At 44.5% G+C, this 72,089-nt stretch overlaps 2 protein-coding genes and 3 long non-coding RNA genes across 5 annotated transcripts; 2 read left to right on the plus strand and 3 right to left on the minus strand.

The window, feature by feature from the left end:
• Positions 1 to 7,450: 7,450 nt before the first annotated feature.
• On the minus strand, positions 7,451 to 9,082 carry LOC135386999 (uncharacterized). Its single transcript, XR_010420772.1, has 4 exons — positions 9,018 to 9,082; positions 8,797 to 8,871; positions 8,493 to 8,711; positions 7,451 to 7,569 (listed from the first exon to the last, which is right to left on the minus strand). It is a non-coding gene; the product is annotated as an uncharacterized LOC135386999 (long non-coding RNA).
• A 321-nt stretch (positions 9,083 to 9,403) lies between these two features.
• On the minus strand, positions 9,404 to 10,890 carry LOC135389425 (uncharacterized). Its single transcript, XM_064619472.1, has 4 exons — positions 10,837 to 10,890; positions 10,540 to 10,780; positions 10,308 to 10,451; positions 9,404 to 9,496 (listed from the first exon to the last, which is right to left on the minus strand). Exons 1-4 carry the CDS (start codon positions 10,888 to 10,890, stop codon positions 9,459 to 9,461), a joined length of 477 nt encoding a protein of 158 aa, XP_064475542.1. The 3' UTR covers positions 9,404 to 9,458.
• A 9,240-nt stretch (positions 10,891 to 20,130) lies between these two features.
• LOC135387000 (uncharacterized) lies at positions 20,131 to 20,890 on the minus strand. Its single transcript, XR_010420773.1, has 3 exons — positions 20,807 to 20,890; positions 20,311 to 20,526; positions 20,131 to 20,196 (listed from the first exon to the last, which is right to left on the minus strand). It is a non-coding gene; the product is annotated as an uncharacterized LOC135387000 (long non-coding RNA).
• A 691-nt stretch (positions 20,891 to 21,581) lies between these two features.
• Positions 21,582 to 23,437, plus strand: LOC135387001 (uncharacterized). The gene is made up of 4 exons (XR_010420774.1): positions 21,582 to 21,791; positions 21,943 to 22,037; positions 22,161 to 22,278; positions 23,268 to 23,437. It is a non-coding gene; the product is annotated as an uncharacterized LOC135387001 (long non-coding RNA).
• Positions 23,438 to 38,453: 15,016 nt separating this feature from the next.
• Positions 38,454 to 40,721, plus strand: LOC135389426 (uncharacterized). Its single transcript, XM_064619475.1, has one exon. It carries the CDS (start codon positions 38,454 to 38,456, stop codon positions 40,719 to 40,721), a length of 2,268 nt encoding a protein of 755 aa, XP_064475545.1.
• Positions 40,722 to 72,089: the final 31,368 nt, after the last annotated feature.

The following is a 72,089-nucleotide window of genomic DNA, read 5'->3' on the forward strand; positions in this document are numbered from 1 at the left end:
AGTGCACAGACATGACTGCACCTGCTGCTCAAACCCGCTTTACAGGTGCATGTTGCTGCCAAAGTGGGCCCTAAGCGAATCTCTGTACTATATGTTCTGCTCACTGTTTGCGTCGACCTGATGTCGGCCTTTAAAATGCACACACCATCGTTGCACTGGCACAGCACTACGCCAACATGGCCACTGTCAAAAAGGTTCGTGCCCTTGGCAAACCCTCTGTAGTTCAGGGCAGGGTTTCCGTCTTCCTCTCTCTCAATGATCGTGTAGTTGTATACATCTTAAATCAACAAAAAAATAAAATAAAATAAAGCATGCTACTTCATAACTAAAACATACAGCCCTTACATGCATCATATCTTTCTCAGGTAGCTGTACCACAACTATTGCGATTAAAAGCAAGAAATCACGATCTTACGATATTATATTATGAACGTGTCCATAACATAACGTATGCGCAGCAAGAGAATAAAGCAAAAAACAAAAAAATAACGGCAAAATGTATAGTAACTCGAACATTCTGGGGCCTATCATGTGGGACGCACGAGGGTAGAAATATCACTCTAAATAAAGCAAATGCAACCTAATTATACAAAAAAGCGCACTCACCTGATCGCTGAAGCTTCGGCCAAAGCCTCGTATTATCTTTCCATCCCGAATTCATCGCAAAAAGATTAAAATTGGGGATATCGTCTCCGGGTGCTGCGTGCGTCGTGCCAACAGACAGCCGAAAGAGAAGGCAAGCGGTGGATCGCAAGGTCACGTGCGCTAAGGATGGCGGCGCCCTGATAACTCTGCTGTAGACGGTCTATAATGGTTCGAACCGGCTGTTTCAAACCCGGCAATAACCGGTTCAGGTGTCACAGAAGGGAATGAAGCATAACAGACAGCTTAAAGTACATTTCCGTTTGTGCCCTACAGTGCTTGAAGTGGACAGGAATGCGTTAACGGTCGTACACTAAGATTTTGGAAGATTTTGCGCGATAAGAAAGACAATATGGTTACGACAGGAGCATAACCATGAATTACCGGTTTGGGTTTACCGTCGCAGCACGTAGCTCATGTCGCGGTAACACACCGGGTTGTTCGAAGAATATCGGCAGGAATATAACAGTCAACCGAGCCTGCTACATTAGCCGAAGTCAATTAAGTCACTGAAATTATTGATTACCAGTGAGTAGTCGCGAATACTTCGTATGCTTGTTTTTTTTTTTTTTCGTTCTGGCCAGCATGAGTGCGGCTGGCCCTTTAATTGGTAAGGGGGCTCGTGTAAGCTCACGCGCGCTAGGTGTCAGCAATATGTCACTTCATGAACGCTACCCATATCCCTAAGGTATACTCGTAATAATGGTTACAAACTTAAGTCACTTTGGCAAGCTTACCTGAAAAAGAAACGAGTTAGTCTCATGATTTCCCTAGAAATCTACTGCGGGGGGGGGGGGGGGGCTATGCTTGGTGAAGGTTCCACTTACGGATTTTGTCTTAGACACGGAAGGAATGGTGACTGAATGCTGACATATCTGCACAGCTTTCCCGTTTTATTTGTACATGTTATTACGTTAGGACACAGTACATTAGAATACAGATTCATTATGAACGGCATTTCAATATTAAGATGCATAATCACACGACCGACAAAGAAAAAAGACTAGCACATTGTCTAACGAAGCTCAATGAATACCTCGCAGCCAGCAGTGAAAACCTTCGACGAAAAAGCAGAATACCTCGCTTCATTCAGTTGAGCGCAAATGGTGCTACCATCCACATAGAGTTTGCGGGCGCGCACACATTTTGGATCGTATAGAAATAGAAAACTATAGAAAATAGAAAACTACGCTCATGCAACTCCAGTGCAACAAATCGTATCGGTTTTATGTTCCGCATTCAATGACGTCCATATTTTATTGTGTTTTAACTTTTAACATACATATGAGAGAGAGAGAGAAAGAAAGCAATCAATGTCTCCCACTTTCGAGACACCAGGAGGGCGAATGGAAGCACTCGATGTATTCGGCGAGATGGGATTCGGCAGATTGGGAAGACACGCAACACTGTTGCTGGACATGAGGATGATTTCAAGGTAAATTATTAACCAATGAAAAGGTATATTATTGCGTATCAAGGTAATGAAAGCAGTCCATGTGAGAGGAACGTAGGTGCTGGTCACGGTGACGGAACTGCTAGCCTGAGTCGGACGACGTCGCGTTAACCTCAGGGGGGATTGTGCGTGCTGTGCACACTTCACAGGGAACTCTGGCAACATTTGTCTTAAAGTATCTGAGGAAAACCCAGCGAAAATACCCATACGGAACAGCCGGTTTCGCCTCCCAGTCTCGGCATGAAACGCCGATCGTAGGAAAAGCACACGAAGAACAGGCGAGCTGCAGTTCATGCAAGCAAGCATGCTTTCTTGCTTGCTTGGCCGAGCGATCTACCTTCCGTTGTTGCGGAAGGCACGTTGCCAGAGGACCGTACCTCCTGGGCTAACTTCATAGGGTACCTTACGGACAGCTAAGGAGAATACATCGTGAACACCCAAGGCATTAGGGTCATCTCCCAGTTTTGATGATCCTAGCGAATAAGCCACGGTAGCAAGGTCAATTCGGCGAATTGCAGGGAACGGACATCTCGGCCATTCGACCGGTTGGTACAACACAATGGGTTAAGGCTGTTTTCCGGCCTTCAATATGCATTCGGCTAGTTGGGATTCGGCAGATTGTGAAGACGCCGTTTCATCGGCTTACCACGTCCCAGTATTTTTAGCGTGCAGAAAGCTTGGGACCATGTTTTCTGGGTCGGAATTTTCCGATACCACATTTTTCCGTACAGCCATTGGGATGCCAATGTACTGACGCACAAACCATACAGGACAGATTCCGTGATTGTCTTTTCTTTTTAAATATGTTTTTATTACATACATTAGCTCCCCACCTGAACTCGACTTTGGTGAGTTACTTTGTGTAACAGTTGTATTTTTTCCGAACTTTAACTGTAACTATTTCTTATTGCTTTTCAATAGTTCAGCTTTGTGATTTTTCGGTCTTGTGAGCGTTTTGAGTTTCCTTTATCGCAGCAATTGAGAATGTAGAATTAATGGCCCTGAGGGTGCAGTGAGTGTGGCCATAGTTTTCATGACACTAGCCAGCATGAAAAAGAAAAGAAAAAGAAAACAGAACAAAACAAACAAAAAAGAAAGAAAGAAAGGAAAACGACACGCAAGGATGCGAAGGCAGGAGCGAAGACATCTCTCCGCTTCCTCCTTTCCCACCTGCACCCTCTTTTCCCCGCTCCCTCCTCCATGTCACAGTCTTCTTCACCATATAGGTGGCGTGCACGTGACGTCACATCGTCACACCATAGCTTTACCCGTGCTTTTTCCCTTTCTTTTAAACCAGCACACACGCCTATACGCCCGTGCTTCTTTTCCTTCTTTCTGGCAAATCGACGCACACTATCGCACCCCACCTATATAAGGCGCTCACCACTTGCTATAGACATACGTGCCCTCTGGTAAACCACGTCTTCTGGGCCACCATCCTCGTCGTTCCTCCCCGATACTGAGAGTGAGTACACATTTTACTTGCATTTTCCAGTATATAATGTTCGGCCCCATGCAAGCTGCATAAGCTGAAATCAGTTATATAAGTGCAATACCGCCTGTCCGTGTCCGCCCTGTGTCCTCGACTGTTCGCGCGCTCCTCAGTTATGACTTTGTACCAAGTGGGAAACTGTTCTACCTTGCTGTAATAAGTTGGACGGACCCCCTTTGTACCTGACGGAAAAATTTTCTTCGCCCAAATGAGCGCATAAGCAGAAGTAATCAATTTGTGTATATAACTTTGGCGAGGTCTGTAAGAACAAATGGAGATAGAAGTCACCAGGAATATTACTTTTGTTCGTGTGTGAGCTAGAAACCTTTCCCCTTCCGCAGATAAGTGTGTCCAGAAATGATGAGTGTTTTGCTGAAGAAGAAAACTTGCGCGTTGTAGTGAAAAGAAACAAAATAGGAGAAAGCGACCTTTACGGTGCACACATTTTTTTGCGGAGTGCTAATTGTTCCGCTGTTTCAGATGGCTCCCCCAACCAATAGGTCCAGACACTGGACAAAGCCCAGCCACCGAGACCGAAACCGAGACAGGAACCGAAGGCCACGACGACGGGACGCCGCGACGATGGCGCAGAGGGAGCACAACAGGGTCACGGTCCTCGCGTGGACTGAACCCTGGGGCATGCAGCCACAGGGAGTACGCGGGGACCCGTGGCCCAACCGGTTCCAAGACATCCGACCCATACAGATGGGCCAAGTGGCGGTGGAGCAGGAAGCGGAGGTCGTAACGGCACCTTCGGGGCACGTACTCGAGACGTGCCCAACTTGCGGCGCCTTCGTCGTCAGCAGGGCTGTGCACATCCGCACGGAGCGACATATCGAAGCACTGCTGGCGGCGGAGAAGCAGCTCCGAAGAAGCAGGAACCGAGAAAAGAACCGAGAACCGAGAACCCGTAGTCATATAAATATAATTGCTATTTGTAATTGTTCGTGAAAGAATGTTAATGTATACAGATGGAACACAATAAAATTTATCTGAAACTTGTAAACAGTACACTATGTGTATTTCCTTTGCCTTCGGCAATAGACTTTAGTGTATGTGGTAAAAATCCTTGTTGCCAAGACATATTATAGACATGAAGGAGAGCTTGGAGTGACCGCCCGTCAAGGTTTCGTAGGGCGGCATATGTGATTTTATCGGGCCCAGGGGACGAGGCGGCGTTCACAAGCTTCAACGCTGCCTTTAGGTCGATTAGTGTGAAGTCGCCGTCCATAACTTCCGCGGGACGGGGCCAGTCGTGGTGAAGTTCAGCCGTCAAACTGTGGACAAAACTGCGGTGTAGGGGCGTGGCTGAGGCAGCCGCCGGAGTCGTTAGTACCACACAGAAGTCCGTCGCAAGCGTGTTTTCGTCTACACGCTGAACGATAGCCAAGGCCGCGAGAGGATTCTTTTGAGGGGGCGCCTCCTTCAGAGATCGGATTGTCCGCCAGATCTTCGTGGCCGGATCAAACGGTGAAAGGTGGTGGCAAAACTTACGCCAACGCTTCCTGTCCTCGTTTTTAAGTTCTCGTGTTACTTTAGCTTTCATCCGGCGGTATTCCACAATGTCCGTAAGTTGCCCTGTCCGACGAGCCGTTCTTTCTGCTCGGCGACGTAATGCTCTAAGGTGATTAATTGCTGGGGAATGGCCGACATGGCCTGTTACCCTTTTAGACATGACCACCGCGTCCTGAATACCGCGGGTAATTGCTTGAGAGAGAGCCTCTGGGGACATACCGGTGTGCACAGATGTTCTGAGGCCTCCATACTAAACCATACTAAAAACCAGCGAGGGGGCTTCTGTGGCAAGGATATGGTTGACCATGTTAGCGCTGCGCAGGTATGAGTAGACAGAGGCCACAGCAAGAGTCGAACAAGGAACGACTTTACTCGTGAAGGAAAAGGGAAAAAGTAAAGGAAAAGCGTGTTACGCGAGACACGCAGTGTGCGCAAGATGACAGTGAACAAACACGTGAGCATACGTCAGACGAACACGAAAACGAAACTAGACAACACATTGTGTAAATATATCTAACACCCTCCCTTTTTAAAAAAAAAAAAAAAAAAAATTTAAAGAGAAAACGGGACTCTCCTCTGTGCAGTTGACCGAGGGAGTGGGAGGTCCCAGCTACCACTTCTCCTTTCTTATATCCTTAAATGGTTTTCTTTAACAAAAGCCCAGTTTCTTTTGGATCCCCCTTGTACCTTTTCCCCTGCACCCTTGTCTCATTTGGCACATTTATTTGAAAATGTTATAGCTACTGGTCTCAGACGAGTGATAGCCAGACGCATGCACAATCTCTCTAAAATGCATGCTGAATTAAAGGCTCCTTTAGGGTACAAAATCTGGAATATGAAAAATGATGCCATTAGAGCTGCAACTCCTTCTTCTGCATTAGCCACCCTGAACAGCCGCAGTCTATCAACATAGAAGAAAAGTTCTTGTGCTCTACAAAGGTCCTCTCCACTATAAGTGATACACGGTGTCAGAGGAATGGCCATCTGAACAGAAAACAGTGACTTTAGTTGAACTCATAAACAGAAAAGCCGACTTGGATACAATACAGAAGCAGTAGTCAGGTTAAGTAAATGTAAATGTTCTGTAAATGTAGTTTGTCCACTGACAGCAGAGCAACCGTAACAATGAGATGCCCTCTCATCCCCTCTGCAAGCTGGGTCATTCCAGGCCAAATCACCCAAAGGTCGTGCTCGACCCCCCTCAGTTTTGGTTCCAAAAATTATCATGTACTTCTTACTGCAAATAAAGATAGTTTCCCAAGTTTTACTGGACTATGCTGTACCGCTGTCGATTTAGGCAGGGACAAAGTATGTCAGAATCGCGAAAACCATGCTGCGAAAAAACTGACCTAGTGAGCAGGGTTTTGCGTCTAGGTTGACGTTAATGACATAGAATGAAAGAGCGTGGCTCTAACGTTCTGACAATATCAAGTTCTTCCATCGTGGTTCGTTCTCAGCCTGCGAGAGAGAGCTGCTTTTTGGCGCTATTTCTTACAAGTTTGCGCCTTGCTAAGGGCACCTTTTGCACAAGCTGGAAGCGCCAAAAAAGTTCAGCGTATTCTGGACCTTCCATATTTCAAAATCACATGTTTTGAAGACTGAGCACGTAATACTTTTTGTCACGTTTAATCTAAAATGTCGTACTTTTGGCAAAGTTGGCTGTGTTCAACGCCATTTTTGAAAACGAAGCGGTCGTCCGAGAACAATTCAAATGGGTGGAGATGACAGATGACAGAAAAAGCAGCTCTGTCTCAGAGGCTAAAAATTGACCACGACAGAAGAACTTGATATTGTCAGAATTTAGAGTCACGCTCTTTCATTCTATGTCACTAACGTCAACCTAGATGGAAAACCCTGCTCACTAGGTCACTTTTTTCGCAGCATGGTTTTCGCAATTCTGACGAACTTTGTCCCCGCCTAAGTTGACAACGGTTCAATATAGTCCAGTAAAACTTGGGAAACTGTCTTTATTTGTAGTAAAGAGTCAACGATAATTTTTGAGACCAAAACTACCCTACTGGAAAAAACCATAGAGACTTTCTCCGTACATCAGCTGTACGGAATTAGGAGACATGTCCTACGGAGTCTGTAGGTTATGGACTCCGCAGGGCTGTACGGACTCCGCAGGGCTGTACGGACTCCACAGGGCTGTACGGACTCCGCAGGGCTGTACAGACATCCGCAGGGCTGTACAGACTCCGCAGGACTGTACAGACTCCGCAGGGCCGTACGGACAGCGCAGGTCTGCACAGTCTCCGCAAGGCTGCATGGGTCATAGTCACTGCATAAACAAATATGTAGAGGGACTAATATGTAGACTGTGTGAACAAATTTATTTAAATTGAACTAACAGCAGTTTACAAAGTCTTCAGGTAATCTGCCAGGATCCGGTTCCTGCGGCATACACGTTCCTTGGCCTTCATACCCTTCGGACAAGGGTTTCTCATGATGTATGCTTCAAAAGCATCTGAGAAGGGAAAAAATACATGTGACTGTTATTAGCAACGCTGTAATCATGCCCTAGAAGATGTAGAGAGTGTTGGTCAAAATGCACGATGAACACAACGCGATAGAGACGAGAACGAATGCTTGTCCGCATCCGTCGTCAGGCCAATCGCATTGTTTTCATCATGTAATCGCGCTGGCAGATTCATTATTACTGGCAGTTATCCAAAGACACCAAAGAGCCACAGGGGGACAACAGTAAAAGCAGCAAATATGAAACTGGGCCACTGCACTGCAGATTACACTCCAAGAACTATCAAACACACCAGGTGATGCATGATTACATTTGCCAAAGTTTCAGTGAGAAATACAAGATTGCATCGCATTTAGAAAGCTTCAAACTTGCGGGCTAACACACGTTGTTTAGACTTGTGGATAGAGTGGAAAGGTTACTGATCGAGATGCTACTGTTGGGAAAAGCTGAAAAGGCGTGGCATTATTGTATGTATAGCGAGCACTAGTGTCGTTACTTGTCGATCTTTACAGAATTTCTACATGCTTACAATATTACTACGGAGAGACGGAGCCTTGTGGCTATAGCGAGAAAGCCAATTTCACCAAATCTGCCCGAGAACGTCTTTTGGAGCATCCTGTTGCAGGATTTCGGTTATCCATGTGTCTGGGACTTTTGACCACTTATGCTTGCTGGAGCAATGCTTTATAATTTTTAATTCACAGGTAGTAACCATTCTGGATATGTTTCCAATGTAAACAGGGCCCGATTAACATTGGTTTGCCTGTATGACGTTTTTGTGTTTTCAGCCGCTATTCTTCACATGCTTCACTGAATTTTTACACAATGTTTCAAAATTGCAAGCCCTGGCCTAATCTCGGTCTTTGCTGCAATCAGATCAGTCTCAATGAAAGTACACGAAGTATACTTACTCGTGAGTGCAGTTAGTTTTTGAGGAGTTAGGGCCCTCCTGCCTGCTGCGCCTGCTTTCGCAAACCTTTGGCAGGGCTTGCCTGTAATGCTCCGACAGCGCAGCTCCTCAGGTGACCATATTCCCACACAAATTCCCTCACAAACCTGGAATCAGATGTAGCCTTGGAGGCACAATCCCACTTGTCCATGGGAATAAATATCCCACCGCCTAAGTGAACCTGAAATTTACAGCTGACATGTAAGTCATGAACATTCTAAGAATAAAATTTGTAGCCCTGGAAGTACCAGCAGAGGTACTCTCACCTGATTGCCAATTGAAGCCATGACTTCAGGGACCTGTGCCTGGCTCTGTGGTGTTGCACCCACTGGTACCTGTCCCTGCAAAGGTTTAGCATCACAACACAATATCACGTATAGTTACATACGGTTACATACGAGAACGAGGGAGCAGTTTTAGTCTTATTTTTGGCGTGCCCAAAGCTTCACCATCCTGAGAATGAAAAGGGTTCCAGAATGCAACCTACCTCACTGTAACCAAAGGACGTCAAAGGTCGGATCTGCGCACCAGTCACGCCATCGTGCAATTCCATGTTCACTAAACCTTGCTCCTGTGAAGATAAAGTAGAGCCACATGAGTACATATTGGCAACTCCAACAACCACAGAGGGTGCTGCTACTTTTCAAAATGGTGTCCAAAAAGCAGGTTGTCGAATGAAACTTATTCCTGCCAAAATAGAACCGATATTTTTTCACATCCACAAGTGGAGCCATAGCCGGACGGTTGAACATTCACCAAGTTGAGAAAATATCAGTTCAGCACTGTGGTGTCTACCTCTGGGCAAACCTGATATGGACAACTCACCTGTGTGGTGCATGTAGCATCTGCACTGCAAGTGACAGGATTGGAGGAGCCAGGATAGGGGTAGCTTATGCTGTCAACTGCTCCTGTACTTGGTACAACATGACTAGTGGCCGCCACAAGATATCCATCGCTCTGAAATCCCTGAAATGAGAGGATAATTTTCACACTACCGTGCACAGTACAACCGAAAACGACCTGTACATTTAGCATGCTTTCAAAAAACAAGGCCCAATCACCTTCGCTTTTGCAACACGTGTCTAGCTTAAAGAAACAGTCTCGTGGCCACAGGGTGATTTTGAAACTCCACTGAAATTAGGTTCACGTGCTAGAGACAGACAACGATACAAGTCCCTGCCTGAGAAACCGAATATTACCCGAGAATGCTGAAGAAATATAGAGGCCGGACGGCACGTGCTGTGACTTTCCCCTCTCTTTACCACATTTAGAATGAACAAGATGAAAAAGGAACCCTTCATTAAGAAAAGAGGATGCCAAGGGCTTAGTAAGCTGCTCTGAATAGGGTTGGGGGCTAGAACAAAAGAAAAAACCCCAATTATCCACTAGCTCGGGCTCCCAATCGAAGTGACGTAGTGGAAGAGGGGAGCAGCTTCATTCCCAATAATTTTGAGTGATTTATTCAACTGCCACCACCTAGTTCAACAAGTAAATTTGCAGTGATGTTTTCGTCGGAATAGTGGTGTACGAGACTGTCACTTTCAATTAAACAAACTGCAATTCACCTGCTTCGAGGGCAGTCCATTACGAGAAGATGTACTGATGTCAACAGAGGGTGCTATAAATATTTCCCTGTGCGTCACCACTTCGGCATGGACTGGATCATATGTGTATAGGCAAAGCATTGACAGGTAGCAGGGAAGTATTTTTAAGCATACACATTTCACAGAAAAATACCAGGTCTGAAAACTTCCAGCCAAGAACACTGCAAACTTACCAGTTTCATTGCTGTCAGCATTATGACCCTCTTCATCAGCTGCGACTAACCGCAGAGCAGTGCTCAGGTCTCGAAATGCTGATGTCGTTGCTGTGGGCTCAGGACGTGCGCACCTTGCACATGTATATGTGGATGGCACAATATCTGAAAATGTTGACACAGAATTACACTCTACCATCCAGAAGGTAAACAGCACGGTAACAGAAAAGCGCGTTCACATGCAACTTCTTACCGAACTTTTTCAGCAGGGTGGCATGAAGTTCGTGGCAGAGAGCCCGTTCCTTTTCCAGGAGATCTTGAGTCTTCCGTAGCTGCTCTCTTAAATCTCTGTTCTCCTTCCTCAAGGCGTCAACTTCTTCATCGCTGCTACGATCGCTGCCTCTGCTGTGCCTCTCCAGTATTTGCTTAAGGCTTCTGTTTTTTGCCGTCCTAACGTTTGCAGCCTTTTCCTTCTGTGTAGCGGATTTTGACGGCTGCAACGTGCAAAGAAACAAACAAGAACACAATACATGTAAAGCGAGAGAACTACAAAAGAAATGATGACGTAGATGGCGACGTTTATCAACGCAAACATGACGGCCATAGCACGACGAGACAAGACGCCGACAGATTTGAAATGACCAGCATCTACACTTACCGCACATCTCGTTTTACCTTGACATTCCTCCTCAAAGATCTCTGGTACTTGTTTATGCATTGCACATAGAGCCTTGCCAAGCTCTTTCAAAGATTCTGAAATATGGCGCGGTAGCAATCAAAAAGTCAGACTGGCAAACAAAACAGGAAGAAGTGAGTACAATCCGCGCCATCAAGTTCGTGAAACCTGTAGCTTACCTTTCAGCATAATTATTTTTGCAGGATAATAGTCCTCTATTTCTCCATCTTTGCTCCGCCAGTAAGCGTACACAACTTGTGTGGGGTCGAAATCATCGACGGAAGCCGGGTTAAAGTTTCTAATCCTCGTCACATGCACAACTGCTTCCACCGTGTCGTCGTATTTGATGTGGGCATACATCGTAATTCACAAACGTGAAAATATGTACGCAGTAGGAGAAATTCACAAGCACAGACGGACTAGGTGAAACGCAGAACGGCCAAATCTCGTTGTTTACCACGTGTTGTTGGGAAACTACATACCCGCCATACGGACAACAAAGCGACATGTGTCCCCCATGCGACGGGATGCACTTGTCGCCAACGTCTTTTTCCTGCAGTTTATTTTTCCTTTAATATAATTTTATTTTTATAGATACATGTATATTTCTTATGTGCCTCGTAACGAATGGCTACCATGTTTCCAAAGCATGGATGGATGGATGCATGTTTGAAAGCGAAAGCTAGCAGTCAGAACGAACTTGAACTCAAAGAAAAGTAGAGTAGAAGAATGCCACTGCACGCTGAGATTATGCGGCGACGTTATTGTGAAAGCTGTTCTTAGTTCTACGTTGAACCAAAATAATATCAGGAAATTCAGCACTTATGAGTGTTCGTGGTCACTATCATCATCATCATCATCATCGATATCCGTTTCTTTTTTTTCTTTTGAGCAGCTTTTGAGCTTCGCGGTCTATGATAGGACATGCCGCTGGTTAATTAAGTGTTTATATTTCTTGCTTTGCGCTGTCTGATCCTGCGAAAGGCACGCGTACGCGTTTGCTCATACGTTGCGTGCGTTCTCAGGTATGGATTCGTTGGAAGCTGCCGAAAATGACCCTGAGGCACGGGGAGAATCGAATTCCAACAGTTCCGACACACAGTCACGGACGGTGAAGCGGAGGAAACAATACTTGAATAAAGGCGCACCCTTTATCGTCCCACGGTCAACAAGGTACCGCATGAGAAAACGAGCAGAACGTCAAGCCTCGCGGCCGAACAATAGTTTTCCTGATGGGGGAACGCCGACACGTGGGTTGAGCGCAACGGCCGACGACACAAACTCTGGGAACGAGTCGCTCAGGTCACCCGCAGAAGAGGAAGACTATGATAGAGAAAGAGGTGACGGCTTGTGCTCTGATGACTATGGAGAGACAGATGGAGTGGATGGCACGCCACTATCAGAACACGAAGAAATAGATGGAGCGGAGAGCACGCAGCAGTCAGAACATGAAGGAACAGATGGAGAGGACGACACGCCACTATCTGAACATGAAGATGGACTGAACGACACTCCACTATCGGAACAGGCTGAGCTGTTGGTAAACTGCTTGTACGAATTTGGCGATGAAACGCTCCCAAATGCCAGCACAAAGAAATCTGAGGCAATCGCCCTGATCATTTCGTTTGCTGTAGGACATGGACTAACGTGGACAGCACTAGACGATTTATTGAGACTCATCAACACATTGTTCGGATGTGAAGTTTTGCCACGAAGCATATATATGCTGCGAAAACTTTGGAATCGAAACCCAGCGACACGCGTCAAGCATCATTATTACTGTGAGGAGTGCAGCGCACCTCTTACGGCAACTAGTGACACGAAATTGACCTGTGATGTATGCGCAAAAGGCTACGATCAGAGTGACCTTAGAAATGCAGGAAACTTCTTCAGCATCCTAAACTTTGCTGACCAAATGAGTCATGCTGTCACCAAGAATTCCAAGGCATTGTATGAGAACCTGAAAAAGATGGAATCTTCCGTGCCCTCAGACGTAGTGACAGACATCACTAATGCTACACTGCGTAGAAGGTTACAGAATGATGGATCATTATCTCCTATGGACCTTACCACAACATTCAACACTGACGGTAGCCCTGTGTGGTCATCATCAAAAATGTCTGTCTGGCCAATACAGTACATCGTAAATGAGCTTCCTCCTGAAGTGAGATTTAAAAACTGTATGTTGGTTGGCCTCTGGTTTGGCAGAAAGCATCCCAACATGACCATGTTCCTCGACAAGTTCGTGGAAGAAGCCAATGAAAGGAATACAGTTGTATGGAGACATGATGCAGAAGTCATTACTTCAAAGGTGCTACCACTATGTTGCTGTGTGGACACTCCAGCACGTGCCATGGTGCAGAACCACATATCATTTAATGGTTACTTCCCATGCACATGGTGCTATGTTCGTGGAACATACATTGATGGTAAGAATACATGCAGCATTTTATCACCTCCACATCACGCTGAAATTGTCATATGCCTGTGTTTCGAGAACGTAACAGTATCAAATATGTTTCAGGGAGCATGCGGTTTCTTGATGCTGAGTCAGAGGGTGAACGTACACAGGAGCTGGTTCTGAGAGACATGAAGATGGCCCTCGACATAGAGTTCCCTGTGAATGGAGTTAAAGGACCATCACCCCTAATGAACTTCAAGAATTTCCACCTCGTCTGGGGACAGACGGTGGACTATATGCACTGTGTTCTGCTGGGTGTTGCAAAACAACTGACCGAGCAACTCTTGACAGTCCTCAGTTCAGGTATGCATTAAAGGAGTACAGAGGGCCATCCAAAAAAAAAAAATTCAGATTAAGACATCTGATGAAAGTGTGTGTGTCATTATACCAAATAGCGCGAAAGGTTTTGATGTGTGCAAGTTGTTTCCCAAACTCTCCCAAAAAAACTCGCATAAACATAGCTCCGCGTGTTCAATCTTAACTCGCCACTCAAGCTATAATGAGGAGCATTCTCGAAACGGTAGCTGTATCCACTTTTTTTAAAATTCAGTTTAAGGCATGCTAAAAGTTCATTCGGGTTCACTTCAAGCTCAACAGAAAACTTTTTTTTACAGTTCAGGTTCAGCTCTGGTACTAATCCTTGCCCTTGACTTGCACATTGACCTGGACATAGGTACCCCACAGTGCTGGACATTTCTGTTAAAAAAAAGTAGAATTTAAGAAAGTACAGTTCACACTGATGGATGGAAAAAATTGTTAAAATGAACTTTTTGTTATTCTAGATAGAGATTTTTTCGTCAGTTAATCATGTATCGCAACACTAGTGACATGGAGGAGCAGCAGCAGTAAATTTATGCAAGGTGGCATAAGGGTTTGTTGATGAATGTCAGCATTACCACCCTGCACATCCTTAGTGTAAGCCAGCAATGATAAAGTGTCTGTGAATAATTATGTTACAGGTGATAAAACAGCAGTGAACAAACGCCTGCTTGCCATTCGCCCACCGCATTGCTTTACACGACTTCCAAGATCCCTTGCAGACAGGCAGCATTGGAAAGCCAGTGAGTGGCGGCACTGGCTGCTGTTTTACTGCCTGCCATGTACTGCAAATATCCTGCCAATACAATACTGGGGGCACCTCGGCCTACTTGTTGAAGCAGTGCACCATCTGCTACTCACTGAAATTACACCAAGCTTGCTAAATCATGCTGGTAAGTTAGTGGCGTAATTCACTTTGTAACTTAGGTGTCCATTTAGTCTCCTTTTTTTATCGTTTTCTTTTTCCTGTTCAACTAAGATAATTAGACCAATTGACGATGAACATTGATGAACAGCAGCTGCTGCTCATCATCCTTGTACCCATTAATTAGCCTAACTACCTTAATTGAACTTGAAAACTAAAAAAAAAAATATGGGGACACTCGTAGGTGCACCATGCTGTATATATGTGCTGGGACGGGACCCAGTTTTGTCAGTTCTTGAGGTGAACATGACTGTAGTGGCCCAGGGCCACCCTCTTCCCCGGAAATCATGCAGTGGCACTGTATAGGCACCTTTTCAATCTCACATGAGGCTGGACACTGTTATACCTGTCCGCTTCAAGTCCATGTCACCAGATATACACGGAATGACACAGGGATCCATTGCAAAACCAAGATTTGACCTAAATCTAGTGAGAACACACTCTGATTTCTTATGCTAACTGCACCCCTGACAATTGCCAACGTGAACTCGAGTGGGCATGGCTGAAAATGGCGGGTTTCAGACAATGTGAGCACTCGAGAGTGCTTGAGGGTACTCGAGAGTACTTGAGCACAAATTTTTCCTGGTTCCTAAAAATCTAAATTTCTAAAATGAAATTCCTAATAAAACCAAAGTGGAATGCTGTCGATTGGCAAAGTTGGAGGCACGTTAGGCCTCATCTTGCATGTTTCGGGCACCGTGAAAATCTCACATGTGCTTATTGCCTCTTGTATGAACAGTATGTTCTTTGCTCTCTTTTTGAAAACTGAGCACTTCACACGGAGTGCAGGAAAAAAGAACTGGGTACCGTGTTTGTGCTACGCGTGATACAGGTGCCACATCAAAACTAGCACCTGTGTGTAGCACAAGTGCACCAGAAACAGCCTCTGGCTTCTTTTTCTTGTTCTCTTTGGGAAACTCCTTAATGAATAAAAGTAATTAACACTGCATTGTAACTCTTCAATAGCATATAATTTGTTAATGTGCTGCTTTCTTTGTTTTAGATAACTTTCTGAAGGCCTTTGTTGGTCGGACAAGGAGGCTGTACGGTGATAGCAGCATGACGTACAATGTGCACCAGCTGCTACATCTCGCAAAAGGAGCCGAATACCTTGGTCCACTGTGGACTCACTCCGCTTTTGTTTTTGAAGGTGGGAATGGGACTTTGGTAAAGAATATAACAGCAGCAAAAGGCATGCCTCAGCCGGTCATAGAAAGGGTACTTATGTCTCAGCAGCTCAACACAATACTAACAGTTGCACCACTCTCTGCAAGCACAAAGAAAATGTGTGAGAGAATGCTTGGAAATGAGCCATTGCAACACTTTGACAGGATCGGGGCAGCATGTATGCTCGGAGCTCCCAAACATGTCACATATTTCACCAATGATGAACAAGCAGCTCTCATCCAAGTGACGAATGTGCAGGTGATGGCAGCTCTAGAATATTATCGTTTTGTATTGGACAAGCAATTGTACCACAGCAGCGCCTATACAAAGGCAAAGAAAAGTGACAGTAGTGTAGTGGTGTCGAAGGCTGGGGACTTTCTCAAGATTCAGAGAATTCTGAGTGTTAGATTGAATGGTGAGCACAAGTGCTACCTCCTGTGTAAGAAAGTAGTAGAAAGCATGACAAGCTTACTGCAGTTTCCTGGTCACAACAAAAGCTGCTTCCTGTCAGAGCAGAGGACACTGGTTGCCATCGAGCCATCTGTGATTGCACAACCTTGTCTGTTTATAGATTTCCCCTTTGAGGATGTGTCATATGTGTGCCTCCTGCCGAACACAGTAGAGCGGGACTAGCATTGTTATTGCGGAGGGGCTGACATGGCTTTGCAGCATGGTCACCGGTAGTTATCAACTGTATATCTGTTCCAATGGCAGGCTGTAAATGAATTGGGTTCTTTTCGCTGTGTTCCGTGCCAGTACTAACCAGTACTGGTCTGTGCACACTTAGAAGTAAGTCCTGTGCTAATGAGTACACAACGTTCCATGACGGCAAGCAGCAGAATTTTGTCAGCTATAGGTCAGATTAAAGACAATTTTACAAACAGTACGTGACTGCATTGCGACACTGCCAAATTTCAAATTTGGCAATGGCGGAGCCATCTAGACAATGCTGTCACAATACACATTTTGCATGTTGTTACTTGCAAACTGGGAGCACGAGCGCCTGTTAAACAGTCACCTGCATTGTATGATACTTGTGCACCTTCTCACCACCTTGTTGGAAGCATTGTTGCAAACAAGGAACAACTTTGTGTGTAGCCACAATGTACAGGGTGAGTCGTGAACGGCTAACCAGAGCGCTTCACAGTGGGAGGGATAAGCGGAAATCGGAGGCCACCTTTGTGGTGCTTGAGTGGCAAACAGGTGCTGCTTTTGATGCAGCAGCTGTTTATTCCTCGCCACAAAGGTGGCCCCCAGTTTCCGTTCCTTGCTCTTATTGTGAAGTGCTCTGGTCCGCTGTTTGTGAATCATCCTGTATAAGTGCACCACCGTTTCAGGGTTACGTGTGCTCAGGCCTGACTGGCATATGCCCTACTTGCATTTCTCCTGATATCTTCAGTGTTTGCAAGAAAAGAACGATTGACTGAATCTTGATGAGCAAAAGTCCTGTAGATACTGAATATGTGCATCGTTGGATGAATGCGCTGTCCATCAAAGCCTTTTGCAAACACTCACTTGTTTCTGCAAATTTTAGCTAGCCATAAAGACAGGCTTGCTGGTGCAGGTCTACAGTGAAAGGAGTAGAGCACACACACAGCCAACAGCAGATGGCTCAGGACTGAGTTGTCACTGCTACATTGTAATATGCATTTTGTTCACTTTATTTACTCAAATAGTGTTGTAAATATTCTGAGGGAACAGTAATTGTGAATGGAGGTCTTCTGTGCTACGTGCGCTATGCTTCTGTGCTGTGCTATTTTGAGTGATGTTATAATGTTTGTAAATAAATTGTGGTTTTGTAATTTTGTCATTAGATTTTGTGTGATATACCCAACAAAACAAGGAAAATTAGATGTCCTTTCTGCGGGTTCAGTAAGCTGTGATCCTCTTTCTTGTCTTGGAAAGAGAGTAAGGAGGAAGGGAGTAGAATTGTGTTACGTCATCTTTATAGGTAACGACCCTCATTTATATGCCAGTAACCTTGAATGGCACCCAAGCAACATTTATGTTTATGAATTATTTCGGTGCACCCAAATAACTCTTAAACGTAAATGTAACTTCTACGTTCGAAGACTGTAACGTTATTTCAAAAGTTTCCTGTTTTGAAAGTAACGTTAAATGTTACAAAATTTAGAGTGTATAGCTAGCACCAGTGTCGTTTCTCGCTGATTTTCACAGAGAGTCTTGATGTTTAAGATATTTCCATCAAAAGCACTGCTTCGTGGCATGTGGAATAACCACCGTTTTGTTCCACCATTTCTCTAAAAAAATAAGCACCAGAAACCCTAATTATATTCCAAAAATTTGGTAAGCAGAAATGCTGGATTGCTGACCTTTATTAAATGCACCTGCGAAATATATCTGTCTTGTCTTAATTTTTCTTTCATATTTATGGTTGCATTGTCATGCGACGAAGTTGGCTAGCTTATGGTAACTGCGTGCTCACGGACGTCTTCACTGCTGCTTCCCATTATAGAAATTAAAAAACCAGAAAAAGTAAAAGGACACAAGACAGGATTTTTGGCAGTTCGAGCCAGGGACACCCACGCATGCTGATATGAAAGGACATACTGGGGGAGGGATCAAACAGCAGCACTTTCCCAGCACTCGTCACAACTGGTGAATATGGTGGGTCCTATCCTATGATGTACAAAGCGCTGTTGCAGAGCCATTGCGGACCCTTGTGCCCTGGGTGTCATGAGGCACAGGTGTGAATCCTAATGGGGCTCCTAATCCTAATGCATGCTAGGATTGGTGCAGTTGAACCTCGATCAGTTTCAAGTTGGCAAGTCACGGGGAAGGATTGTCCGGACACCTTAACCCCTCTGTCCAAGGTCACGGGTTCGATCCCGGTTAAAGAGGCTAGGAAATCGGTGGGTTAGGGGTAGCAAGCGGTCGGGACGTTAAGCCGTGTGCCTCGTGTGAAAACCTTCGGGTAGCAAAATTATTCCACAGACCGATCACTGTGGCATTGCTCGATCGTGATTGTGGTTGTCTGTAGCAACGTCCTAATTATTTATTTGCTTAACTCCACTGTAAATCCGGCCCAGTAACAATTAAGATTGACATCGTGACAGAAATGACAATTGTAATAGTACTTATGTCATCCAAAACCGTCGTTTTGCGATGACGAAACTCTCGTTCTCGTCCTCGTTGACAACTGCTGTCAGGGGCAAAAATGTTACCATCCAAAATTGCTCTCATTGTTATGTTGTTGTCAGTCTGTTTTCATTGTATAAAAATTAAGTGACATGATCGAGAAAATGAAGGCTATATGTAGTGCTACATACACTTCACTTAACAAATACGAATTTCGTAGGGGTCTCGTGGATGTCACGTGACCATAACCAGAGGTCCGCACGAGTGATTTGTGCGAAGTCCGTAACGCTGACATTCCTACGCATATATGTCTTCGTCGTCCGTAGACGCTACGGATGGAGGCAGGGCGGGCTACGACAGATCCGTACGTTATCGCACAACCGATGGGGTCCGTAGAGGCTACGTACAGAGTCTGTACGCAACTTATGGCAGATCCGTACGAGACCGTACGACTCCACTGGGCTCCGTAGAAGCTTCCTACAGAGTCTGTACGCGCGAGCTATGGCAGATCCGTACGTGACCGTACGAATCCATAGGCTCCATAGACGTTACGTATGGAGTCTGTACGACAGCTACGGCAGGTCCGTACAGTGACCGCACGATTCTGTAGGTTTCCGTTGGAATCCATATCTTTCTGTACAAACCCGTAAGTAATTTCGTACAGAGTTTTATGGTTTTTTTCAGTAGGGTAAGGGGGCCGACCATGACCTTTGGGTGATTTGGCCTGGAATGACTCAGCTGAGTCACACATTTTCATCATTATATGCATAGTCATTATGCATACACATACATAAACAAGGGTCCTCAGCATACTGCAAAGTAGCATTAAAAGGTAAAGTTGTGTGCACGCGTACTGGTTACGTTACACAGTAGGTTCACGTAAAAGTTATGCAACTCTGTCTTATAAAATTACCAATAGTTGTACAAACACCATTGCTTACATCATCTTTGATGAAGAAGATGTTAGAAGCCCTCGGTTCCCTTACGTTCATGCTGACAACTTGAATGGCATACGTAGCCATCAGATCTTAAAGGAGAGGAATACATGCAAATAAGATATCTTAGTAATCAAAGAAATAAAGAAGTGCTTACGCTTCTTCCGTGTAATGCCAATATCTTGTGTTGGCATCCCTTTGATTTGTTCCAACACTTCTGGGTCACATTTGATTTTTCCTGCAACTGCAAGCTCTGTTACTCTTTGGAGCCCACGTGATGTGCAGTGAAGAGGGTCCTCGTGATGCATCCTTTGATACTCTTGAAAAAACTGGAAAATTACGCGAGTCAATGCAATTACGTAGGGAACAGACAACAGAAATTATGTTATGACATGTTCTTCATTGCAAAAGTTGCGCTAATTGAACTACACAGATCATCATACCCTGGTCGTGTCCATGAGGTACGGGAACTGCTGCCGCACAGATAAGATTGATGGGCATGATGCCAATGTTGCTGCTCTCTTCTTAAATGTGGCATCCATACGAGTTGCGACTTGCGCTTCATCAGGGTTTTGCTTTTTCATCTCCTTGAGAAGCCATTCCTCGTGTTCCTTCAGGCTTTTGGAGTCCTCTCCACCAAGGGCACAGATGTCATCAAACTGCAAACAAGATTTATGCAAGTTTTAAGCTTCAATGGCCGTGACTAGTCCACCTGAGCAATACAGCCATTCACTAAACCGTGGTGCCTCAGAAAGATCTCATTTGCCACTTACACCTATGCCAAAGGAGGGCTACCAGCAAGCTCTTAGTACAGAAATATAAAAATGAAGCAGTGGACTTTGGTTTTGAGCAACTAGCAGTGGATTCCATAATTTTTTTCATGCTCAAATAATTTGATTTCATTTGCAAATGGCCAACCACCCAGGAGCCAATACTTACAGACTGTTTTGTTGACTTTCTTCTCGGCAGTGTCTCTTCTGCGCTTTGATTCTCCATGCATGGCACTGCCATTCGTTTTGACGCAGCAAATCGTTCCCTTGCATCCTGTACTCTGGTGTCTCCATGTATCTTTCTTCTTTCATTTTTAAACTTGTTTCTCAATGCAGCGATCCAAGAGTCCTACCAGAGGAAGATGCACAACCAGAACACAAAGAGCAAACAGTAGTCACAACCTACCCATAACTACTTTAAAGGTCAGATATGCCGATTTTGAAGTGCCGCAGAACTGAGCGATACTCGCGCTGTGTGTTCATTACCGAACACTGAATATGTGTGCGAAATATCTTGCTCCAACTGTTCGTAGTTTTTTAGAAAACAGTTTTTTTAGTTCCCACGCCCGGCCGTCAGACCGTCGGCAAACCCTGCGCACGGGCGCACCGACGTCACTGCTCTCGGTTTATCTGTCTTTGGCTTGGCATGGACTCTTGGCTTGGCTGCTTGGCTTCTTTCGTTTCCTCCTCTGTGCATCGTACATAAGCGAACAGCTGTTATGTTGTTGCTAAGCCGGAAACAAAGCATGTGAATGTTTTTTTTTTTTTTTGGCACAGCGTCGTTTGGAAAGTGCACTTCCTTGTTCTGACCTTGCCTTTTATGGGCTGGAGCGATATGATTCGTAAATATGCCACGGCGAAGTTGTCGAAGTTGCGAGAGTGCTACGCTGTTAGAACAATTCATCGGTGCATTCAAGTGTTACCTATTATAAGCTACCAAAAGACCAAGCAGTGCGAAGCTCTTGGCTGACAGTGGTGCCTGCTAATTTCCACTGCAAGGATTTCGTCCACGAATGTTATCATAGGTTACGCGCGACTCCAGAGGCAATTTGGAATCTCGGCACGAAATCGTCTGATGAAAATCTGAGGTGCCCGACGCATAACATTTTGAACGCGCCACGGAGGATCAAGGCAAAAAACGAGAGCAAAAAATGGTAAGTCGAGGTTCAGATATAAAAAATAGCAAGCTACTCTGAGTAAGCTTAATGAATCGATTGTGCAGCTGTCCTACTGCGCTTACTCTGATATAACCACGATTAACAACACAATAGTACTATTGATAATCTAACTTCTGAATTATCACAGGTGCACGCTGAAGGCGGAAATGAAGCATGATCTGGCTTGCATCTGGTCATGAAGAAATTGCTGACACGTTAGTTGCAGTCCACCTCCACCAACAGGTATGACAATGTGATGTTATAATTTGAGTATTCATCTATGTTCAACTTTTCATGTGCACTCGCATGCAGACATTTTGACACCACTTTTAAATCTGCCCTCAAAGTTACATCCTGTGCTTCCAGGGTGGAAAACAAAGATCGCCATTCCGATTAGCTGCTATCTCCCAGTTCAAGCACTTTTGTGTCTGGACACTGGTTCCTGTGGATGGGGTGTTACAAGCTTTACTGTCTGATATAGAAGGTACGTTACATTAGTTCAGTTAATTTGTCTTTTGCACATTTTTGTTACTGTCAGCTGGATTACTGTTGGACATACAATCCTTTGACACACCGAAGCTGATGTCGCCTCTGATAACGTTTTAGAATTTTCAGTGTCATCAACGTCCATTGAGGAAGGTGCCTTTACTATCTGTGAATCTTCAACTGAAGAATAGCAAAGAATTCATGTTAACATTGTCTAGTCTTATTAATTCACTGTCTGTTTTCTGAGAGCTAAGAAAAATGGAAACTATTTATTTGTCACAACTTCACACTGGATACTGGTGTGGTACTGGCTTGACATGTAAGCTAGAATACCTGGATTCTACAATAATTGTGTTCAACTTGGTGCATTACCGTGGGCAATGCCACATTCACTACATTTTTAGTGGGTCCGGTGCACAAATACTGTGTGCATACTGCATACATACATACTGTTCGATAGGCAAAAATACCTGAGCAGTGCTGTGTAGTCTTTTTACCCCAAGTCCATACTCTTACTGCAAAGTCACAGTACGTAGAACAGCAATGTGCAGGTATGCTGCGATAGAGATTCACAACAGAAAGAAGACTGTTGAGAGCATCTAAATTTTAATGAGACGAGACTTTCGTGCACAAGGCTGCTCTTGTTAATGTCTAACATGAAGTTACAAAATCCCAGAATATATAAAACATGTTGTAATGTAGAGAGCGAGGGGTGGTACAGACATAAAGATAATTATATAATCATATATAATATAATAAAAAGGGGGTACATCTGCCCCCTCAACTCAACTCAATAACTCTACTTATTCTCTACCTTACAACATGTCATATATTCTGGAATTTTGTAACTTGATGTTAGACATCAAGAAGTACAGCCTTCTGTGCAAAAGTATTCTTTCTGTTGTGCACAATCATTATGCAGTAAATGCGACTATCCATTTCTTGTCATTAAATGCTTTTCCTTTCTTTCTTTCTTTTTTTCTGCAGTGATGAGCATCCATAAGGACACATGCCAGAAAGGGAGTCTCTTTGGGATGACAAACCCTCATCACCTCATGAGGATACAATGGTTGACGAATGGTTCTCAAGCACATCGAAACTTCCAACAAATAATTCATGAAAAAGCCAGTCAGTGCTAGCACCAGGAATTGAACGTGGGCCATCCTACTACCTGTCAGAGATGTTCAGTGGTGTAGCCTAGGGGGCTAGGGGGGGCTTGAGCCCCCCCTACCTGCCACGGACCGACCCACACAAATCGTGCAAATCCGAGAACATAATATATGGGGGGGGGGGGGGTACCAGTGTGACTATCGCGAAAGTTCTTGCAGTTCATGGCGTCTATCTACGAAGCATTCTTGAATGGTTTTCAAAGTATGAGCTTTTCAAAATACTTCCAACCTCGTGACACCACTTCATTGGTCATGACAGCCTATACATGTAATTGTACTGTGAACGTCTAAATCAACTATTTTCGTTCCCTTTTTTAATCCTCAGTTTGAAGTGTGCACAAGTATGTGTGTGTTGTCGACACAGGATCAGCGAGGGGGGGGGGGAGTTTTCGTATCGAGCCCCCCCTAACTTTGAGGTCGGGCTACGCCACTGGAGATGTTACATTTCAGGCGCTCATTGACTTTTGGTAAATCATTTGTTGACTTTGTCCCAAGGTGGAGCTCGCTACAGCTCATTTGCTATCTGTTAATGTTGTGGCGTGTGTTGCGTTTTTCTCTTTGTGTGTTCCAGACTCAGAACGGTTAATTTGGATCAGGTCATGTACGTCTCATTTAGACATGGCAAACACAAAGTGGTGTTTCTCAACACAACTTAGCAGTGGACTTCATGCATTACTGCTACGGCCATTAAGCGTGAATAGAAACCTAGCCAGAGCAGCTGATACACAGAGAGAACATAGCCCGTGTGTGTGTGTCTTTTCCACCGCAGCCCTTGGGTTTCCTCCCTGATGGCTACACATGTCAGGGATAGGTTTCAGAACCGGTAGTTCCCGCCAAGTGTGAATTGCTTTTGAGGGGATCATCACGCTGGCAGATGAAACATATGGTTTAAATTATTTGCAGGACAGGAATTGCGCAGCTTCACACAAATACTGCTACTACGACGTAAGAGTGGTTTAAAATCTATATTTTTTGTGTTCCTGACATTATCGCACAAGATGTAGTATCCACTATGATCCTTTATGTGGGGGTATGTACAGTGCAATCAACAGATGCTATTTACAAATCTGTGTTTTCTACTGTGTTAAAATGGGGTAGTTTGTATCTGAGAGCCATAGTGAAACACAGGCCCTCGAGAAACATGGCAACACATTGCAGGGACTCTGGATGCTGCCTAAATTTCCAGAACACACAGCCTAAGGCAGCGGTTAAATAACAAGTGGTTAGAGAAATCCAAGATAGTTGCATCCGTAAGCAGTCCGCTGTTGGATTTGCTTCTGTCAGAGATACGTTATCTCAAAGGGAACGCACGGACACACTCAGAATGATACTAGGGCTGCCTGTGAAATAGAATGAGGAGAGGGGAAGATACATAACCCTTTGTCTTGTCTGTTATTCTATTGGTTAAATTGTCATTTTCTTAGCAGCATATATGTGTATATTCCAGAGTCTGCTAATAAATATATCAGTTTAGAGCTAGCAGTCGCATTGTAGATGTCTCATCCTGTCCTTGGTTGCTTGTGATTCACTATGGCCATGCTTGCTAATGCAAAAGCAGAAAACAAAAAAAGACAATAGAAAAACACGGAAAGAGCGACCTAAAAAGCTGCCTGTTCTAGTGCTCACATGGAGGCAATGCAATGAGGTAACATGTTCCATTCATGAACTGTGCATAGTAGTACATATCACAACGGCAACCGATTATTCAGATTTTTCTTGAAGTACTTTGTTGTTGTTTTTAGCTTTGTTTGCACAGTCTATTATTGGAGCTTTATGTGATTCCCCTCTTCAGATACTTTAAGACTGCTGATGCTGTGCAGTTTGTTAATTTTGAAACTGTACTGTGCTGAGGTACAAAAACAGAATTGTCATATCTGCATTTGAGCACATAGGAATAATTTTTAAGTACTTTACTTGTTGACATTAATATTTGCACCAGGTCACAACATTGTTGATTTATGGAAAATGTAAATAAATATATTTATTTGCTTGCCAAACAATGCACAAATGTCTTCTTTTCTAGTGAGATATTCCCTGTTCACCAGACATAAATGTGGAAAAGTTAAAGGGGCACAATGATGGTAGAGTCTATCGTTGCTTTTTGCCACTTCACATATATGCACTGTTATTCGTGTGCACATGTAGGAATAGGAAGGTAGAGGATGCGCATAAAAAATTTCGTATGCAGCCACACATATGGTTCAGAAGATTAATTAGATGATGTCCAAGCATATATAATTGTGCTTCATGTGCAATGGGTATGCTAACGGATTGCTTCCATGAAGCCTTTTTATTTTTTTTATTATTTTTTTTATAAATGTTATTTGTGATTTTATATAAATTTCATATTACATATTGTATACTTATATTTTTATAAATTTTATACTAAAAACTCAAGTTACACGGCCCCTGTAAGAGTGCCCCTTGCAAATGGTTTGGTAACGTATCTCGAACTGTAAAGGTAAGCGGCAATCGAGAATGCTGCAGACAAGGTTGCAACTTACATATTGCTTATCACGTCCTACATACAAAGTGCTTTGTACAATAATTCCTGAGCACGGAATTAATCCCGAGGCTGGCCAGTGATGTCACCCACGACGACAAGTCACATAATTGCCTTTAATACTTTTACACCCCATGGGCTGAGTTGTGAATTGAAAGAGCACTCTACAGAAGGATAAGGTGCACCTGATTTCTAGGATCTATGCTATGCCCTAACTCTTCAGACACTACATTTCTAAGTGGCAATATGTGCTCTGGTACTTCTTTTGCGTCTGCATAGTGTGCAACCACATGGCTACTGGAGCTTTCGTGTGCATGTTTTTGTGCGACGGTGTTCATTACAAACAATATCCAGATGTTAGACATAAAATGCAGTAGTTTGTAGCGTACCACACAACGCAGCGTGACATGGGAGTGCGTGATTCAAAGAAAGCTTCTGGAAAATGCACAGAATCCCACAAAAAGTTTAAAATGTGATTTGTATTTCGTTTTACGTCTCTCGTCGTTACATACCATCGTCGACGCTGTTGCACATTGATAAATCGTACGTAAAACTTGTCCCATAGCAGTATGCGGTTTCTCAAATACATAGCACAATTTTTTCCTGAGGAATAAAACGCTGTCGGCATTTTCTTGCTAACACGGCTGTCGAAACGTCAGTCTCTACAATGGGCAAGTGCTGTAAAGGGGCTAACGCAGACGCGACTTGATACAAATTGTACGTGCTCACAAAACACAAACGACGAATTCCAGTCACAACATCGCACAGAGGTTGGTTCGCGAATGAGTTCGCAGCTGCTGCTCTGTTTACTTATCGCGGAACGGTGGAACCCGGCTGTCCGCCATCTTCAAGCACAGATACGTGAAGCCGCGAGAAGCCGTAGCTGAAATCCACTGACAAGTACGAAGGCGCGTACACGTCACAATGCCCGTTCGGGCGCATCTACGTCATAAAAATGGCTGCGCCCATGTGTGTTTCGGAATGAATTACCTATTTTTTTGACATGGTACTGTACCGAACTGAGAGAATGAAGGTGTATTTTGGGGAGAGCTGGATGTGGGCTTTCAGAATATCACAACCGTTTCGACTATTTGGGATATCGGCATAGCTGACCTTTAACCTCGAACACTTCACAAAACTAACAGCATGGGTAGAAAACATGCATCACCTACTGCTTGGCATTACGTGCTATTGTGCCAAACATAGCAAATGAATAAAGTAATTGCTAACAAAAAATGTCATTTACATCCTACACTAGGAGCAGTTGGATGTTCACAGCTAAAGCCCTGTGGCTTTATGCAGCCAACAATATAAATCTGGGAACTCCTTTGCTAGTTACATTCTCGTCAAAGCAAGGCAAGATAAAAGCAGGATATTGGATGGAACTAACGCTGCTGGGCAATTCCACGTGAAATGATAGCTTATTTTTAGTCATTTCGTATGACGTTTCAACTGAAGGAAGCTGTTCCACATTCGTAGGATAGATATTTTTATTAGTACACCGTTACAGGTGGAGGACGCAGAAACGTTTAGCGACATTCGACAAACTGGTGTGTGCAGTTGTCACTGTGCAATGGCTCTCTGGCTGGAAGCAATGGTACTTCCTTGCTACAACTGGTATGGTGCAGCTGTAAGCACTACGAGCTTATTCCTTCCAGCAGTATGGCTTAGGCCAGTATAACGTTCTACTCTGGTTTTGAGCAATATTACGCATTCTGTTAACCAATTCCTTCTCGCACACATCTTACGCATCTTAGTCTGCTTACACAACCGCGCGCCTTGCCCTTTCGCACCAAGAACTATAGTTATGCTATTTTTTATAGGGCCATGAAGTTAAGAATGGAAGACAACAAATATGAATGAAAAAGAGAGAGATAACAGATACCACAATACATTCAGGAGCGACAGGTGGTTGCTGCGCATAGAACCCTGGAAATGCCTACAAGTGGCACATGAAAAAAGAAAAAGAAGTGCTGAAGTATATGAAAAAATACCCTCGAGAATGTTTTGTATGTTATTAAGGATGGTTTGTTCCATAACAAGACACAGCTTTTACTCGGCTAATCCGACCTCTTCATTGCATAATGCTTGTCTCAAAATTAACTATTTCTTAAAAAAACGCTTATTTTGCCTATTTTTCTTGAAATAAATGTTTCACTTGAAGCTCAAATTTTTTTTATTCTAGTGTATTCTGTGCGGGCCAGAAGATATCTCGTCGAAATTGGAGCACTTACATTCTTGTAGAAAAAGAATTGCAAAACTAAGTAAATATTCTGTTCATTGTGGCCTGTAAGTTTCTGCACCCCTTTAACCAAGTGGACTGGAATTCCGACCAAGATCTAAAATATTCTTCCTTCTGCCAAGAGACACAAATAAAGTGTTCCCAGAATGGAGTGTCTCAGCTCACTGTCAAGCTGACTGTGGTTCTAGCAGAAAAGGCACCCTTCGGAGCCACCACCTAGAGCTTGAACGTGACAAATTTCTCTGCAGCATATCATTGAGCGAGTTAAGGAGCACCCACAATTTTTTTTTGTAATCATTGCTTATGATCCAACAGGGACACTGGATCATTTGACATGGAATTACACTGCTGCATTCAATGTTAGCCAGCATGTTAAATTAGGCCGACAATCGCATGCACTGTTATTCCAACCTATACATTTGCAGTAGGGCTCTTATCACCTTCTAGCATCCAACTCCAAAGAATTCAGATTTAAAACCTTTTGATGGAACTCGCCGCATAGCTATGTGCCCGAAAATTGACAATGAAGGAAGAACTCTTTTGCATCATGACAAAATGATATATTTGCACTTATTCAAACTGGCATACATACATAGCCTGTCCCAATTGCATCAGCAAGACCAGGGTATCTCTGGAGCAAGAGATTTGCAACTTTAAAATAAAACTTTTTTGATGGATAGCTGGAACAAAGAAAAGCAGACAAACAAAAAATGAACATGTAGCTCTTAGGTGACTGATGGATTACAAAGCAGTGCATGAAAGATACATATGCATCAAGTGCTCAGAGAAAGTTACTCACAGCGTTTGGGATACCATCGACTGGAATAGCATTTCCACAACTTTGCTGTGGACAGAAGAGGTGAGGGGCTCCCCATTGGTTATGCTTGCACTCAATGTCCCAAAGTTTGGAAGTGAGTAAGCAATACCATCATCAGACACGTCATTTCTGTGGTGGTAAGACACACATATGAAATAACTGCAGCAAATGACATGAGAGGGCATAAGCCAGCATAGTGTATCTCAAGATTTTGCACTTTGGAGTCAAGACAAGCCATTGTGGCCCTCTTTACGCACTGCAGAGGCCCTATTCTTGTCAAAGTAAGCGACCTGGCTACTCTGCACATCACGAGCTGCTGGACAGACCCACTGTGACAAACTTGCCTGAAGGCTGCACCCATTTATAGGGTCATTTATCCCTCGGTCATACAGAGCATGTACAGCATTAGGCAGCCACTATATGTGGCAGCATGATGCTGACCAGATACCGTATGTACCACATTCGTGCTACATACTGCGACCTATGTGAGAGTATTAAAAGTAATGGACAGTACATGTACCATCTGGCTATGTGGGGTAATCAAGCTGTATGTACTTCATGTGATAACGGTACAACAGTTGCGGCATTGTGTATAGGGTGTCATGCTCGGACTGTCCCACAACTTACGTTGGTGAAACAGGAAGAAAGACACACACACACACACACACGCATGAATGAACACTATAGGGATATAAAAACAGCTACAAAAAAGCGACCTGAACTATCTGAGCACGCTCAGAGTACAGGGCATACTCTAGATTTAGATAAGCCACTTATGTTTGCCAGAGAAAATTGTTTCAGCGTATGCAAAATATTGGAATCCTGGTACATTAAAAGAACACAGGGAGCTATCAACAAACACCCCAAACCACTGCCTGATTGCTATGCACCATTGGTACTGGGCCATTCCACGCCAAGTGATCTAGAGGTACCACTCGACTCCCTTCCCCTGGAATTTTATGTCAATTTTTTTGGTGATTCCTTATGACTCTGAAAGCAACAGAACATTGGTCTTTTCTAACGAAATTGAAATTGATGCGGCCCCTCAAAGCTGCAGTGCTTGGCGAAAACCTATGTCGTTTTAATCAGGCAATACGGTCCATGTAGGGCACTGAGCATGTTAAAAAGCGTCTTATTTCATAGAGGAGAGTTCACTTTAGCGTACATAAGCAATTTTCACCATCGCACTCGACGCATGTGGTGTGCAGGAAATTTGCGAAGTTTATGCAAGTATACGCGTTATTTTGCAATATAAAATTCTGGAATTTCTTCCTCAATTTTTTGTCATATAGCCCGCATGCTGTAGTTTAAGCAAAAAAAAAAGCCAACCCCGCCGGTGCACTGTAAACCGCAGTAGAAAATTGGGATGTTGTGAAAATTCGACAAAATACACGTTTTTGACAGAAAAATTCTGTACGAAAAGGTTGGAATAGAAGCATTATGAAATTGCCATTCGATGCATTGTCTTCCTAGCAAGACGTAGCAAAAAAATCTCCGAAGTACTTTTTGTTAAACTCAAATAATAATTTTTTAGCTGAAGGCAACTTCACAAACATGTATGCGTGCTACGGTGCATCGTACCGAATGAACAACTGAGCGGGTTACTCACAAAACACTAGATGGAAAGAAAATACTAGGCAGTCGCATTATTGAAGAGCAAACAACGATTGCAAACACATGTTTCCCTCCTTCGAGACCCGACAGTTGTGCAGTGAGCCCTCATCAAGCTGGCCATCTTGTGCACCAACGAAACTTTTAGCCAGCTCGCGGTGTTGGTAAGTGAGAGATAAGGAAAGATGTGGTAATAGGGGTCCAATTCAGGCTTTATGGTACCGTGAGCTTGATTTTTGGCTGTGTTGCATCCGTCAGTAGAGTCGCTGACATGAGTAAAGTAATCGCAACATGAATAGTGATCAAGTATACTGCCTGCACCGAACACAAGCAGAGAATGCTTTCACCTGTGATGCACTATTGTTCCTTTCATTTTTTTGGAGCCTGATCACTGCCATGAAACAACTGTAACAAGGGATGAAGTAAGCGGTGTTTCGTGAGTTGAACTGCTCAAGTCAAGATCTAAGCCAACGAAAAGGCGAAAAGTCCCAGGCCTCCCTGAAGTCATTTTTAAGGTCTTGCTTATACACTATAGTGTGTTCACATGAGAAGCCTGTCCGGGTACGCTCGTCCATCTTTACCTGAAATAACAATCCCTGGTATGCAGGATGACTATGAAAGAAACGTTAGACCTGACCTGAACAACGCGGTACATGTATCATAGCTTCATACACAACATAAATGCCTGGAAATAGCTTATCCGGTAGTGAAAAAGATAGCACTCGTGACCAACAAAATTTTTCAATTATACGTACATCTCAACTGTTGGCGCACAGAGCGAAAAGATCGTACGCCACAGCTATTAACTAAGTTTTATATATGTGCAAGAGGAGTGGGCAGCTAAAGGGATCTCTTTGCAATACTGGAATGAGTAACAAACACATGAAAAAAAATGAAAGGAACAACAGCACATACCAAGAACTTACTGGTTAAAGCATACCCTGCTTGTGTTCGGTGCAGGTAGTACTTGATCACTGTTCATGTCGTGATTACACTACTCACGTCAACGACTTGACTGACGGATGCCACAGAGCCAAAAATAAACCATATGCTACCATGAAGCCTTAATGGACACCTACCTCCATGTCTTTCCCTATCTCTCACTTACCAGCACCACGAGCTGGCTAAGGTTTATTAGAGCACAAGATGACCAGCTTAATGAGCGCTCACTGCACAGCTGTCAGGTCTTCAAGGAGGCAAATATGTGTTTGTAACAGGGGGTCTATACGACAAAAAGTCGTGAAGAAGACATTCCAGAATTTTATATTACAAAACAATCCTAGCACAAGCGTCAACTCCGTCAAGTGAGATGTTGATAAATTGCTTACATACGGTAAGGTGAACTCTGCCTTATTAAATAGGACGCTTTTTTAACATGCTCGGTGCCTTACGTGGGCCGTATGCCAACTTAAAACGGCATAGGTTTTTGCCAAGCACTGCACCTTTGAGGGGCTCTGCACCCCATAAATTTCAATTTCGTTAGAAAAGACCAATGTTCTATTGCTTTCGGAGTCATGAGGAATCACCAAAAAAAATTGACATTAAATTCCAGGGGGTCGAGTGGTACCTCTAGATCACCTGGCGTGGAATGGCCCAGTACCAATGGGGCGTAGCAATCAGCAGTGATGGGCAGTACTTGAAGTACCAAGTACTCAAGTAGTACTTTAAGTACATTTCTGGGTACTTGTACTTTACTTTAAGTACATCTTAAATCGTGTACTTTGTACTGTACTTCAAGTACTTTTTTCCGAGTACTTTCCCATCAAGTACTCAAGTACCCAAACTTGGACTCCAGGCAAAAAGTCACAAAAGAGTATCAAAAATACATCCTACTAAAAGCGCTAAAATGACAACAAGAAGTCGAAAACACACAGATAGGGCTATCTCTGAGTTTTCGTCTTCGTGCCGTCACTTCAGCGCTTTTAGTGGGATGCGGTACATTTTACCAAAAAGGATTTTTGTGTTTTTAAATAGCACATTTGTTGAAGCACATCTATTGTTGAGAGGCTTGAAATGTGTAAAAAGTATCAACACTTCTATTATTATGTAAAACGAATGGAATACAAAGACACGCACACATTATGACATCGCAACCGGCAGCACAATGACTTGGTCCATTGTCATTTCAGTTCTCGCAATGCAGAGTTCTATGCTTTTTTATAATGTCTCCTTCATTCGCAATTAATAAGCATTTATGCATTATATATCACATTCTATGTGTGATTGCATTACATGATGAACACTCTGCAAGACACACCGTCTTTAATTTTTACATTTTACGTTTTTTTTAATTGGTCACATGGATTACATTGCAGCAGATTACAGTCGTATAAAAATGAAGGCTTATACTGTGCTTCATCTTTTTTACTTTCATCATGTTCTTTTTCTAAACAAAAAGCAGCAAGAAATTCCCAGAAATATGTAATTTCTGTTGCCTTGTACTTTTTTCTTCTTGAAATTTCCTAGTCTGCTATAGCAGAAGATTAGTACCAGAACACCACACTAGGCAGGTGATCCTGGATCAGTCAGGGTGTAATACTATTTTGCTTAATCACAGCACAGCTGCTGATTACCTTCCTACATGTAACTGCACATTATGACCTCTGATTAAGTTTATATTCACGGGTTAGCACTTAACCTAAGACTTTATGGCTCCAAAGCATTTGTCAAGAATACTCGCTAAACTTCTGCAAAAAAAAAAAAAACAAGTCACAGATGCTAAACAGTAAAATGCAAAGTGATACAAACTAAATTGGCAATGTACTTGATCAGTACTTGAAGTACTTTGCCTGGTACTTTGTACTTTACTTGAAGTACACTTTGAATTGGGTACTTTGTACTGTACTTGAAGTACTAATGATGCCAGGTACTTGGTACTTTACTTTAAGTATAATTTTGAGGTACTTTGCCCATCACTGGCAATCAGGCAGTGGCCCGGGGCGTTTCTTGATAGCTCCCTGTGTTCGTTTAATGTGTGGCGGCCCGTGTGTGATGACGAAGACGTGCCTCTGCTGCCACGCGCTACGGCGCTGGCACGGCAGTTCTACCGGCACCGTCCTAGCGTGAGGCCACGACCATCTGCCCGCTGGGACATTCCATCATCGCCGGTCAGGGCTCATGTAGAGGGACACCACCTCCTCTACATTTGGTGACCCGAACAACGAACACCATGTTCGGCATAATTCGGCCAAGTGCCATCCCAAATTACTGCAAGCCCACCTCCGAAGGTGCGGTGCAACGTTCTACCGAGGAACCGCTAGGCGACGACGTCAATTCACCGCGGCTCCACTCATCGCAACGCCCGACCGCGCCACACCATGGTCCTACCCACCTTACCCATCTACCCAGATCACGTCGCCATGGTCTCGCACTCTGCGTCACGTCGCCACACGCTTCACGATGGCACTCCTCGGGCTACCACCAGCGGCACCTTCCCGAGCATCACGCTCCTGTACCGGTCGCGGTACGCCGCTGTCGACCGCCCCACCCGCATCTGCTACGCTTGCGGTCCAAGAACCCTGCCCGCCTCGCCTTCCCACCAGGCTTCCATACAAGACACTGGCAGCTCGTCCACATGCGGTCAAGAGGCTCCGGGACCAACGTTCCACCGGGGACACGCACGGAGGCCACAGTGAGTTTTACTCCCGGTCTCCCCGTGCTTCACGATGGTCCTCCCCACAGTCTCCTTGGCGACAACACTACGAGCCCAGCGCTCACGAACCGGTCGCGGTTCTGTCGCCCCTCTCTGAATTACTAAGGCATACCTGCCCTCACACCGCCCCTGGAACCCGCCCGGTCAGCGCTTGCCCGCACCAACCATTCTGCTGCTACTGCGATTTCTGAACAAGTCGTCCCTGTTCCACGTGTCGCCCGTCTTCCTCCTCTTCATGTATCGACGCGGACCCCAACCGCTAGCTCTACACCGCTCCGCGTCTGAGGGGGGGAGTGATGTGGCGGCCCGTGTGTGATGACGAAGACGTGCCTCTGCTGCCACGCGCTACGGCGCTGGCACGGCAGTTCTACCGGCACCGTCCTAGCGTGAGGCCACGACCATCTGCCCGCTAGGACATTCCATCATCGCCGGTCAGGACTCATGTAGAGGGACACCACCTCCTCTACAAATGTACCAGGATTCCAACTGTTTGCGTACGCACGAACAATTTTCTCTTGCAAACATAAGTGGCTCATCTAAATATAGAGTATGCCCTGTATTCTGAGCATGCTTCCATAGTTCGGATTGCTTTTTTGTAGCTGTTTTTATATCTCTATAGTGTTCATTCATTATCGCAAGGTGAAAACACAGACACAGCAAGTAGGCTGCATGGTAATGTGTTTTTTTAATTGGCTGACGGCATGTGAAAGCCATTCCCTATGGCATTGTAATTGCTCTCGCCTGCTGTATGTTGACAAATAATAACAGATTACACAAAATTTTACAAGAATAGGACCTGTACTATGCTGCTGTGGTCACAGGACATTCTGCGAAGAAAATGCGATGATGAAGACCCCCCACTGAGCAGGGACTACTCCCTACCAAATGAATGCGTTCCATCTCATTTTGTCATTGAAACAGGATGTCTATAAAACTGGAATTATCAGGAAATTGCAAGCAACACAACTGGAAAAGTCAAAGAAGTGCCAGATAATCTGGTAAAAAAAAGAAAAAACAGGATTTATGAGTTTGGGAAATTGGGACAGCTATTACAGCCACTGACGACTGGTGAGCACAGATCGTGCTATGCAATCTCCAATGGAGGGATAATTAAAACGTAAGAGTCGATTCATTGGCCTTGGGGAAAAAACAAAAAGGGGGTGGGGGCGCCATATTACTATTAAGCGTCCACAGGTACTAGCTTTCATCAGTGGCTACTGGCAAGTGCTTATTTTATAACAGAATATACTGAAAACTAAAATAAGGTCTCATTCAAATCCACCAGTTTTTTTTTCGCCAGAAGAAAGTCACATGCATTGTTGTAGGCAACCTTAATTTATTTTAGTGTGAGGAACTGACACCTTCACACCTTGCATGCCTTCACTGTACTATACAAAGGGAGAGGGGACACTATTATACTTCTTGTTAATGAACATCAAAAATGTACCTGTGCAAAAACTAAAACAAAACCTTGTTGAATGAAATGGGAACTTATCAGCTGCAATTTCATAGACACCCTGTGAAACTTATCAGTCATCAAAATAATCTGCCTCAATTACTTCGTGCCTCTCCTGTCACTAGTCGTCACGCCTTCTTCACATAATGACCGGTGGCGGACAAAGGCACAAAGCAATTGAGGTCCATTACATAGACGAGAATAGGGCCCCAGATGTTGGATTGGGACAGCCACAATCTACTTTCAAGTTCCTGTGCAACTGCCTTATAAACCAGTTGTGAGCCCCTTCTCAGTCCTGGCCCACAGTTCCGGACCCTTTGGAAAGAACATTTCTGGGGTGGATTGTTAAGATACATGCCAGAAGAAAGAAGATGAACGGACCAAACACACCAGTGATTACACAGTCACGGTGATTACAACAAAATTAAGGCAAATGTGGTGAAAGACTGCATTCAGTGACAACCATGGTCTTGGTACTATTGCAAAGTATGAACTGGAAATGGTGCAAGCTTTTCTTTTGGTCTTTGGAACTAAAACTGTGCACAACCAACTGACTGCTTTCCAATAAGTGACCAGCGTGGCCGCATGCTTTCTCATACATATGGAAGACAATACTGAGTAGCAACCGTGGTCATTTACCTGAGAGCTGACAGTGAGTAGACGCTTCCAACGCTTCTGTCTGGGTTGCTTGGTGTCGGCGGTGTTCCTGCCCTGCTGTCGGACTGTTCCACTTCAAACTGCAGCTGCGTATAGTATTTCATATTTAACACTAGAAATCGACTGCCAAGATGGGTCATATAATTACTCTCGAATAAACCGTTCCACTTTGCGAGAGAACACGAAAGCGCGACAAGAAAATTATCATGCGAAATTGTACCGTTTGCATTCAAGGATGCAATGGGAAGGAGCCGGTTGCGTCATCAACTGTCCCTTTCAAGCTCTGTGAATTATTTGCTGTCTCTACAACCATCCGGACGCGTGACCTGTCAGCAATGGTGTCAGCCACTGAAAGTTCTACATAATCCTGAAAGTCCTCGTCGAATATCTACAGGAAATCACATGGGTGCCTTTTAGCGATCAAGCAGCAAAGTAAAAACAAAATAAAAGATTAACCTACCTGGTATCTAGTCTGTTCAACTGTTGCAAAGGGGCCCAAAACGCTGCAGGACGCAACGGCTGTCCGTAGCCCGGCAAGGCTAGGCGTCTCCAGCATACATTTTCTCTTAACCCCGTCCGGCACAACTTCAACGAGGCATGTAACCTCCGCCATTCATACAGTTTTACGAAGATGGTTCGGGGTTTCTTCTCTCGACGTATTATCGACGAACACGAGCGGGGTAGAACGGAACAAACAAGAACTGAACGCACGCGTTCCTCGCCGCCGTCAAACTTGCGGGCACTTGCAAGAGCATTACGTGTTGCTGTTGCCAGACTACCAAGAGAAAACGAAACTCTTTAACGCTTGTAACGCAATGCATCTTAAACTCGGTGCGATGACACATAATCCCGACTCTGGTTGCCACACTCAATCATTTCGTCGAAAATTTCCAGAAATTTTCTAGAAAGACGTTGGTATCACGTGAATATGGCTCTACCACTGCTAATCATCGCTCCCCTATCCTCACATCGTGGTGATCGGGAGCGTCACTGCATCGCTTTCGCTTTCGGGGGCTCGGGCGTTATAAACATTCGGCTTCGAAGTTCTTCTTGACAACCGCATTGCTCGCTCGTCCACCCAGCGATGTTACAGCTCTAAACATGTAAGTATATATCCTGAAGCACTAGATACGCTTTCGATTAACATGCAATGAATATAGGGATAGTTTTGTGAAGTCGTCAGTGGCGAACCTGAGGCATTGTACAGTCCAGTGATTTATCCAGACCCCCCCCCCTCCCCCCCACATCAAATGTTCAGTGACATTCCCCTTTTTCAGCTGTGTGCTCCCTACAGGGGGTGCCCTTGTGATTTTAGCTTTACACACATGTCGTTAATATGTTCAGTTGTAATGACGTAACTATAATAATGACCCCCCCTCCCCCAACTTTTTCTAACATCCCTCTGTGCTTGGAAGTCTGGATAAACCACCGTTGTACAGAGTGTTTTCAAGCAGGTAAAACAGACAGGTGCAGGTAGAAAAAAGGGTGCAGCGCACTGATTTTTCTGGCAAAAGATGACTATATGACCGGTCTGTGAATACATCCACATTCTGTTTCAAATCAACCGCTGCTGTCGTCTCTTTCCTCTAATGTCAAGTGAGTAGAGATCATGCGTGTAGTTAACCCTCAAGGGCTTGTTTTAAATATTAGTTACAGCGACGCCACGTGAAGTCTAGTAGCATTAAACAACATTTTTAAGAAGAATTATACGCAATAATTCTCTGTTAAGGAACTATTCATCTCATCGTTGTTTAAGTCATCAATGATGTTGGTGAAACTGCCCAGTAAACAGCAGTAATTTTCTGGCATACAATCCTTGCAGTTCAACTCATTCCTCATTTGTGGTAACTCTTGTGTTAATAAATCATGGCAACACAACTGCAGGGTGAAGACCACTGACGCATGTGTCCCGTAGAAGACTGCACGTGCACTTTCTCATGCCTGGGGTGCGCCACTTTTGCTGCCCATGATGCAACTGGAAGACTGTGACCCTAAAATGTCTTTTCCGACACTTTCGCACGTGCCATGGACATGAGGGCAACTGGGTGTGCGGTTTAAATCAGTGCATGAGAACCTTCCAACGGTACTCAGCATACCGACGACATGTTACACACCAGCATAAAAGTCTGCTTGAGGAGGACGCAGAGGAAACTTCCCATGAACCACAAGCAAGTCTTCATGGTGAGCCAGAGACCAGCAGCCCTGGACCCAGTGACCAGGTTGATCATGAACAAGACCCTGAGACAGACTGCGGAGTTCTAACACGAGACAGTGTGAAGGAGTTTGCTCTGCTAATTCTCAAATGGAAAGAAGGGAGGCGTATACCAGATTCCACTGTCAATGAAATTGTGAATGATATCATGCTGTACATTCAAGGACTGCTTGAACAAGGCTGTGCGAGTGACATTCAAGAAAGATTGACATCAGTTGTGGAGCAGAGTATGGAGCAGTTGAGCACCAAAAATGGCCGGGAGTCCTATTGGAAGTTGTTCTTGCCGTTTGTGGAGCCACGCACGATTGTCCTCGGGCAAACTGAAAACGGTGCGACCAATGTGTGCCATTACGTCCCAATATGTGAGGTATTGAAACATCTGCTGCAGTCCCCAGGTATGGCTGAACAACTACGCCCATCAACATCACACAATGGTTATCTCACATCGGTGTTTGATGGAACAGCATTCCATGATCACGCATACTTCCGTGGGGACAAATCGAAACTGTGCATACAGCTATATAGCAACGAGTTCGAAGTATGTGACCCTCTAGGAAGTAAAAGAGAACTGCACAAACTGATGGCAGTGTATTTCTCCATTCTAAACTTGCCACAGAAATCTAGATCATCACTTTTGAGCATCCACCTTGCTCTGCTTGTGAGGGACAAACATGTCAGTACGTACGGGCTGAACAGCATTCTTCGCCCACTTTTGGAAGATGTTGTCCGTCTTGAGACTGAAGGCATTGAGGTTGAAGGTCATCCGATAAAAGGAACAGTATTTGTAGTTACCGGGGACAATTTATCACAACATAGACTTGGTGGATTTAAGTGCAGTTTCTCGCATGGAAGGATCTGCAGATTCTGTCTGGCTCTTCGCCATGAAATCAGCATCAAGCATATTGAACAGGAGTTTGTACTCCGTACACCTAGTGGTCATCAACATCATTTAACAATGCACAATGCTGGTGCACCCACAGTGTCACTTTACGGTGTAAGAGAGCCATGCGAACTGACGTTTTCCGGATTTGATCCTACGCAACACTTGCCACCTGACGTCATGCACGACATTCACGAAGGGGTCTTGCCATTTGCTATAAAACACATACTTTCAAACCTCATTTCTTTAAATTTTTTCTCCATTGATGACCTCAACAAGGAAATAATTCATTTTGGGTACTCCACATATGACAACAGAAACAAGCCACAGCCTGTGTCAAGAGAATTCATCCATGGCACCGGAAGCATGAAGGGAAATGCTAGTCAATTTTTTTGTTTTTTCCGGCATTTGTCTCTCTATGTGGGAGATCGTGTACCCTCTGATTGTCCTGCATGGAAAGTATATACACTACTGAGGCAGGTAGTTGACCTGATAATGTGCAGAAGGATCCCTGTGTCCTGTGTACCGTACTTGCAGCGTCTCATTTATTTCTTCTTGATGGACTTTCACAGCCTTTTCCCATCTGTTGCAACACCACCCAAGATGCACTACCTAATTCACTATCCTTCATATATCTATAGGTATGGACCTCTAATCAACCTATGGGCAATGCGCTTTGAAGCGAAGCACCAATACTTCAAAGACATTGCGCGCAAAATTCGCAACTTCAGAAACATAACTTTTAGTCTGGCTACAAGGCATCAATACCTGCAGATGTACCTCTTCTCACAATCCCACTGCGAAGCCAAGTTGACCACAACTGGAAGCAGACCTTGCATCCTTGAGCACGTACCTGACGTTTTAAAGAATTTTCTATGTGCTGAGAACATCAGTTCTGATAATATAATTGTGGTGAAGTCCATAACAGTTGATGGCGCTGTGTACTCATCAGGCTCTGTTCTTGTGCGCCACATTAGTGATGATGAGCTCCCTGTGTTCCTCCAGCTATGTGACATTTACACGGTGAACCGCCTGGTACTTGGTGTTGCACAAGTTCTCGAAACACTTGAATTTGACAGACATTTTCACGTCTATGTTGTGCAGTCTACTTCTCAGCACACAGTTGTGAGGGACCTTCAGAACATTGAGAGTGAGCAACTTTTCCTACACAGACAAGGCAAGGCATGTGATAAATGCTCGTCATGCACTGCATTAGGAAGATGTGCTAATGTATACACATAGGGTGTGAACTAAGCCAAAGTATGTGTGAATTTCGGGGTTGGGAGAACTCGTCACAAGCCAACTGGTCATAGGTGAACTCGTCAAGTGCTGCAACTCATCACAGTGCATCTCGTACGAGGAACTACCGTCACGCCGGAATAATCGTCACAGTGGACCTGCCACCTGCTCACCGCACCGTACTCCCCAACATGTGAAATACGTAAAAGGCTCTCCTGACCTAACCTTGGTCAGTCTGGACGGGTGCATATTCTATATGAGCTGACCCACTTTCCAGCATGTGAAATAGTAAAAGGCTCTTTTGACCTAACCTTGGTCAGTCTCGATGGGTGCATATTCTACATGAACTACGGCGGTCTTCGGAATCCGGGTTCGCGGAGGTGTGGGTCGGGCACTGGACTAATCCCTTTGGTAAAACACAGTGAAACGCATTCCCTTTGGAACGGGGTCAACCTTGCAACCAGTGTTCCGGTGACGAACCGCCCCCTTGACAAGTGTTCCGGTGACAAAAGGACCTTGTACCAGAGGGCCGATGTGACCAATTATCCTGTGACGAGTGGGATTGTGACGAGTGGACCGGTTCCCATGAATTTCTACTGTGCTGTGCACTATTGCTCTGTTGCCCTTATTTACAGATTTGACAATTCTTGCAAAAATGTAAAAAGTGAAATATATTTCATATTTCTTCACATTAAACTGCATCATGTATTAATCATGTTGTGCCAAATCAAGTAAGGGCATTTTCAAGAGGACATGGACATAGATTCTCACACTACCAACATGGTGATTCATAAAGGTTGCACACTTTACACCCCTAGCACACCCTAATCGCATGTATTACCTCCCTACACCCAATTTACACTCACCTCTGGTAGGATTTTTGTTGAATGAGTGTACTAACGGTGTAGGTAGGGTGTATATGGCAAAATACACCTCTCTTACACTGACATGGGTGTAAAAAAATTTAGTGTGTGATTGTCAACGAAGAGGGTATGTGGCTCACCGATGAATTCACTCGCTCCCACTTCCTTCGTAAAATGTTGCAACCACAAGACCTCTTTAGTTGCGTGGCACATTGCGATATACTCCGCTTCGACTGTTGACAGTGCGGTTGACGTCTGCTTTTTGCTACTCCAGGATACCGCTGCACCTGCTAGCGTAAAAACGTAGCCACTGAAAGAACGTCTGTCAACACAATCAGTCGCCCGGTCTGCGTCGCAGAAGGCTTGAATTTGCTTCCCAGCCTTTGAAAACGTTAACGCAACGTCTTTCGTTTGTTTGAGATAGCGTAGCATGTGCTTCAATCCGCTCCAATGCTGTTCGGTAGGCTTCACATTAAACTGACTCATATATGACGCTGCGAATGCCAAGTCAGGTCTCGTCCCTCCAGCTAAATAAAGTAGCCCTCCAATCGCTTGACGGTACTGATGAGACAATGCATTCGCTGCCTCGACGTCATCACACGCTTTCTTGTACTTCATTCCTGGATCTAGTGGTGACGAAGCTCCCCTCGCATCTTTCATGCCAAAGGTTTCCACGAGCTCCTCAGCATACTTCGTTTGGTCCAGGATCAGGCTTCCGTCTTCATTTCTTCTGATTCTCATAGATAGTATGTGGCTCGCTTCACCAAGGTCCTTTACTTCGAATGCACTTCGCAGTTTCTGCTTAAAGTACTCAATTTTCCTCTCCGTCTTCGCTAGGATGAGTATGTCGTCCACATACACACCTATAATGAGGTCTTCACAAAAGTAAACGCAGGGATCTGCTTTTGACCTTGTCATGCCTTCGTTCTTTAGGAGTTCGTCCAATCTTATGTTCCACTCCCTCCCTGATTGACGGAGTCCATAAAGACTTTTCTTTAACAGGCAAACGTTGTCCTGGTCTTCTTTACACAAGATAGTGGGTTGCTCCATATATATGGTTTCCTTTAGAATTCCGTTCAGGTATGCTGCTGTAATGTCAACCTGATGTATTTTCCAATCTCTCTCAATTGCAACCGCAAGGAGTATCCGTATTGACTTCATCTTTATAACGGGTGAATAAGTTTCGTTGAAATCAATTCCTTGGACTTGAGAATAGCCACAAGCGACAAGTCGTGCTTTGTACCGTTGTAGATTCCCGTTCTCGTCATATTTCTTTCGAAATATCCACTTGCATTTGACAACTCCTTGATCGCGCGGTCTTGGGACAATTTCCCACGTACCGTTCCTCTCTAGATTTCCCAGTTCTTCATCTATGGCCTCCTGCCAATAATTGCCATCAGGCATCGACAATGCTTCTTCCAAAGTGATAGGATCGGGAATAGCGTCGGCTTGTGAGACCGTGTAACAGTAGTTTGGCCGTGGTTTGTTCGCTAGTCGTTGAGATCGTCTTGGTAGCTGTTCTACTTCGTCCTCCACTAGACCTGCTTCATCGACGAGCTCTTCGTCTCTGTTTGCACATTGGCATGTCACTTCTTGTTGTTCGGGTTCTCGTATAGGAGTCTCCTTTGGGGCCTCGTCTTCGTCGTTGACTTCAAGATTTACGACTACGATTCCGTCGTCGTTACATGACTCCGCAGTCACTGGCTCCGTGACTGTTTCGACAGTCTCGGGTTTGCAGGGAAATATGCCTTCGTCGAAAACAACATCACGGCTCAAGAAGAATTCATCATTCTTCATGTTCCACAGTTTGTATCCTTTGACACCTTCAGGATAACCTACAAGAATGCATTCGACCGCTTTGGGGTCCAACTTCGTCTTTCTGCGTTGTCTCTGCTGTACTGCCCAAGCTCGACATCCATAGACTCTGAGGTAGTCTATTTTGGCCTCTCGGTTGAGCCATAGTGTTTCCGGCACTTGATGGTTGACGGCTTTTGAAGGACACTTGTTACGTATGTGCGCTGCTGTATCGAGCGCATGTGCCAAAAGTGTTTTAGTCATGCCGGACTCAATCAACAGACATCTCGTCATGTCCATCAGCGTTTGGTTGTATCTCTCAGCTATACCGTTCTGTTGCGGTGTCCCAGGCATTGTCAACTGTCGTGTTATCCCGTATTTCGTCAGGTATTGTTTGAAGTCTTCTCCAACATATTCGCCACCGTTGTCGCTTCGAAGGGTCTTGATGGTAGTGCCGTGAAGATTTTCCACCATCCGTCTATACTCATCAAACTTTTTAAGGACTTCGTTCTTCCTTTTCATAGGGTACACGACTGCGTATCTGGAGTAATCATCAATAAAAGTCACGAAATACTTCGAACCTCCTTTCGAAGTTGGTGTCACACTCCCCACGTCTGAGTGGATCAGTTCTAACGGCGCTGTAGCTCTCACTGTGACGTCGCTGGTCGGAAAACTACTTCTCCTGAGCTTGCCTTCCACACACGTCGAGCATCTTCCTTCATCGCTCCTGAAGCTTTCTGGACAGAGCTGGTATACGGCATCCAGGTGGAGATGGCCGAGTCGACGGTGCCACAACGATGCATCTGCAGTACAACCACGTTTCGATAGCCTCGATGACGAGCACAACTCTTCTACCGTGTATAATCTTCCCGACCTTGTTGCCGATAAGATGGTCTCACCGTTGCTCCGTCGCACTTCTGCTTTTCCATTGTGGAATGTTACTTTGAAATTAAGTTCCTCAATTTTCCCTACAGATAGGATGTTGCCGTCTAGCTCGGGTACGTACAGCACGTCCTTGAGAGTTAAGAAATTCCCACCGTACTCTTCTTTTAGTTGGAATTTCACCTCGCCAAGTCCGAGGACTTTCATTACGTCTTGATTCGCTGTGTGTACAGTAGATTCATATGGCTGGAACTCCACGAATTTCGTCCTATTTGATGTCATATGGTCTGTAGCTCCGCTGTCCATGTACCAAACAGCATGACTCCCAGATCTTGTATCTGACACCGATAATGATGCGTGAATCACCTTTTTCGGTTGTCGTCGTCCTGTTGATTTCTGCGGTGTGGCGTCGTCATCAACCTCTTCACAGTGTTTGGCGATGTGTCCCAGTTTCCCGCAGGCGAAGCATCTCACACGTCGTCTTCCAACATCGTATCTTACTTTTTGAAAACTCTTCATTCCACGGCCTCGAGAGGACGGTTTCCCTTCAGACATGTTGGACATGTTGTCGCCTACTGACTTGTTGGACATCATCTCAGCTTCCCGTTTGGTGAACAGAGCTCTTGCTGTACCATCACTCTCCGTCGTCTGCCCTTCATCTCGACGTTTCTTGCGTTTTTCCTCGACCAAGAGTCTTGCCTTCACTTCCTTAGCGGTGAGTGTGGCTTCGTCCTGCTCCAACTTGAGGATGAGGGCTTCGTAAGATTCCGGCAGTCCCATCAGCATGACAAGCGCAACCTCTTTATCAGTGAATCCGTATCCACCGTTACTCAACTTGCGATGTAGGTCCATCAAGCGGCTCAGGTACTCCTTCATCGGTTCATCGTCTTTCTTCTGGACATTCATAAAATCTCGCAGGAGTTGTAGGACGTGCAGCAATCCGTATTTCGTGTGAATTTCCCGAAGGATTTCCCACGCTTCCTTCGCGGTTGTGCAAGTGCCAATGTCGTCCAGATAACTGTCCTCTACTACAAGGAACAGGAAAGTGAGGGCCTTGTTATTGTGTTTCCTCTCCTCGTCTGTCATTTCTGAGCCGGAGTATCCAGGATCCACTGCTTCCCAGCAATTCTTTTGTACGAGTGCAGCTTTCGTCCTAATCGACCACGAATGGTAGTTCTCTGAATTCAGTTTCATGATCTTGAATTCGTCGCTGAAAGCCATGACTGCTGAATCTTCTCTGGTTTGACTGTCGCCCCGTCTCGGTATGCGTCGCTCAGAATCGCTTTGTCGTCCCAGGCACTACTTCTGTGTTCCTGGCGTCTGGCTTCGCTAACGTCGCTTCGGGCTTCGGTCGCTATCTTCACTTGCGTCCTGGACTGTCCTCTTCACTTGCGTCCTGAACTGTCGTCTTCTCTTGCATCCTGACCTGTCGTCTTCACTTGCGTCCTGGGCCCATAACCTGTTAGCGCTGCGCAGGTATGAGTAGACAGAGGCCACAGCAAGAGTCGAACAAGGAACGACTTTACTCGTGAAGGAAAAGGGAAAAAGTAAAGGAAAAGCGTGTCACGCGAGACACGCAGTGTGCGCAAGATGAAAGTGAACAAACACGTGAGCATACATCAGACGAACACGAAAACGAAACTAGACAACACATTGTGTAAATATATCTAACAGACCACTCGGAACTCCTAGAAGGCAACCAGGAAAAGACGGCACTTACGTACCTGGAGCCAAAATAAAACTACGAATGCGCCGAATTTCCCCCCAGATTTTCCCCAGTTCATCATAGAGAGCATTTTGAACAACTAAACCTCAATTAACTGACTTTAATCGGGAGATGAATATGTGTAAGATATACAGGGTGTCCCAGAAAACGTGTCATTGAATTATAATAAAAAAACTACGCCACCTAGAATCATGCGGTCAACAGCATTTGTTCTAATTAGGTTTTTGCCGCCTCCTTATGTGAATGTCATGTACTCCAAGTTTAATTATGTAAATATTTGCGGACTGAACTCGGAAATTTGCCAAGTAAAGGTCACTTTTTTACCCTACCAATATGAAGAGCGTGCCGAATTCATTCAAATTCACGATAACTCACAGTGATATTCACGAGCTATCCCACCGGAAAAAATAGCCGAATATCATGATTTTCGGAGCACCGCACCATAGCGCGCGATGACTTTTTGAGCGCAATCGCTCTGTGTGCGACGAAAGGAGGTTCCGAAGCCAGCCCACAGAGTGATAGTAGAAAAAGTAACAGTTCCTAAAATTGGGAGAGGGAAAGCATTATGGCAGCGAAAGTCGGACGTGATAAGCCGTGCTTGTTTTATCTCTTTCTGCTATGCCGGGGAGGGCTGTGTTTCCACCCTCCTTTCGTCGGACTGACAAAGATTGCGCTGAAAAATTCATCGTGCGCTATTCTGTGCGACCTCCGTAGAGCATGATGTTCGGCTATTTTTTCCGATGGGATAGCTCCTGAATATCTCTGTCAATTATCATTAATTTGAGTAACTTAGACACGCTCCTCACATTGGTGGGGTAAAAACGTGACCTTTACTAGGCAAATTTCCGACTTAAGCTCGCAAAAATTTACATAATTAAACTTACGTTACACGACATTCACATGAGGAGGTGGCAAAAACCCAGTAAGAACAAATGCCATTGACCGCATGACTCTAGGTGGTGTAGTTTTTTTATTATAATTCAATGACACGTTTTCTGGGACACCCTGTATAGGTCGCGAGTACATGCTATGAGAAGCGCGTGCACTATGATGAGCTACAATGAATGGTGTGCTGAACGACGACTGAAACCGGGTCGACGACGGGCCTGCCAATGGGTGGCTACTAAGGGCTCGGCCAACGCCAACTAGATAGATGAAGCCTGTGCAGTACCTCCTCTCCCTCCATCGCTACGTGATATATATATATATATACCGGGTGTTTCAGTTAAATCCCCGGGCTAAATAATTCGCGAACGGGTGCACCAATCCACGAGCTTTTTTTTTACAAGTATCTGTCCGATACCACCTACAAGCTGCACACCGTGTGAATTAGTGGGAGGCGCTCATTATTAAAATAAAAATGCAAATGAGTTAAGTAAAAAAAGCGTAACTTCTAAAGCAGGGCGCTGTCGGCATTAAAATGGGTACTACCCCTTTTGGGACCTTCAGTGGACACCTTTTAGAGAAAAATCTGCCACCGAAGCGGGTCATTTGTTGCAGTAATTAATTGGCTTCGGTTTACGTATGTTTGTCGGGGCTTGTCGCTGCGAAGCACAAAAGGACGCTCTTTCACTCCCTTATCCATCAATGAATTACGTCCTTACACCAATGAATTACACCAATGAAATACGGCCTTTTGCGCTTCGCCGCGACCAGCCGCGAAAAAAAAATACGTAAACCGAAACCAATTAATTACTGCAACAAATGACCCGCTTCGGTGGCAGATTTTTCTCTAAAAGGTGTCCACTGAAGGTCCCAAAAGGGGTAGTACCCATTTTAATGCCGACAGCGCCCTGCTTTAGAAGTTACGCTTTTTTTACGAAACTCATTTGCATTTTTATTTTAATAATGAGCGCATCCCACTCATTCACACGGTGCGCAGCTTGTAGGTGGTATCGGACAGATGCTTGTAAAAAAGGAAGCTCGTGGATTGGTGCACCCGTTCGCGAATTATTTAGCCCGGGGATTTAACTGAAACACCCTGTATAGTCAGAATTCGTGTGCTACTGCAATTCACTGTTCTACGAATTCAATAACCCGCAAATAACAAAAAAGAAAAAATGTGGGAGTGCTGATGCGTCATGCTATGATTACGGCTGAGGGACGAGCTTCCGCCTTGGAATGTTGTGGTAAAGACAGCACCTCAATGCGTTCCAACGAAACTCGGCTTATCTTCCGTTTTTGGACACCGCATAGGTTAGCTAAAATTTTGCCTGCGGGATTTTTTTTACAGCCCATTATTTCGCTACCCAATATAATTGCGTTTCACGCATTGTGCAGTGATACACTGTTGCACTACGTATAGAGTTTTGGGCGCAAAAGTTTGACCATCGTGATGCACGCTCTGAATGTCGCACAAATCCTTGCCATATTCATGCCATATTCAGTGTGGTGACGTCTGCTAAGACAGATTGTCGAATCAGGTAGGAGCACTCTGTCCCTTTTATACCTTCGTCGTACAAGCAAACGCTTTCGCTTTCAGAACAGGGCTTATACACTGACTGCTCTCCCCCCTTTCTCGGCTTTTCGCGATGCACCAAGCTTTCCATTGAACAGTATGAACACCACTACACAAAACTGACGCTTAACTTTTATTTGAATGTTCATATACAGGGTGTCCCAAAAAACGTGTCATTGAATTCAAAAAAAGAAAAATACGCCACCTATAGTATCATGCAGTCAACGGCATTTCTTCTTATAGGTTTTGGCCACCTCCCTATGTGCATGTCATGTACCCTGAGTTTAATTATGTAAATTTTTGCCAAGTGAAATATGAAATTTGCCAAGTAAACGTCATCTTTTTACACCGCCAAGATGAAGCGCGTGCTAAATTTACTCAAACCGAATAATGCTGCTCTTAGAGCTTGCTCCATGCTGAGCTGCTGGAGCCTTTGCTTCTATCGACGCCACGGCAGAGAAGCCAAGTTCGCGAAGCAAATGATGACGAGGAAGAAGAAGAAAAAGAAAGATAATTTTCGTGACTTCATTGCTCAGGAGCTTGTACCATCCTACCACTGCCGTCAAAGTTTTGGAAGATGGTCATAAGCAGAACCAGCAGCCCCAAACGGGGTCAAATCCGAATCACTTCGCGAACGCTTCCTACAAAAATCCTTCCCAAAGGCGCGCAGCGAGGATCAGAGAATGCATGTAAACAATCGCACGTGGCCGGGTGCCACGCCAGTCATTCTAGCTCGCCGTACGTGCGCTTCGAGCGACCACGCGACCACCGTGAAAGAACCCAAGCAGCACAATATACTGAAAGTCGAGTGCAATAGGGGTGTCTTATCAATGTTCTGTAGATTCACGAGTCTGTTCAAGGCTTTTCACCTACCCGTCCACCCCTATTGCACTCGACTTTCAGTACATTGTGCTGCTTGGGAAGTATACGTACAGCCCAGAATGGGTAGAATGACTCCCTATATTTTCATGTGAGCCTATAGACGACCTGCATCCCTACGTCATGGATTACGTTTCACCACTCCGCAAAGCATGCTGGTGGGCACCTATCATCCTTATCAGCCTATCAGCAGACGCATTTTGCCCGCTTCTTGCCCACCACTGCAAAATATAACCTCGAAACAGTCTTATCGTGACGTCACATGTTTGTAAACAGAGGGTCGTCTGTAATCAACGAGATACAGGCAATTAATCAGTTAAAGCTACACCCCACCAATCAAATTTATTATGTAGATAAATATGTTCAAGTTATGGCATCTGCCTATATAGAGCTGCGGTTACCTGCGGTTACAAACGCGTGGTACGATCATCTGCATGACCGTGGTCCTACAGCCCAAGTTTGACAGTACAGGATGTAATTCGCTGCGCCGGACTCTCTACCAGAACGTGTTGGTGGCCGAGGTGGATGGGGTCACCTGAGAAATTTCAGGGGGGGGGGGGGTGCAAAAATGCATGGGGTGTGTAGGAAAATTCCTGCAGTAGACAACATGCTGCTTCGATAGTCTAACGTAGAATAACTACGGTCTGGAATGGGACGAGTCTCCCTCCAGATTTTCATATTAGCGTAATGAACAGGATAGGGACAAATAATCCGTATTTATTACAGAGATAAATACCTTCAAGATTGGGTAACAGGAGAACGGACATCTCTCGTACAGCTGCGCCTTACATACTTCGACCAGGCACCGCGAAATAACAAGAGCTGGGTATGGTATGAATCTCGAACAGAAAAAACGCGATTAATCGACATGGAGAGACAAATATGCATACGATTGGGCGACAGACGAGCTGGCGGCACTGGGGAGACCATACCATTTCCGGCCACTGCGAAATAACTGCAGCTCAGAATGGGACGATGAATTCTCCCCAAGAGAAAATCTGGACTGGTCCCAGAATGGTTCCAGTTGGATGTCTGGCTGGTTGCACCTTGGTGACATCAGTGGTGCCAGATGGTTCCAGCTGAAGCCCCACAGGTAGTTTCCAGAATGGTCAACTAAGCCAATTGAGATTCCAATAAGCTGGGCGACTTCCCGGCTTCCCCATTTGAGATTTAATGGTCCACACTTGCCATATATCCTCCCGCTTTTGTTTGATCCATTAGTCTCATTAGCCTGATCTACTATAGCACGCGCATGATCCCTTTTTAGTGCTTTCTATCCAGGCGCGCGCTTCTGCGATAAAATACACGTGTGAACTTCAAGTCATGCGCATATCTCATCTTAATATCGTCACAAGATACTAAGTACCAGCGAAATGTAAAAAAAATACGTCTCAACAGCGACAAAAACCAAGCTACAAGAGAGAAAACAAAAAACGAAGAAAACGTAACAGCGCGGCTGCAGAGGCTACAACCCCGACAACACGTATCGTTTTGGGGACGTCCCAAACAGATCCCAACGTCGCTGGCTCGATTGAGGGATCCGTAGGGATGCCTTCAGAACTTATACTTGCTACGTCGAGCAACAAGGTCCGAAAAACGTCCCCATGGGAGCATGTCAGATACCTCTGTACGAGTGGAGGGGGAACTGATTCACGGCAATGAGAGGAGGAGGGCGAGACTGCTGACTGCGCGGTTCAATTTTCAACGGTCTTCTTGCGATCGCATGATCGCATGTGCTCCAGCGAGGCCTTGTCAATGTTGCTGCCAACGGCGTTATGTGAATGAATTGTAAGTATACTTTTGATGTATTATTCGGAATCGAGAGTGAAGCATGCTATTAGTTTGAAAACATGCAAAGCGTTGTAATGCTCAAACGCGTTTTTCTTCGTTTAACTTCGGTTTAGGAACATCGTGAGCTACTCCTCGATCAAAGTGTGTTCATCATGAGACGCAGCAAACGAACATCAAGGCGAACACTTCATCGTCATGCGAGCCAAGCTGTAGCGGGAAGCTTTTGCGTGATAAACTGAAGGAGCATCATATGACTGTCGCAACGATGGTGACGCCGGCAGTGAAACGCGTTCGATGTTTGTGGGCAAGTCAAGCGAACCGCTTTCGATGTTGGGAACACTCCTAGTGATCATGAGCCACGTCCCGTGTTGGTAGATCAAAGTCTTGGCGACCACGGCAGCAGTGTGAGGTTCGTGACATTGACGGTGCGAACATGACTGAATCGCGGCCTTCCCACCCGGAGGAAGCACTTCCAAAACTGACTGCAATTTTCGTACCTGAAGCATCATGTGTGCTTCAATATGTGGCTACCTACACTTTTTACGTTTTACAATTCAGTATTTTTTCACCTTTCGCCTCTTTTTTTCACCTATCACCTTTCATGTGTTGTACATGCAGATAAGTGCACAGTGCTTGGAACTTTGATACATTTGAGATTATCTCATTGTCTTATTGGAACCTGCCATCGCCTAAGTACCATCATTTATTCACACTCACACACTGTTGCGAGAAGAACGATACCTGGTCGCCGCATCTCATCAACATGCTCAGGCGAAGTTAGTCTTTTTCATTGGAGTTTGTCTTAGTGTTTGAATGCCAGGGTATTATGAAAGGTCGTATTTTCTGTTTGTTTTTACAGATTGTTTTGTGGGTACCTTGTAGTGTGTTGCAGTCTTTGGTGCCATGATATTTTTATGGTCATTTTTAATTTTTATTCAACACGGATATCACAAAGTTCATGTGACATAGAGAAAGGAACACTCTCTAGCCAGTTCTTTCATAAGGTGATATGCCCAGCGATTATTTTTTAGGTAATTGGGTTATGTTTTAAGCTTTCTCTTTTTACTGTGCTGCATGTTTGATAAACATTTTGGAGCATCTCCCTTCCAGCAGTGCAATCTGTTATTGTAAGGCTGAGTTGAGTAAGGTAAGTTGAGACTTGACTGAGAAAGTACTTGTACAACAAGACAAGACAAAAGCACAACAACAGGAAGGCGACAACAAAGCTGATCTGTGATATACAGTTTATTACTGTGGATTGCTCTTGATGCTGTGATATTGTGATTTACTGTTATGCCAAGTGCTTCAATTCCGCATGCAAATGATGGATGTAGAATTACACTTGCGAGTCTCAATAGTAAGAATAAACTAGTTCTTTTCTGAACTCCCTGCTTCAAATTTTCAATAGTCGTTGTGCAAGCGCATTTAGTATTGAGTGCGCATTTTTTTGTAACGGGGCCAAGCAACGCAGAAAAATGGAGGGGGTAGGAGAGGAGGAGCGCCCTTCGGGCACATCCCATTTGTGTACCATGCTAATCCCAAAGAAAGCCCCATGGGACCTGCCAGATACGTCCCAGAGGCATATCCGGGTGTGCCATTGTTACGTGACAGGGATCATTTGGGGCTGTATTTCGGATGATATAGGGATATCGTCGTCTTCCCCAAGTGACGTCTTAGAGATGTTTCTCGGACCTGCTTGTGTTGTCGGGGAACGAAGGCGCCACGGCCACCACGGCGGCTACAAATTCGAACGGCGGGACGCGAGAGAGTGAGAGGCGGGAGCTAGAGCCCTGCGCGAATCAGATTTTTGGCATCCGCATCCGACCAGTATCCGCGCACACGTTATCCGCGTCCGATTCGTATCCGCAGCATACACAACCATTTACATCCGCATCCGATCCGCACGTTTCGAAGGACGCGTAAACACCGCAGGAAGCACATGTTGGTATAATTTCGGATGCTTCCATACTGTCACGGAGGTACTCACGACGACAAGCAAAGGTAAACCTTGTGGGAAACTTATCTACCTTCTGTCCCTCAAAAAGGACGGTAGTCCCACTCTCGGGGCCGTCCCCGACCCGTTCACCCTCCCGGAGGAAGTACAGACAACATCGTAAGGAACAAAGCAATGGTTTATTTTACCATTCGATGCAAACCGCAGGTTGGCTCGGCTCCGTTCCGTGACCCAGCTCCTCCCGGGAATGTCCCTCGCTTTCTTCTCCCGTCCTTTTAACGTGTCAATCGCGCCACTCCAGCGCCCTCACTCTGGCACGTGTATGATCCCCCTCCGATTGCGAGCGACTAATCTAATACGATACTGCCATACTGATAACTTCTGTTCCTCGAGATAACCCGTGGCGGCTTTGATACAACCTGCTGTGAATCCCGCCAACCTTTCAACAAACGCGATATGGAGAGACTTCTGCAACGCGTGGAACGCTACCTCGCCGGTGCTCGCGTGGTTCGAGATGCCAGAATGCCTCCTCTCCCGTCTTGGCCGTGCATGGTCAAAGGTGAACCCGAGCATGCGCTCGCTGTCGGCGCGCAATACAAATAAGTTCCAGCTCGAAAAATTACAGCACGCGGTATATCCGCATCCGATCCGCATCCGACCTCGAGCCATCCGCATTCGATCCGCACACCGCAGGAAGTGCTAAATTTTCATCCGAATCCGCAAGTGTCTTGCGGATATCCGCTTCCATCTGCGGATAGTGCAGGGCTCTAGTGGGAGCAACAGGCGACAGCGGTGGCGTCGCAGCAAGTTCGTCTTGTCTTCGGTTGCCGTAGCAGTGTTGTCGCCAGCAGTTGAGCCTGCTCAGCAGGATAGGTGCGAATAATAGATTTTATTCAGGAAATAAATAAGTAAACATCTCAGATCGCACGGAAAGCGAGGTGACGGCCTGCATACGCGAAGAGAAGCCAAGGTCAACTAAATATCATTCGAACGGAAGTAATAATATATTTATTCTTGCACAGAATATATGCTGAACAGGATAATGGTAGCCATATTTACTTCTCCGTCGAGATAAGGGAAGCGCGTCCTATACTCACCTGTTCGTGCGCACTTGAGCCAAATCCTTAGCGGAGTAGTGCGGGTTCCTATAGCGCCCGGGGCTAAACGAGTACCGTGCCCCCTAGCATGACAAGCAAACTGAATGCATCAAAATGCCCCTCCAGAAGCAAACACTCCTGGGTTGCTCCACTTTGAGAATACGCGCGTCTTTGTCATCACACTACTCATGCCTACATGCCTACTGCGGAAGCACACAAATGCAATTTTACACGAGCATAAATGGAACTTCGCCCCTATCACTATTGTGGAGCCCAGAAGATATCGTTCCAAAAGCAACCTAATATTAAGAAAGTAATTTTTTTTCGAGTGCTCAACAGTTTCACTGTTTCATTCCAAAATTATTTCTCTCCTTTGCAATAATTTGCACCCCAGAAAATCTTCCCCTTCATGCTAAGCCACTAGTCGTAGGACTTTCTTTAAAGCCAAATAAAATGTGGTCCCTTGTTCGGTGTTGCCTCCTGATACGCTGAACCGAATTTCACTCCATTGGTGCTGACATTTACCCCTTGTTGGTATAAGGCGAGCCCTTAGTCAAATATTTTCTTGTCCTCAGTTTGCTTTAGAGCTAAGTCACTTAGTCTGGTAGAGCGAAAGGATGCTGCTTCCTTATGGCAGCAGGAATATCAAAGGAAATATATAAATTTCAAATGTTTTGCTTGCAAGAGCCAGTCCAACACAACCTACTATTATGAATAATTTACTCGGAGGTACCCCTTAGCATGTCAGATTTCTGTACTACCATTTAAACACAACTCAGCTCGGATTCAATGGCATGATGCACACATTATTCTAAAATTGGTAAAGCACACATTATGTAATAAAAGCCCTAAAACCAGTGCTAAAAACACTAAGACGATACAGGAAGGAAATATCATCCTTAGTGTTTTTAGCACTGGTTTTAGCGATTTCATAATCAACAGGCCCAAATTGGCAGTTTGTTCAACATATTACCTAGCTCTAAAAAAACACTGGGTTCATTTTTGTCTCGCGTGATAAGACTTGTAATTGTCATTAGAGTACGCCTGTGTATCAAGTAGGCTTGAAAGGGAAGGTTTAAAATGTCGCAAGATGGTTACAGATCCAAATAAATATTCTGGCTTACAGAGGTCTCACATTAAAAAGAGGTGAATAATCAAAACTTCGAACATAACAGGAACATCACCATTTCCTCCTTAAAATTGCGCATATATTTGTGTTGTATCAATCTTCAAACATGAAAAAAAAAAGAAAAATATAACCACCAGTTCTTTCCTTAACCTGCGCAGAAAATGGAATTCTGTCCCTGACACTGCTGTATGCTCAGAGAAGCATATTGTTTTTTTTTCTTGATAATATTGAGCCTTTGCTAGAACACTTATGTTCGTTTCCGTGTTAACATTTTGTAAGTGTGTTCAATTGTTCTTTCATTTTTTGTGTGCTGTTCCTCCAATGATGGGAAAACAGTATCACTGAATAAACAAATAAAAATATTCTTTTGGGATCTCACAAAATTGGGTATCTACTCTTGCTAGCCCACCAGGGGCCCTATTCTCATCAAAGTAGTTGACCTCGATTACTTTGTGTCTCGCGTGTCATTGGTCGTTACGTGAAGGCAGCGTGAAGAACAGAGGTGAATCCCACGTGCCTTTAATTAATTTTAGAGCACTTCATCCTGCATTCTTCTTGCTTTATCTACTTCATCACGTAGACTGCAAGATGAAGTGCACGACTAATGGTTGAGGGACATTCATTTCTCTTCCTGTTTGTGACATTCATTCTCTTTATGCCTCCTTCACATAACAACCAATGACATGTGAGACACAAAATCATCAAGGTCGATTACTTCAACGAGAATAAGGTCCCAGATACCTTTTTATCACTAGCTTACACAACATCTCTGGGCCCCAGCTTGTTCAGTATTTACTCACAGAAAAGGTTGCAACCCTTGTGATACTGGATCTGTTTGGAGCAAAACAAACAAACAAACAACTGCTACGCAAGTGTCTCATTTTTGTGGTGCCTATCGTGTCCCGTAAGAGTAGAACAACAACCTATATTTTTCAATCACTTGTTTATTTACACAAATTTACAAGTGCGTCACCTTCTGATCCTTTCCATCCTTCACCTGCCTTTCTTCAGACTGACACATATGACAGTTGTGTGTATAGCAGTTGAGTGTAAAGGACAAATTAGAAAAATTTTTACCATACATGGGCACAACAGTCGTCTGAGAGATTGAGGCAGAGGATTACCTTTGTTAGGGATCCCCTGCTGGTGCTGACGATCGAGGGGGCTCCACACACCATGAAGGTGCAGAAAAGGTGAAAAAACAAACAAACAAGGTGACATCAAAAAGAGCTCGTAAAAATAAACTGAGCTAAGCTGAAAGCAGGAGCTGATGGAAGCTGAGACACAAAGCAATGTGACATCTCCAAAAAGGAGGAACGGTGCACGCTGTTGTAGGTTTACAACCTTCAGGAGGTTCTACGAATGCTCTCTGGATATTCCAAATATCGAGTCCCAGAAAGCTATGCAGCAGATGGATGACAGGCTTCTGCAAAAGGCTGTGCCTACTGACTCCTCAATGAATATAATATTGATAAGGCACATTTGCTTGGATAAAGTGTGCTTGTAACTGCATCAATGAAGGGAATATGTTGCTTTTTCCATATTGTAAACAAGACAAAACATTGCAAATGTTTACTATATCCTTCCACATATGCAGAAACATCAGATTTTTTATAGCAACTTTATTGCAAATCAAATTCGAATAATTTCTTCAGATGGCAAATCTAATTCAAATTATTTCTTTGAGAACATGAATCCAATTTGGATAATTCCGCATACCTCATAGTGAAATATTTTGTGGGTTTTTTCTCATTCGATGATGTTCTGCTCGAAAAAGGTTAGCCTTTCCACATAGAATAACATAGCGTGACAGAAGTTTCTCTCTGTGTTGGTAATGGTTTAATGCATTAGTGAGATGCACTGCACTGAAACTTAGTCAACATGGTCCATGTAGCCTGCTTTGTGTGCATCTCATTGCTTGCATTGTGTGCATTTCATTGTGTGTGCTCATTTATATGCTAACATTGCAAATTTCCTGTACTACTTCTTTTTAGAAGCTGCACATATTTCCACCTGTTAGTGAACATAACATGACATACAGTTGGGAGTACATTTACTGCAATAAGCAGTTCCTAGATTACAGAGTGGGCTCGGCGAACACCGAAGTGCAATGATCACTAAGCATGCTATTCTTGTCATCCAGATTGTGCTCTTCACTGAAGGCTTGACAGATTCCTGTTATCATCCAGAAGAGCGATGCGCTTTTTATCAACGAATTCTGCAAACTACAATCCAGCGGTGCGGAACTTATTGTGACCGCCAAGACTCATCATGGCACGTGGATAACCTGAGCTTCCTAATTCAACCACAAGGTTCTACGTCACCCGTCGTTCCTACAAAAGGCCCAGCACTCAGCAACTTCTTCAGTGGGCTCGGCGAACACCGAAGTGCAATGATCACTAAGCATGCTATTCTTGTCATCCAGATTGTGCTCTTCACTGAAGGCTTGACAGATTCCTGTTATCATCCAGAAGAGCGATGCGCTTTTTATCAACGAATTCTGCAAACTACAATCCAGCGGTGCGGAACTTATTGTGACCGCCAAGACTCATCATGGCACGTGGATAACCTGAGCTTCCTAATTCAACCACAAGGTTCTACGTCACCCGTCGTTCCTACAAAAGGCCCAGCACTCAGCAACTTCTTCAGTGGGCTCGGCGAACACCGAAGTGCAATGATCACTAAGCATGCTATTCTTGTCATCCAGATTGTGCTCTTCACTGAAGGCTTGACAGATTCCTGTTATCATCCAGAAGAGCGATGCGCTTTTTATCAACGAATTCTGCAAACTACAATCCAGCGGTGCGGAACTTATTGTGACCGCCAAGACTCATCATGGCACGTGGATAACCTGAGCTTCCTAATTCAACCACAAGGTTCTACGTCACCCGTCGTTCCTACAAAAGGCCCAGCACTCAGCAACTTCTTCAGTGGGCTCGGCGAACACCGAAGTGCAATGATCACTAAGCATGCTATTCTTGTCATCCAGATTGTGCTCTTCACTGAAGGCTTGACAGATTCCTGTTATCATCCAGAAGAGCGATGCGCTTTTTATCAACGAATTCTGCAAACTACAATCCAGCGGTGCGGAACTTATTGTGACCGCCAAGACTCATCATGGCACGTGGATAACCTGAGCTTCCTAATTCAACCACAAGGTTCTACGTCACCCGTCGTTCCTACAAAAGGCCCAGCACTCAGCAACTTCTTCAGTGGGCTCGGCGAACACCGAAGTGCAATGATCACTAAGCATGCTATTCTTGTCATCCAGATTGTGCTCTTCACTGAAGGCTTGACAGATTCCTGTTATCATCCAGAAGAGCGATGCGCTTTTTATCAACGAATTCTGCAAACTACAATCCAGCGGTGCGGAACTTATTGTGACCGCCAAGACTCATCATGGCACGTGGATAACCTGAGCTTCCTAATTCAACCACAAGGTTCTACGTCACCCGTCGTTCCTACAAAAGGCCCAGCACTCAGCAACTTCTTCAGTGGGCTCGGCGAACACCGAAGTGCAATGATCACTAAGCATGCTATTCTTGTCATCCAGATTGTGCTCTTCACTGAAGGCTTGACAGATTCCTGTTATCATCCAGAAGAGCGATGCGCTTTTTATCAACGAATTCTGCAAACTACAATCCAGCGGTGCGGAACTTATTGTGACCGCCAAGATTCATCATGGCACGTGGATAACCTGAGCTTCCTAATTCAACCACAAGGTTCTACGTCACCCGTCGTTCCTACAAAAGGCCCACCACTCAGCAACTTCTTCAGTGGGCTCGGCGAACACCGAAGTGCAATGATCACTAAGCATGCTATTCTTGTCATCCAGGTTAGTTACCCTTCCACTATCACTAGTGATAACCGTTTTTTGCTGTTAGTGCCGAGCCCACAAGTGTGTAAGGATATCTTCTGTGCCTGCATATTCGTGTCGAAGCTCCTAATCTTGTGTGGAGATGTCGAAAGTAACCCAGGGCCGAAAAACCAAATGGATCAGGTACTCCAGTTATTACACGAGGTTAACCAGCGTACAACATCGCTCGATGAGGGCCAACGGGCTCTCATTGAGTCAGTCAACCTTATTAAACACAACCAAGAATCAATCGAGAGGAAGTTATCAGACGTTAGCACGCGCCTCGTCTCTGTTGAGCAGCGAACATCTGCCATTGAAGCAGTACGCAGTGAGCTGCACGAGTTGAGAACACTCAGCGAGAATCTTAAAAGTGAAAATGTACAGCTCCATGCGCGACTGAACGATTATGAAGACCGATCTCGGCGCGATAACCTGGTCTTCCATGGTCTGCCCGATAATCCACAGGAGTCCTGGGAGGGTTCTGAAACAGCTGTAATCAATTTCCTCCGTGTTTCACTTAATTTTGAGTTAGAAAGCATGGCTATCGCTCGCGCACACAGAATAGGGAGATTCTCTGAAAGCAAAGCGAGACCAGTTATTGTAAAATTCTCTTTGTTCAAAATAAAAGAGAAAATCTTGAAACTGAAACCGCGGTTGGGTTCAAACAGCGTATCTATAACCGAGGACTTCTCAGTGTCAACACGCACGGCTAGGAAGAGGCTTGTTGAATACGGACGATCGCTCGGGGTTCCGTTCCGACTATACTACAACAAGCTTCACGTGGGTGACAAATGCTTCTTTTACGATACTGTACGGGAGAGTGTGAGGCAACTGGACAGCTTTAATGCAAAGAGAGTGAAGGACCCTTCCACTGAACGTACAAACATTAATGAAGAACAGAAAGAGACCACGAAAGCCGCAAACGCTGCTTCAGGAGCGCCCTCAGTCGGCACCTCGGTTGTGTAGCAAACAACCAGGGGATGTGGATTTCAGCGTAACCGTGCCATTTCTGTTCTTTTTACTAATATACGCAGTCTGCTAAAGAAACGCGACGAGTTAAGCCATATCATTGATACCTGTGACGCAGATATTGTATTGCTGACCGAAACATGGTTGTCCGCAAAAGTTCCGAACAACAAACTGTTTCCAGGCGCTAGAACATATAAAGTGTACCGTGCGGACAGAGGATGTAGGGTTGGAGGGGGTGTGCTTATTGCCATAGCAAGTGAACTTGAATCCTGCATTGTTGATGTAGCCTGTGAACTTGAAATTATCTGGACAAAAGTGGTGTGTGGTTATCGCAGAGTCATTCTTGGTATCTGTTATCGGCCACCTTCATCGAACCCTGCGTTTGTCAGTAATCTACATGATGTAATCAACATTATTACTGTTCGTTATCCTGGGATACCAGTTTTCCTTTTGGGCGACTTTAACTTTGCGAACATTTTATGGTCAGTCACACCACCTTGCATTGTGCCATTCTCATCAGACAGTTACGGTTTCCTTAACCTGTGTTCCGAATTTAACTTAGTTCAGCTCGTTAATGTACCAACCAGAATCACGCCTGCAACTTCATCCATACTTGATTTGGTGTTGACAACTGAACCTGACCTTGTATCATCACTTACTTGCTTCGAAGACCTAAGTGATCATCGTATGATTCACTTCACTCTTAACACCTGCACTGAACCACGGGCCACAAGAAAATGCCACAAGACAATTCGGGATTTTGCGAGAGCAAACTATGACGCCATTAACAACGGCTTGCAAACATTTCTGGATAAGTTCCTGGATGGTTTCGAGAATCGCTCGATTGATGTCAACTGGTCCATGTTTGTAAATGAAACCCAGCGCCTTGTCAATGATCACATTCCACTTCGTCGTATCAAATCATCACCCCGCTCGCCGTGGTTCAGTAGAAGGCTGTGTAGATTACGGAGCAAACAGAAGCGTCTCTACCGCGCAGCTCGATTGTCAAACTAGTGTTCCCGCTGGGCTGCTTATCGACAAGCGGAAAGTGAATACAAAACAATGTTTAACGACACCAAGTCCTCCTTCTTTCGAAATACTCTTCCATCAATGCTTACATCTAACCCGAAGAAATTTTGGAATATTTTTAAGAATGCGACTAACCATAATAAATTTGAACTTCATCTGCCCAGCGGCGAACCGGTCTCTCCCCATGAATGTGCCGACCATTTCAATAAGGTTTTCAACAAAGTGTTTTCCAGTTGTATTCCTGACTTGGCCAATGTATACCCCAGTTGTAATTTTACAACTATGAACCCGATAGCCATCAGTGTGCCTGGCATCGTCAAAATAATCGAGTCTTTGAAGATATCCTCATCATGTGGTGTTGACAACATCAATTCAAAGTTCCTGAAAAATACCAAGATGTACAGTTCAATCATTCTGTCCAAACTCTTCGAGCAGTCTTTGCAAAGCGGTACCCTGCCTAACGACTGGAAGATTGGAAAGGTAGTTCCAGTTCATAAATCAGGTGATAAATCTCTCGCTAGTAATTATAGGCCGATATCACTAACTAGCATATCTTGCAAGATCTTGGAACATATCATATTTAAATATCTCACAGAGCATCTAGACAGCCATGGTTTCTTTTCGCCTAGACAGCACGGGTTTCGCAAATCATTTTCCTGTGCAACACAACTGATTTCGCTAACACATGACTTGCACACCTATTTGGATCGCGGATCACAGGCGGACTGCATCTTCCTAGATTTTTCAAAAGCATTTGATAAAGTACCTCATTCCCTACTTCTTTGCAAATTACGCGCCCTCAATCTTGACCTCCAGGTACTAACATGGTTAGAGTCATTTCTTTCCAATCGCACCCAGTACGTAACAGCCAATGGGCGTACGTCTTGTCGCCTTCCGGTCACTTCCGGTGTTCCGCAAGGTTCGGTCCTTGGCCCACTTTTATTTTTAATATATGTTAATGACCTCCCAAACTCCCTGTCTTCACCTGTTCGTCTGTTCGCTGATGATTGTGTGATATATCGAGAAATTAATAACAGCGCTGATCCAGTTATTTTGCAGTCTGATCTATCGCAAATGTTCGCTTGGTGTAGGCTCTGGGGGATGGAACTTAACCTTAACAAGTGTAAATACATGTCTGTTTCTCGTCAACGCGTTAGCTCCACGCGTTCCTACCACATTAACAACTTTCAGCTAGAATCAGTCACAGCGTACAAGTACCTAGGTATAGTATTAACAACCGATCTCTCATGGAAATCCCACATTAAATATGTCACAAATAACGCAAACCGCACTCTTGGATACATTCGGAGAAATTTTGGAATGTGCCCGGTTCACCTCAAATTAACACTATATAAAACCCTCGTCCGACCGAAATTAGAATACGCATCATCAGTCTGGGATCCCGATCACTCCACATTAATAGAGGAATTAGAAGCGATCCAAAATCGTGCAGCTCGTTTCGTTTTATCAAACTACAACCGCACAGCTAGCGTATCCTCGATGGAGACCTCACTGTCATTAGAACCATTATCAGCACGTAGAAAAATTGCAAGGTTATCTCTTTTTCACGCCATTTATTTTCATAACCCTACCTTAAAAGAACAGTTGCTTTCCTCACCACCATACATCTCATCTCGCATTGACCATCAATTCAAGGTAGGAGTCCTGCATTGTTGTACTAATTCTTTTATGAGTTCTTTTGTACCACGTACCAGTAATGATTGGAACAGCCTTCCGTCGTCAGCCTTTTGCGTCAATCCTAATTACTTTCATAAGATCATTGTGAACCATGTGTAACCACTCCCCTCTGTAATGCTATGCCTTGAGGGTATAAATAAATAAATAAATAAATAAATAAATACAGTGTTGACCATAAGCTCAAAAATGTGGTATACTTGAGAAACAGAAAATTGTGATCATTGTAAAGTGTGCTTCACCTAAATCTTGTATCTAATGAGGCAAAGCCCACTTGCAGAATGGTCACAGCCAAATCTCACTTCATTACTGTTAAACAAAATACAGAAGCCGACACTGAAGATTTTTGTTTAAGTTTAATTTGTACAAGCTTTCGCGTGGAGGTCCACGCTTCCTCAGGTACAAAGTGAAGTGGTGACACACATAAGTATATATAGTATAGACATATACACTGCTGTACAAAGAAAGGGAAGAGGAAAGGAGATATGGTGCCACATGTCTGTGTACAATGAATAGCTGGGCAGACGGATAGGTGACCTCTAACCGTTTAAGAACAGTAAAAGGTGTTGTTGTGAACAAAAAGGCTCGCCAACCCAGTTTGGGTGTTGTTTCCAATGCAGCCCCCAATAGACGGATTATCTCCGATGAATAGAAGGATTAGCCATTGTGTAGGGTACACCACTAGAGGGCGCTACGAGCGACGCCTCACCACTAGGGGCCGCTGCTGTCGCATTCCGCGGATGACGTCATTGCTCCTTCGGGGAGCATGGTGAGAGATAGCGGGAGGCATTGGATGGCGATGCGAAATAGAGCGCCCCCTTGTGCAAGGCTGTGGTGGCGCTGCGGGCGACATGACAGACGCTCTCGGTGGCGGCTCTCCACGGCGGTGTCATGGTCTCGTGACCGCGATACGCGGCGTCGGCGGCAAAAGGGTTTTGGGTCCAGCGTTGTGTACGAGTCTTTGAGCGAGTTTATATTAATCTCACTCCGTTTATTGTTCAACTGATGGTTGTTGTTTGAGAGCTCAATTGCTATGCTGTGAGATTGGGGTGTACGGCACGCATACGGCATACGACAATATAAATAAATAAATATAAACAAAAGGACGTGCACGATAAATTACGCCACATTATTATGGCTTCCCGTGTTGCTACACTTTGCATTATAAAGGCGCTTTCGCTAACCAGTCCGTTCACAAACAGCCGTGTGCATCCCTTGGTGTATTTATTAGACTTGGATACTTTCCTTTTAATTGCCTAATAACGCTTTTGTGACTCGAGCGCGTATATTAGAAGGCTCCAGACTCGCGTAATATTATTTTGGTGATGGCGCATATGTTCAGACAAGAGCGGAGGAAAGTTGTTCCCCCCCATTTGCTTTATGTATTTATTCACCTCAGTATGTCATTCTCACATACTAGTTTAAATTTAATTAGCGATTAGTAATACTGCAGTATATGCAATTTAGCACACTACAGTGCTGTAAGATATATTGTACAAGCGCCTTGGCTGCAGAATCACTGGGTGGATATCTGTAAAATTTTAGTGCCTTCTTTTCTGTGGTGGTCACTGTCACTAATAGGGATTCAGTTAAGTGTTGTGGCAATTCCAATGTAAACAGTCATCTGCTATATTGGAAAGTGAGTGATTATGGTCAAACAAGTCAATTAACATGATACCTTCTACAATACCATCTGTGATTCCTAAATGTCAGTATACAACAAGTCAGTATATGACAAGGTATGAAGAAATGTTAACGTAGTGCATGCTATTCAAAGCAAGTTCTTCCACACCCCCCCCCATCTACAAACACCCAGAAAACAAAAACAAAAAAACTGGTCTTGGGTTTGCCTCTGGAAACATAATTTAACTACACAAATGCAGATATGTGCAGCCAAACACATTTGCCATAAGGAAAGCGTGAAGATTATTGCAGTTGCAACGGTCATGTCAGTAGGTCATGTACATCTTGGTATTTTCGAAATTTCCCAAACATTTCCATGTCTTTTATATTCAACATGCTGGACATCTAGTGTGCAACACCTGATATCGAATCAAAATCTGAGCCAGTATTCTCTATTGGGTCATGAACACACCGGTGTAACATGAGCAACAAAAAGGCAGACCACATGTCAACAAGTTGCAAACCGTTGTTTCATCTTGCACATTTGTCATGCTCATCTAGGTATTTTTGAAATTTCTCAAACATTTCCATATCTTTTATATTCAACGTGCTGGACATCTAGTGTGCAACACCTGATATCGAATCAAAATCTGAGCCAGTATGGGGTCATGAACACACCGGTGTATCCTGAGCAACAATAAGGTAGACGGCATGTCAACAAGTTGCAAACCGCTGTTCCATGTTGCACATTTGTCATGCTCATCTAGGTATAAAAGATACGGAAATGTTTGAGAAATTTTAAAAATACCTAGATGAGCATGACAAATGTGCAACATGGAACATCGGTTTGCAACTTGTTGACATGTGGTCTGCCTTTTTGTTGCTCATGTTACACCGGTGTGTTCATGACCCAATACTGGCTCAGATTTTGATTCGATATCAGGTGTTGCACACTAGATGTCCAGCACGTTGAATATAAAAGATATGGAAATGTTTGAGAAATTTCAAAAATACCTAGATGAGCATGACAAATGTGCAAGATGAAACAACGGTTTGCAACTTGTTGACATGTGGTCTGCCTTTTTGTTGCTCATGTTACACCGGTGTGTTCATGACCCAATACTGGCTCAGATTTTGATTCGATATCAGGTGTTGCACACTAGATGTCCAGCACGTTGAATATAAAAGATATGGAAATGTTTGAGAAATTTCAAAAATACCTAGATGAGCATGACAAATGTGCAAGATGAAACAACGGTTTGCAACTTGTTGACATGCCGTCTCCCTTTTTGTTGCTCATGTTACACCGGTGTGTTCATGACCCAATACTGGCTCAGATTTTGATTCGATATCAGGTGTTGCACACTAGATGTCCAGCACGTTGAATATAAAAGATATGGAAATGTTTGAGAAATTTCAAAAATACCTAGATGAGCATGACAAATGTGCAAGATGAAACAACGGTTTGCAACTTGTTGACATGTGGTCTGCCTTTTTGTTGCTCATGTTACACCGGTGTGTTCATGACCCAATAGAGAATACTGGCTCAGATTTTGATTCAATATCAGGTGTTGCACACTAGATGTCCAGCATGTTGAATATAAAAGACATGGAAATGTTTGGGAAATTTCGAAAATACCAAGATGTACATGACCTACTGACATGACCGTTGCAACTGCAATAATCTTCACGCTTTCCTTATGGCAAATGTGTTTGGCTGCACATATCTGCATTTGTGTAGTTAAATTATGTTTCCAGAGGCAAACCCAAGACCAGTTTTTTTGTTTTTGTTTTCTGGGTGTTTGTAGATGGGGGGGGTGGAAGAACTTGCTTTGAATAGCATGCACTACGTTAACATTTCTTCATACCTTGTCATATACTGACTTGTTGTATACTGACATTTAGGAATCACAGATGGTATTGTAGAAGGTATCATGTTAATTGACTTGTTTGACCATAATCACTCACTTTCCAATATAGCAGATGACTGTTTACATTGGAATTGCCACAACACTTAACTGAATCCCTATTAGTGACAGTGACCACCACAGAAAAGAAGGCACTAAAATTTTACAGATATCCACCCAGTGATTCTGCAGCCAAGGCGCTTGTACAATATATCTTACAGCACTGTAGTGTGCTAAATTGCATATACTGCAGTATTACTAATTGCTAATTAAATTTAAACTAGTATGTGAGAATGACATACTGAGGTGAATAAATACATAAAGCAAATGGGGGGGAACAACTTTCCTCCGCTCTTGTCTGAACATATGCGCCATCACCAAAATAATATTACGCGAGTCTGGAGCCTTCTAATATACGCGCTCGAGTCACAAAAGCGTTATTAGGCAATTAAAAGGAAAGTATCCAAGTCTAATAAATACACCAAGGGATGCACACGGCTGTTTGTGAACGGACTGGTTAGCGAAAGCGCCTTTATAATGCAAAGTGTAGCAACACGGGAAGCCATAATAATGTGGCGTAATTTATCGTGCACGTCCTTTTGTTTATATTTATTTATTTATATTGTCGTATGCCGTATGCGTGCCGTACACCCCAATCTCACAGCATAGCAATTGAGCTCTCAAACAACAACCATCAGTTGAACAATAAACGGAGTGAGATTAATATAAACTCGCTCAAAGACTCGTACACAACGCTGGACCCAAAACCCTTTTGCCGCCGACGCCGCGTATCGCGGTCACGAGACCATGACACCGCCGTGGAGAGCCGCCACCGAGAGCGTCTGTCATGTCGCCCGCAGCGCCACCACAGCCTTGCACAAGGGGGCGCTCTATTTCGCATCGCCATCCAATGCCTCCCGCTATCTCTCACCATGCTCCCCGAAGGAGCAATGACGTCATCCGCGGAATGCGACAGCAGCGGCCCCTAGTGGTGAGGCGTCGCTCGTAGCGCCCTCTAGTGGTGTACCCTACACAATGGCTAATCCTTCTATTCATCGGAGATAATCCGTCTATTGGGGGCTGCATTGGAAACAACACCCCCCAGTTTCGCGGAAGGGGGGTCAGGAGTATGGGAAACGAGTGGCCCAGAATAGACAAAAGGGAAGGTTACGGATTATCTAACGGAGTACCAGACGATGACTGAACTTGGGGATTCAAGAATTGTGCACAAATAAATATAGATATATAGCTACTAAATTTACATAAGCGGATATAACGAGCCAGGACTAAGATTCAGACCATTTGGTGTGAGACACTTGAATTGCGAAATTAAGTAGGACTCTCTATTCTTACGTTTAATGTCGGTGCGGAACCCAGGTTCTAGCAATATAATTTTCAAATCAGTTTCAAAATCGTGATTAGGTTGGTTGAAGTGAATGGCGACAGGAGTTTGGCGGGCATTTAGGATATCAAATTTGTGGCCATAAAATCTTTGTCTCATCGTGTTGGAGGTTTCACCGATGTATTGTGAATTGCACTTGCCGCAGAATATCAAGTAACAAATATTGGGTGAATTACAGTGGAGTGAATGACGAATTTTCAAACAGAAGTCACCCAAAGTGCTACGGGCAATGGTGGACGGCGCGATAAATTTACAGGTCTGGCACCGTGTACTACCACAGGGATAACAACCCGGCGAGCGCTTCATCATGCATGATGACGTGAGGATGTCACGCAAATTTTTCGATCTACGGAATGCTACTAATGGGGGAGTGGGAAAAATTTCCTTTAATTGCTCGTCAGCATGTAATATATTGAGGTGGCGTCTAAGAATGGAATTGGTATTGACAAGTGATTTATGATATGTGGTGGATAAAACTACATTACTTAAGTCCTCTTTGCGTTTCGGGGTGAATAAGGACTCCCTGGATAGGCTAGATGATTTGGCAAACGAGTCATGGATGAGTTCAAATGGGTAATTTCTTTTTTCGAAATCAGATACCATTTGCTGAGCATGTTTTGCAAAATCAGTCTGATCTGAGCAGATTCGTTTCAGGCGCAGGAACTGACCATATGAAATACTCCTTTTCTGGTGATTGGGATGATAGCTTTCATAGTGGAGATACTGGCGCTTGTCCGTTGGTTTCTTGTATAGTTCAGTGGTCAGCCTACCAGATTTACATGACACTGTCACATCAAGGAAGTTGATGGATGACTTTGAATAGTTACAGGTAAATTTAATTTTGCTATGCAGAGAATTGAAGTGATCAAAAAATGACTGCAGAGATGCCTCATCACCAGACCAGAGGACAAAAATGTCGTCGATGAACCTGAGATATATAAGTGGCTTAAGGGGGAAAAAATTGAGGGCTGAGTTCTCTCTACCTCTACCTAAGTTGTGCAGATCGTGCAGAATTTCAAATTCATCAATATTACGCTCCGTAGGTACAAAACTGAGACCTTTTGAGAGAACTCCAAGTTCAGCCTCGTCGAGGGTCACATCAGAAAGATTAAAGACGGTGTTATGGCCAGCCTTCGTGGAAGATGGTTCAGAATTTATCACGTCACAAATGCCATGCGCTAAAATGGGAGATAGAATAAGATTATCACCCCAACAACACACTGTCATCCCAGGGATATCCTAAGAGCATCATGCATGGACGAGGGTGACATCCGCAGGACGGTGAATGTGATCCTCAAATCATCCTTAACATGTCATTTTGGCACTATATAGAGTCCCTATGGCATCCTCAGATCATCCACAGATCCTACGTAAAGACCACTTGAGAATACTGCTAGAGCATTTCTAGGATGCAATTCTTTTTTATATTCACATCCCTTTTTCAGTGTGCACACTTATAGAACACCCCCCAAGTCGTCAGAGAAGCCATATCAATGTTTTTTTTTAATTGCACAGAGAACAGTTGCACACTGACTCGGACTCCATGCATCTTGGTTAACTGCCAGAATGAAGCCTGACTGTTCCTTTCTAGTACATAATGGACAATAAGTGCAGACGCACTTATTGTCCAGACGGACCGCGTTATCAAGGGGCCCGAAAGGTATTCTCTTCCGAAGCTGAAACATATACTGTTTGTTGCTTCCACGCGACTCTCCGTGCATTCGAGAGCCATGCTCGTCTGTGACACAAAAAAAAGGGTGACCTGTCCATGTTTGTTTCGATTACGCGAGGAAAACCTACTAAAAGCGAAGAATTAATTGAAGTATTAGCTCTACATCACTGCAAAGTCTATGTTTCTTACTCATTCTGGTTTGAGAAATTCAGGTGAGGCCTTCGCAAGTCAAAAGCAGTAGGACCGAATCGCACGTTTCTGTCCTTTCCATGAGGTGGTGGTGATGGTGATTGGGCTTGCCGTTGTCGGCCTCACGAGAAATGCTCCATGTATCATAGACAATCATCCTTTTCGGAGGCAGATAATTTTATGCTGGACCACCCATTATTTCAGAAGAATGTCAGTCGGGTCCAGGCATCGGCCGTAAAAAAAAAGGTGTTTAGGGACTCTGAGCTGGTAAACTAAACAAACGAATATTTCTCGTCCCACTATCTACCCACAGGGACGGGCACAGAACGTACCTGAATGACTCTTCACGGACTGTCCGCGAGTGTCATCCTCACGATGTTCTGGGGATACACCTTGAAGGACGAGGACACGATGATACTGTGGGGACATCCTGAGGACCGTGTGTGTTCTTGGGGCACGTTTCGATTTTTTTGTTTTGATTTCGTGAATTTTCTTCAGCTTATTGGCAGTGAATTCAGAGAGATTAAGCACTTCATGTTGAGAGAGTTGGTTCGCAAGCTGTTTGAGCTGGTTATCAATATCTTTCAAGACGTACGAACTTTCCTGTCTGAGAATTTTAACTAGTTGGAGCGACGCATTATTGAGAGCGGTAGCCCACTTCGTAGAGCTCAAGGGGGAATGGAACTTAAAAGACGGCGTGATGGACAATGATAAACCTTTGGGAATTATACGTTGAGATATACAATCTGTATAAAAACTAAAATTAGACAGGAATCTAGCTTTCCTAGCCAAAAGTTTACGCGCTTTCAAGAAGGGCACTGAATGACGTTCATTGTTCTGTACAAGTCATTGTGTCCGGCCGGACCTGCGTTGTCTAGACTGCTTACGTGTTGTCATAGGGAAGCGACGGCCAACTCTCCTCTGTGCCCCGCCTGGAGGAGAAGAGCGTACTTGAGCAGACGCACCACGCGAAGTAGAAAAAGTCATTGGTGAAGAACCCACGTTCACACAGTCAGACACCCCTGGAGATGCATCGGGGTGAAGTGGGGATCGCAGGTGGACTCCGGCACTATGGTTAACACACTCCGCAGGAGAGAAGCTGATTACGTTGTCAGCGGCTGGAGAAGAGGCCGGGGGACTGTTGATGGGTGAACCTGGAGCTTGTGGAGAAGAGGTCTTGGGCACAAGGGTTGTAGGAACCAACGCAGGATGGGAAGCAGAAGGGGCTGGTTGGTCGTTGCACGAGTTAAGTGGAGCAAGAACGTCGGCATAGCGCGCAGTCGTGGCGTCGGTTGTAGTTTGTAGGTTGTAGTAGTCGGTTGTTGTTCATCCATGACTCGTTTGCCAAATCATCTAGCCTATCCAGGGAGTCCTTATTCACCCCGAAACGCAAAGAGGACTTAAGTAATGTAGTTTTATCCACCACATATCATAAATCACTTGTCAATACCAATTCCATTCTTAGACGCCACCTCAATATATTACATGCTGACGAGCAATTAAAGGAAATTTTTCCCACTCCCCCATTAGTAGCATTCCGTAGATCGAAAAATTTGCGTGACATCCTCACGTCATCATGCACGATGAAGCGCTCGCCGGGTTGTTATCCCTGTGGTAGTACACGGTGCCAGACCTGTAAATTTATCGCGCCGTCCACCATTGCCCGTAGCACTTTGGGTGACTTCTGTTTGAAAATTCGTCATTCACTCCACTGTAATTCACCCAATATTTGTTACTTGATATTCTGCGGCAAGTGCAATTCACAATACATCGGTGAAACCTCCAACACAATGAGACAAAGATTTTATGGCCACAAATTTGATATCCTAAATGCCCGCCAAACTCCTGTCGCCATTCACTTCAACCAACCTAATCACGATTTTGAAACTGATTTGAAAATTATATTGCTAGAACCTGGGTTCCGCACCGACATTAAACGTAAGAATAGAGAGTCCTACTTAATTTCGCAATTCAAGTGTCTCACACCAAATGGTCTGAATCTTAGTCCTGGCTCGTTATATCCGCTTATGTAAATTTAGTAGCTATATATCTATATTTATTTGTGCACAATTCTTGAATCCCCACGTTCAGTCATCGTCTGGTACTCCGTTAGATAATCCGTAACGTTCCCTTTTGTCTATTCTGGGCCACTCGTTTCCCATACTCCTGACCCCCCCTTCCGCGAAACTGGGTTGGCGAGCCTTTTTGTTCACAACAACACCTTTTACTGTTCTTAAACGGTTAGAGGTCACCTATCCGTCTGCCCAGCTATTCATTGTACACAGACATGTGGCACCATATCTCCTTTCCTCTTCCCTTTCTTTGTACAGCAGTGTATATGTCTATACTATATATACTTATGTGTGTCACCACTTCACTTTGTACCTGAGGAAGCGTGGACCTCCACGCGAAAGCTTGTAAAAATTAAACTTAAACAAAAATCTTCAGTGTCGGCT

This window comes from Ornithodoros turicata, chromosome 3 (genome assembly GCF_037126465.1).
Source record: "Ornithodoros turicata isolate Travis chromosome 3, ASM3712646v1, whole genome shotgun sequence".
Taxonomy (NCBI): domain Eukaryota; kingdom Metazoa; phylum Arthropoda; class Arachnida; order Ixodida; family Argasidae; genus Ornithodoros; species Ornithodoros turicata.

What these genes read in the sequence shown, in the direction of transcription:
- LOC135389425 (XM_064619472.1), bottom strand. Translation starts at nt 10,890, where the DNA reads ATGGCCGTCATGTTTGCGTTGATAAACGTCGCCATCTACGTCATCATT. An exon ending in TCTACGTCATCATTTCTTTT is followed by an intron (nt 10,781 to 10,836) that starts GTAGTTCTCTCG and finishes TGCACGTTGCAG; the next exon opens with CCGTCAAAATCCGCTACACA. An exon ending in TGCTGACAGCAATGAAACTG is followed by an intron (nt 9,497 to 10,307) that starts GTAAGTTTGCAG and finishes CTCTCATTTCAG; the next exon opens with GGATTTCAGAGCGATGGATA.
- LOC135389426 (XM_064619475.1), top strand. Translation starts at nt 38,454, where the DNA reads ATGAGAACCTTCCAACGGTACTCAGCATACCGACGACATGTTACACAC.